This window comes from Homalodisca vitripennis, chromosome 1, assembly GCF_021130785.1.
Source record: "Homalodisca vitripennis isolate AUS2020 chromosome 1, UT_GWSS_2.1, whole genome shotgun sequence".
Taxonomy (NCBI): Eukaryota; Metazoa; Arthropoda; class Insecta; order Hemiptera; family Cicadellidae; genus Homalodisca; species Homalodisca vitripennis.
In genome coordinates, this window is record NC_060207.1 from 13,283,328 (window position 1) to 13,355,416 (window position 72,089).

At 33.6% G+C, this 72,089-nt stretch overlaps 1 protein-coding gene and 1 long non-coding RNA gene across 5 annotated transcripts; both read left to right on the top strand.

The window, feature by feature from the left end:
* Positions 1-14,935: 14,935 nt before the first annotated feature.
* On the top strand, positions 14,936-16,482 carry LOC124358177. Its single transcript, XR_006922042.1, has 2 exons — positions 14,936-15,071; positions 16,304-16,482. It is a non-coding gene; the product is annotated as an uncharacterized LOC124358177 (long non-coding RNA).
* A 1,246-nt stretch (positions 16,483-17,728) lies between these two features.
* Positions 17,729-59,198, top strand: LOC124357410 (pyruvate dehydrogenase phosphatase regulatory subunit, mitochondrial). Of its 4 annotated transcripts, none has more exons than XM_046809210.1 (16): positions 17,729-18,349; positions 19,559-19,771; positions 21,766-21,929; positions 24,567-24,803; positions 26,364-26,474; positions 26,928-26,945; positions 34,313-34,482; positions 37,999-38,191; positions 38,386-38,538; positions 43,658-43,821; positions 45,199-45,347; positions 45,452-45,659; positions 47,835-47,924; positions 49,563-49,742; positions 51,922-52,119; positions 53,073-59,198. In XM_046809210.1, the coding sequence occupies exons 1-16, from the start codon at positions 18,075-18,077 to the stop codon at positions 53,310-53,312; spliced, it is 2,763 nt and encodes a 920-aa protein (XP_046665166.1). In that variant the 5' UTR covers positions 17,729-18,074; the 3' UTR covers positions 53,313-59,198. The 4 variants fall into 4 exon arrangements, with proteins under 4 accessions (XP_046665166.1, XP_046665146.1, XP_046665156.1 ...); XM_046809190.1 differs by lacking the exon at positions 26,928-26,945 and adding an exon at positions 30,293-30,361; XM_046809200.1 differs by lacking the exon at positions 26,928-26,945 and adding an exon at positions 30,293-30,358.
* The last annotated feature ends 12,891 nt before the right edge of the window (positions 59,199-72,089 follow it).

A 72,089-nucleotide genomic window follows, 5' to 3' on the forward strand; every position in this document is an offset into this window, starting at 1 on the left:
TAAAATTGTTAAATCAAAAAGCTGCAGTATCGGCTTGAACTGTTTATGTGTGTGGGTGGACAAGAATATCTCACCTTTTTACCTCTTGCTAATAAACCACTAGGACTTTGTTGTAAAAAAGCTGCCTGATTACAACAGAGCCAGTTATCTGACTCTGTCAGAGTGGTTCATACAACAAAACTCAACCTCTCTAGTTACAGATCCTGCTTACAACAATAACAGTTTTGTATTTACCATTACTAGAACTCTGGGTGGCTGGAAGAAAAATGTAATAAATAGATATAGAGGTCTACACACAAAAATTTATAATTTTTGTCGTAAATCACTATTAAGATCTCTTATATTAGACTAAATATTATGATCTGCAATAGTTTGTTTTTCTCTTATTCAATTTTGATGTCTGAGTTGATAATCATCTCTTGATTATATTTTCTTTACACAAAAATTAACACTCATCTTTATTTTTTGTTGAAAATATTTTGCCACATCAAAAATGTGCAGACTAAGTATATAGCATGACAGGACCTGATAAAACATACTCCCCATGAAAGAAAGTATAAGTAACCACCCCCATATGAAACTCAAATCATACAGGGGTTACTTCGCACTCTTCACAGATGTATTTTTATCCTACAAAAAGTATTTGATCCCAATTTCAGACACACTTTATATAACATTGAGGTATAAGGGTTGGTATCTCAGAATGTGACAACGATTATTCAGTAACAAAGGTTATTTTCACTTAGAGGCAAACTTTTACAGGCACTTTTATTACGCAAGGTACTACGTGCCTATCCTCGTGAGGCCGGCTTGGCCACGGTTCAAAACTCCGGGTCTAGCAAAACTGCCGTTTCATTGCTCTCGTACATACAACTGGCACCCGTACAAGATCTCGCCGACGACTAAATAACCTTGAGATTTTATTTGTCTTAAAGTTCTGGTTAAATTGACGGATCGATGGAAGCTTTTGAGTAGGATAACCGGCAATTTCACGGATATTTGCACATTCGTTATGGGTTATAGTATAGCTCAGGATATAACACATCGTTTTCGAGGGAGTTGGAATCCTTCCCTCTTTGTCAAGTGGGGGCGAAAGGAAATTAATATATTACCAAAAATAAAGAATTAGTAAGGAGAGTAAAGTAATATCTAGTTGTGGAGGAATGTTTATTCCCCGGTGCGTGGATGAAGCAATTCTTTTCTCTAAGTAAGGACTCTAGATGGCATATGCAATTATTTTGTAATTATATTTGCCATAAGGGTTTCTCTCCCAAAGCGCCTTTTTTACACAGCAAGAAAGCAGCAAAGAGAATTTGCTGAGTTTATGACTCTAGGATCTGTACTTAAAGGTAAAAGAATCTTTGACTTCTGAATCTACCATCGGAAAAACAATATCTTCCAAGACTAGTATATTACTTTTCCCTTATGAATTCTTTATTTTTGTTTTTAATTTAATTTCTCCCCCACTTGACGTAATGAGGATAGATTTCCAATCCTCGAATCTGTTGTGTTACTAACCTTTTTTATAAACCTTATAACAGACTGGCAAATGTTTCCGTATTCCCTGTTAGCCTTTAAAATATACTTACTTTATAGCGAATTTTTTTAATGTGTTTTTTCCACGCGTAGCTTTTTTTACAATAAGTTAGGTCCCTATTACGTATAAATAGGCGGAAACCCTGTCAACATTTATGGTTAGCAGTAATGCAAATAATAAGATTTAGTTAATTGGTGTGGGGGATATCATCAACCGTTGTCCTCTCTTATTCACTTTCATAATCATGCTATCAACTGGGGCATATGAAACTATAGTTTCATTTTTATATATCAAATGTCCTTGATATAAAACTAAAACTAAAAATTTGGAAGCTTGGACCAAACTATAATTGATATATGCAAGATAACACTTCCCGCATATTTCCCCAACATCAACTGGCGTTTTTTAAAAACACCATTATGATTTTTTTATCTGCATCTATCATGATCAAAGATATTGAATTTTATAAATATGTGTTAGAAGAGTGCAAAACATGATAAAATAATTAGGTTTGTTTCTTAAATATGCGTACAAAATGAGATTGAGATATTTTATGACTATTTAAGGGACATTTGGTTTTCTCAACTAATAATGAAACATTAATCTAAACACTATGAGTATATTTGTAGTTTTTTTAATAGTCAGAAATATAACACATCGAGGTATCTCTCTCAATTTCAAAAAACTAAGATGATCAGTATTAGAATCGAATCGAGGACAACAACATGAGTACTAACATTAATTCGTAGACTATACTTTGATCATACCTTTTCCTAATTAATTGATTTTGGCAATGCCAGTAGAATATGTTTTTTACTTTGCTAGGGTTGAAACGAAAATTGAAATATCTAATATTATAATAAATGCATTTGGTTAGGAGATAAATAACTTATATAATTACATTAAAGGAATATAATCCTGCCTACACACCAAATATACAAATAAGCGTTGAAAAACTCAACGCTTGTTCTATTTCCAATAATCTCATGGGCGAAAGCTTCTGGATGTTATACATGGTAGATAGTATAAATGTGCACTCGTGAGCTCAAATAATCACCTCGAACGTAACACATTCAGGAATTTGGGAAATCCACCTCCAATTGATTTAAAAAATAAATACAATTCGTTTATGCTGCACATAAACCTGGATTCATTGGGTCCAATCCTGCGATAGGCCTTTGTGTTTAGAGAGATTAGTAAGTTGCCTCCACCGGGTGTAACTGGAACCTTGACATTAACCGGGTTACTCATCTGGCCGATTGTGCCTTTTGCCCACAGAAACCCTCCGGAAGTTGACACAAAAAACCCACTGACACTTGACTAGCTGCCGAGGTTGAGTCTCACTCCAGTCACATCGGATAGTTCCTCTCTGAACAGCACCACGCTCTCACCCCGTCTAGAACTCGATAACACGAACACTCTGTAGATACAATCAATAAAACTCCAAGAGTGTATAGGTAAATGAGTTTGTCTTCTGTTGATATGATAAGCCCAATCAACTCCCAAAAACCTGCATCTAGGTAGGTGTAGCCTTGGACGAGTATATCATTTTGGTAACAGACTGTAACGACTATTACTGCAATAACTACCGATAGTATTCCAAGGTTTCATAATAAATATTCGTCATTTATTCAAATGACGCCATTTACGAGATCAAATTTGTCATCAAAAAAAGTATAAAATAGATACTTCCAATAAAAAACTCAAAAAAATTAAGTGGATCTTTGTATAATAAGCATACGACTTTTCGACTTGTGTTAATTCTATGTCTGTACATGCTGCAAATGTCGCCTGGCTGTCTGCTATCTCTCTGATGGTACAGATACTAAGCTAACCAAGGTTTCGCTGCTTTCTCTGCGAGGAGACAAACGAACAGTAGAGTGGTAGTACTTTGGTAGTTATCCGGAGGTCACTATTTTTTGGCACGTAGGACTGGTAATCATATTAGTAAATTCTATTACCATAAATTATTCTTTGTAAACTTATTTTTTTGGGTATTTAACTAAAAAGTACAGTTTCGAAAAAATAGTGTCAAGAAAGGATGGCTATCATGTTAATAATGGTGTGTCACCAGTTCATACTCTCTTACTAGACATAATAAATTACAAAGATAGAAGCGATTGTTACGGAGTCTAAGGCGCTTTCCAGATTAGGTGCTATACAATGTCATGTGTTATAAATTATGGTTATTAAGAAAGAGAGCATCCAGACCAATGATATTGTTGTCATTTTCCTTAATAATTTTAAAATGTTATAACATCCAAAAACAGTAAATAAAGTAGCTTGTTTAAAAAAAAGTTTTGGGGTTATCTTTGGGTATTTATCCCCAAGAGACCCCTATTTTTTTCAACATTTTCTTACCTCCTCATGGGGGACCTATAATTACTATACATTTATTAGAAAGAACTTTATTTGATGACCTTTTTTTTTCTTTTTTCCCCTTGGGGGCGGCCTAGCTGCCATGCACTTAAGCCTCAAGGGCTTTTTGCGCACACCCGGAAACACCATGCCCATGAGGCCCACCAGTCTAACAACTACTTCAGCAGAATTACAAACAAACCGCCGAAAACCAAACACCTATCAAGTCCCTCTGGGAATTCTTACCACCCCTGTCCAAAACTTACCAAAAGATGGCAATACGCTCTCTTGCTATTGCAGGCAATCAAAGAAGCAGGTGCTCTAGCAGTCTCCTCTCCTGCTCATTACACCTTCCACAGAGCGGATCCTCCTGAAGGATGCCGACTCTGTGAAGATGCTTACCTCAGGTGACCATGCCCCTTAATGAGACCAAATGGACCTTAGAGACATTGATCTGTTTAATGAGAAGAAGGTCCAAAAGCCACCTTGGAGGACTTATTATTTGGACTTACTGTGAAAATTAAACAGTTGATTAGGTCGAATTAGTTCATGTTTCTCTCAGCCTCCAAATAAAGGGAACTGATTATGTCGAGAGAGAGAGTAGACCACTCTGTCCCTAACTACTTTGTCCTTTATTACGCAATAAAAAGTAAGTTTGGATTGATTATGATTAAATATGTTACAAGTTAAGTACCAATATTAAAAGACAACTTTACAAGTGCTCATGTGATCTGAAGCTAATTTTGGGGTACTATCTTCAGAGATATCTTACTGTTTTCGCCAGAAGTATGATTGCCCCAAAGTCACCACACCAAATCCTGTACTGATGGCCAGGGGCATTTCCAATCGGTACTTTCCTGACCACAGGCCATGTCCCAGAGGTCCGCCAACTTCTCCTATATCCAGATCAAAATTGGACGTTTTATGGCATTGTGATATGGGTTCGGGAAAAAATACTGATCGGAAATGCCCTTAGCCATCAGTGTGGGTTTGGTGGCCATTTCGTTTCCTGGCATATAAAATGAAAAACAACATTCCCCCGAGGGATATAGTACCTATATTCAAACTCAGATCACGTGAGGCAGTCATAAATGTCGACTTTAATTTTTTATTTTATAATACATACGTAATGTATAGCCCAATAAAAAAATAGTAATTGGGGACTCAGTGGCCTCCTTTTCTTGCCGACACAGCTCGCTTCCCATTTTCGGGAGTAGAAGAAAACAACAAACCGATTCGTCATAACGATGTCATTTTTAACATTTTAAGGCAAGTAAAGGTCTGTTCTGTCAATTAATGTAGTATTTTTAGGTGTAAAGAAAACCTGTTTAAAAATAGTGGGTGGCCTCCAGATAATACCAAAGTACAAAATTTTCAATGTTTATCCTAGTCAAAAGGTTTCCAATGATGATGAATTTTCAAAAGTTACAGTTTGTTTGGAAAGCACCAAAAACTGGTACCTTTCTTCGTGTGTTCTCAACTTAAAAAAACTGGCAGTTATTGTTTTGCTTCTAAATTAGGTTTGTTATATTTCTCACACATAAATAAACCAGGCGCTACATTAGAAAGTAACTCTCCGTTATTGTCAGTCTCTACTAGTTAGTCTTATATTTTTTTTTATCCACAGAGCATACTTTATTTTCTGTGGTAGCCTATAATTTAAGTGTTCATTCAAACATTTTTTGCGTTACTCTCATGTTCCAGATAGAAAATCTGTAATTCCATACGTAATTTTCAAACCAGATTAGAGCCACTGTAATCTATTTTGGCCCTTTAATCCTTTGAGTAACAAAAGATTATTACTGCTGTATACTGCAAATAAAGCCATCAGTGGCCAACATTTCACCTCAAGAATTCTTACTGTGGACAATTTACCACCATTAGAACTATCTGTTTTAAATCTTTTTGTTTATAGATCTGTTCTTTCGATGTTTCGATTTAACAACGTTTAAATGCCCGATAACATTCTGTTAATGTTCCAAAAATAACAAATTAGAAAAAATTTAAAAAAGAACAAACAACAACTAACATAACTGTTCTATCAGCTGTAGAACAGATGACAGACTGGCAAAAGTAATTTAGTAATCTCATAATAAGAAATTAGCAATGTTATAAATGATTGAAAACAAATATTACTATGTTACCATAGCTCACCTTTGTTTTTTCGCTAGTTGTAGCAGGGAATTGCAGATATCGATGGATTACTAAAACACCTTCGGCCTAGGTACCCGCACAAATCTCCTTTAATTGTCATCTACTTGTATTGATGGAACAACAAACCTCTGTGCCTTCTACAGGAGTCACCAGGTGGCACTCTATTTTCCTAGAGCGCTGTACAAAGAAGGCATTCAAATCACTATACAATAGACAAACCACAAATGTTATTTCCTCTCTACTATAGTTAGAGGGATTCTTTAATCAATAAATAGTTAAAGTTGAATCCTAACAAACCAAGCGGTTTGAACTTACTTTTCTTCCTATTTTTCTATATATTTCAAATTGTTTTATTCTATTTACATAATATCAAATTGTATGTAAATAGAGTTTTCAAAATGCTGAGCTCCTTACAGTAATTTTAAGTGATTGAATTCAATTTTCTAAAATAACTACTTAACACTATTTCATGTTGTTACTTAGGGGTTTTATATCACATTGGGAGTTTCATGAACTTTTTTTATAAATTGCCATCATCAAGAATTCCTGAAGTACATGATGCGGTCTTTTATAAATATTTCACCATCTTTCACACATCATCCTTCTAAAGTCTTTTAATGTCTAAAGTTCGAACAGTTCGCATGATGTTGGAAGCCTATGATAGTCAGGAGTGACATTTTTCTTAGTGAGCGGCATTGTAAAGTAATATGAATGTCTTAGTTTTTTGGAATCAGACATAGTTAAGATTATGATGAGTTAGTTAGTTAGCATATTGAACTAGGAAATTAACCAAAGATAGAGTTTTTGTTTTATTATCAATATTCGCGCTTGCTGCTCAACTACACCAGGAACAAGCACTTGAGAATTTTACTGTCAAAAAAGTAATTGTTTGTTTTTTTTCACGATATAGTGCTCCAACTAGGTACAGTTCACTAAGCAATAATATATGCGGATCAAACCTCGATTTTTTTCGCATACTTACACATATAATGTTTCTCCAATAGTCATATGATTAGAAAAGGAGAAATGGGACTAGAATTTCTTGCCGGAAAGCAGTTTATAGGGAGCAGGGCAATCTAATATTATACATTATACATGTTCCAATTTAGTCCCAATTAGAAAAGGAAATGACTTAGTATTTCTTGCTGGAAAGCTGTTATAGGGAGCAGGCAAATCGACGCCTTTAGAGAAATTTACTATTAGTGATCAGGGGCCGAATCTGACGTGATCTGGGCTTTCAAATTTGGATACTACTCTGAGCTTATATTTTTGTTCTAAAAGGTATGCTAAGCAGCGCGTAAGCGCAAGCTGCCTGCGCCCCACCCAGCAGGGCAAGCATTTGTGCGTCGTAGATCGTTCTGCTCTTATACTGAATTGATGTTCAAGGCCCAAAAGGGAATGGGACACATGATTTACTTTACCATGGGATTTTTAACGCGAGATTTTGTATTGGGCGGGATTTTATTGGTTTACTTTGCTTTCCAGCATGTAATTTATGATTGTGTTTAAAATTGTTTTACATACATTACTCCTACATATATATATGTAATATGTAATAACAATTTATCAAAAAAAAAAATTTTAGATTAATAAAAAAATTAGGATCATCGCACGATTTGCGCTTGCCGACCGTGTCTGCAGCAAGCGCTTCGCGGCAGTCTTTGACTCTTCTTTAGAAATAAAAATTAAGCTCGTTAGGTAGTTCCAAAATTTGAAGCCTCAGACTCACCTGTCAGTTTTGGGGGGGGGGGCCCCTGATCACTATATAGGTAACTCTAAGCAATATATGTACCGTTCTGGCAAGTTGCCATGCCTCGCGCACTATAACTGACTTTCCTGGCAAGAGAAATTCTGAGTCATTTCCTTCTTTCTAATTGGACTATTGGGAAAACATATTAATATTGTAATTAATATGCAGAAAAATCGTAGGTTGATCCCATATATTGCATTAGAAATTACACCCAACTACACTACTGCTATCTTGACAAAAAAACTTCCCTATAGGAATTGGATGGTCGGGTACGTGTTGGACCACTCCTGCGTACATCCGTAACAGCACTCGGAATACCCAACTCTCTAATCTGCTTCTTTCCTCTCCTTATAAAACTTTATTGGTGGGTCTACTCACTTCAACTTTGATGAGGGGAAGGGACACATGTTACCACATGGCTGAAAAACATCAGGTGGCAAACCTTATAGGAAGAAACGGACATACAAGAAGCTTTGTGCCACGTGCTAATGACCATGTTTCTATTATAATTCCAAAAGTTTTATGTAAAGAGTTAGTTGAAATTGGCAAGATTTTGTACAATTAATTGTTTTTTTCCTCGTAATCTGTACATGCCTTTACTTATATAGTAACTAAGCTTGTCTTTATGCTATAGAAAACAAACGATCATGTACACTTTACCTATTAGCTGGGTCTGGAAACTTCAAACATTAAAATTAAATGACGCGATGAATGTACTTTTTTATATAAATACGACAAAATACAGATACATTAAACAATTTAAATGGGTGAGTGAAGCGCTAGAGCCAGTTCTTACTTGTTTATTCATAACTTAACATCGATTGAGCTTTCATTCTCACGGAAGTGATGTTTACATCCATTCGTCTCCCTTTGTGCGTTGGCAACATTGAGCAGTTCCAACATTCGTTTTCTCAACCCAGTTTTATGGCCCAGTGAGCGGTTAAGATCTTCTGTTAGAAGCCTGCACAACTTTCCTTGCACAATTCTAACATTGGGACTCTGCTGGCGGTTGACACTCCGACTAGGCACAGACGAATGATAAGGTCATTCTCCTCCACCTCATTCTAGAATCACGATGATAGGCAGGTTTCAGTGAAATAAATGACTGGATTTTGACAATAGTCATTTCAATGTTATTAACGTATTTGCTCATCTTCCTGAAACATCGTTCTATTATTCAAGTTTCTATTATACAGTTTTGGTGTTATGGAAGTAAAATGATTTTTAGTATTGATAGGTGGAAAATGTTATTTTTATTATGTACTGTGCTTTTTTAATCTATGTTGTTCAATGTTTAATTGCTCCTGATAGATTATCTGAGTGTTACATGGGTCAGAACATCATAAAAAAAAATCATCCCAATATACTAGTGCTTTCTTGGATAAACCGTGGTGTCCATGTACTCAATCTACCATGCATTCAAATGTAATAACTTACAACAAAAATTAGAAATGTAAGGATTAGATAAGACAAAGTTTTATTCATTCTAAAAGGATATGGTTTTGTTTTTTTTACATTATTTATTACATTTGTCAAAAGCTTACAATTCCTTAACAGTATGATTAAGAGATTCATGTTAATAACCTTATAACAACAATCCCTTCTGTACAAAGCAATGAAATGTTTAAGGGGGTTGAAAACGCAACATTAATAGTTAAACTAGATTTCATGCAAGACAGATAACAATATTTTTTTGCTCTGTAAAGTTTTTCACAACAGCTTGCAGTAATTAGGTGGAGACTTTCATGTTCAGCAATACCTCTTGTATTTTGATCTTAGTGGTTGTATATTTTGTACTACTATCGGGAGTTGTTTTTTCATTAATAGCATTGGTTCCCCCCCACCATTCATGCCAGAAGTACTTGAGTTAGCCCGATCTAAACTTGTGTTCTGTCTCACGGCGCAGACCTGCACTTGTACAAAATTTCTACCTAACTTCACCGAATGTTCAAGGGAAAAAAACCCCCGGAGCGCAAACGTCGATAAGCAGAGCCAGTTTTTAATAATTCTAAGTATATCATCGATACTACATATATTGTATATAGATCTATCAATCAATAATATCTTTATATCATCTAAAAATTGTAAAATAAAAAAGTAATTAGCGTTTGAATATTTAAAGGATTAATTACAAGGATATAAACAGTGGACACTCAAATCATAAATAATAAAGGGAAACCATAGGGTAATCTTGCAAACAACAACAATTAGGATAGGTAATAGGAATACTCTCCAATATTTATTTAATTAAATAAATAAAAATAACAAAAACATTTACACAGTTTCAAGAAAATCTCACAGATTTGGTCTATCATCACAAAGCTATTTGATTGTTCTCTAAAGTTACCTAAAATGTTTATTTCAAATAAACATCTAATATGGTTTACAATTTTAACTGTTTTTCCACCACTTGACTTATCCTATTTGGCACATGATGACTGCAGAGCGCTTAGCAGCTAACTGTCAGAAACATGGGCCGTATCAAGGACTTACGCTATGTCTAAAGAATGATAAATTGCTGAATCTGTTGAAACAGATCATTAATACATTATAATAATAGCTAGAGCTAATAATTTTTTTGTTTTGTTCCTCTGTTAATTGTTTCTACATTTAATACATTTTTTATGAGTATTTTTGGTAAACATAGATGTATTAATTTTTGTAATTTTATACATAACCTACACTATTTTATATTTTAAATGATTTAAAATGGTTCATTTAGCTTATATTTTAGTCTAAAAAATGTTGTGTTTATGTAAAAAAAATTACAGCGTAGGCTAATTAAATAATATGTAAAGCTTAGACAAATTTGCCTGTTCATTTTGTCTGGAATGTTCGAGCCGAGCAAACTGGCCCAAAGTGAAATTTGAGCCAATTTTGACGACTGGGTTAGATCGACCCCGTGGCGGTGCTTAAGAATATAACTAAAGCCTATAGGTCATAAACTTGCTTTAATAATAGTTTTGTTTGGTACAGAAGACAAGTTATAAATTAGATAAGTCAATCTGTATCAGTTGATTATATAGATAGGTATAATGTAAATCATATGAAATATATATCATATCTAGGGTTGGGTACGGAAAAGCGGACTCGGTTTTTTATATCGAAGAATGTGATCATCAATACCTAATATTTCTCATCTCAAATCCTAGACTAATCAATCGATATAAAACGTACCTATAGTCCTCAACAACAATCATACGTTTTAAATTAAGATATAAATCTAATATTTATTTATAAATGAATCAAACCCAAATTATTATAACCAAAAATTAAGAAAACTGAAGAACGACCATATTTGCTCCCCTCACAGTTACAGTTGTTTTTTTCCCCACAAATTTCACATAATGGGGTGTTCGGTAAGAGCCAAACATGTCGAAAAGCCACAAAATAACGTGTATCTAATTCATCTTTTAAAGCAATGTTGTGTAGTTTTTTTACTGAAAATTGATCTAGGCTACCATTTTTAATAAGCCAAATTTTACTTATGTAAAATTGAAATATTACCCTATGTGTTTTTATTTGAAAGTGTTAAAACAGCTGGTTGATATAGATTATTTAAGTTAATTGTTCAAATTAATTTCATTACTATCGATTGATTATATTGATGGTTATGATTCGGGTAATATCAACTAATTTGCTGTGCAATTTTCGATAAAGCCTAAAACACCGGGTCTCGCTTATCGTACCCCTACCCCATATCTATTGTAGATTATCGTATAACAATTGCCATTAATAAGAACATATTTAATTTGAAGGGCTCACTAGATGGAACTTAGGGTGCACTAAACACATTTACCTTCCTTGTTCCAGAAACAATTGTGTCTTGACCCCCATCCCAAACTCAGCTAAATGATATGCTACTGAAGGCTCCTAAGAGACACCTCCACTCACATTAAATAACTCTGGTAGACTCAGGTAATTTCTGTGCAGAATTATCAAAGCCAAAAGATCTTGATTCAGCATAAATTGGACTGTTGGAAAGCCTGACACAGTTTTTCGCATTGTTTAAACAAGTTGTTAATTGAAAGTTATTGAAGGAATAGTTTTTGTTGGTGTTTATAAAGTTTTAAACTTGTTTTGAAACATGACTGTACAGTTATTGTTTTAATCAGGCCTAGTTCTGAACTAAGCTTACTTATATTAACTAATCTTCATTAGATTTTAAATTAATTTAAAAAAGTGAATTCGAGGGGGCAAATAATACAATAATAAAACTAAATTGGTAAACAAGGTCATTCTAATTTATTAAGCCTACATAAAAAACTAAGCCGGCAGGCTTTTGATTTTTTTATAAAATGTAATAAAAACTTTGCCTTGGGGCAATATTATGACCGAATTTGATGTAATATAACTAAACAAAAATCACTGAATCACATTTTAGGGTAGGATTAATGTGTGTTAAGAAAATAAAAACAAACAAATCACAACCCGAAAATCTGCACCACAACACCTATACTTAGATTTTTGCCAAATTCTACCTTTGATTTGGCCATAGACCACTGAGAGAACCAATCGGATTGACAATCAAACACTGTGATTGTGGTTGGTTTTGTAGTTGTAACTCGCAAACAATGGATATTTGGAATGGAATACTGTTTTATTCCGTTTTTTCTGTGACTGTAAACTAATGAATCCTAATTCATCCTTTCATATTACTAATATCAATAAGTTGTTTTTTATGCAAAAAATCACAATCCAAAATTAAAATTAAGTAAGTTTTTGTTGAATAATGTAGATACTTATACTCGATATTTTTCACAATCGATTGTCGATGTAAAAGAGGCAATACAAAAACACTGTGTTCTGATTTGTACTGTTACAGAACCAGATATTGCCGAACCAGAAATAGCTGAGACTTTCACTTTTGAAAACCAGATACTTGGCAATTTACAAGGTCAGCTGGCATTTTGACATTTGAAACGCTGATTTGATTTGGTTTATAAAGAGGCAGAAAAATATGTTGTGCAATTATACAGTTTATTTCTGTTGAGTGATTTAGGTAATGTTAATAAATTAATGTATATGTACACTAACTGAATCTTTTAAATAATGACTTCATGTTGATGAATTGAATTTGAAATGTTTGTTATATTTTGTTGTTTGAGTTTGCTAAAATGTTTATACCGTTCTGTAACAAAACGTGTAAATAATCTTTTCTTCTTTTATTTGCTGCTCGATAGTACGCAAAACAATTTAAGTGGCTACATATTATGAAATCGATGGACGCAACATCTTCTCAATTGTCATAAACTGTTCATAATCAAATGCAAGAGCCTCCATTACCCTGGCTTCAGAATTATTTGATAATTAATTATACGGACTCCTTCCTTGTCTTTATAAGGCAATGATCGTGCACGGGCTCGTTCTGTATTAATTATTAAAATTTAAATCAATCGAAGCCTTTATTTAATGCAATACCTCGCAGCTATTTTGAAGAAATAAAACATTTAATTTTTCAAAATTTGTGATTTATTTAAATGAAATACAAATAAATATAGAATAAGTCTTAATTTGTATACATTATAGATTTTGTTCGTAAGGGTCATAACCACTTATCGTTACTTATCGCCAAAATAATGACTTCGGCTTTAGTTGGGAATGAAACTACCTAACACTATACACTACTATTAGTATATCTTCTAATCACCAGATAACAATACTTTCTTCTTTGTATGGCTCTGAAATACCCAGCTCATTTGGGAAAGTCCAGTCAAACTCATCCATGTTGATGTAATCCACACTATACCCATAATGGAAATTCCAAATTCCTAACAGATAGTATTCACAATTAATGGCTCTAATTATCTCCCCAATTCCCTATTTTGAAAATACTACCTCTATCTTATTTTTATTCCGCAAAATGGTGGGGGAAATTATGATAATCCTTGCTTATAATTTAGGATTTAGATTCTTTTATTGGACGATTCGAAAATATTTTGCCAAATATCACTCTAATTTTAAAGTAGAACGTTCAGTATGGATATAAAATTACTATGAGTGCTGTTAAGAAAATTCTTTGTAATTTAGAACTGTTGTCAAGATCAGAAGTGATGGTATACTGTTTAACGTACCGCTTTAAATACGTGGGTTCGAGTCCCGGCGGAGCAAGTACTTTTTGTAATTCAATGTTTATTGAAAAATTATATATATATATATATATATATAGTATATATATATATATATATATATATATTTATATATATATATGTGTGTATATATATTTGTGATTTGACTTTTGTTTTTATATTTTGGACGTGTACGCCAGCAATATTCAAGATTAAACGAATTATATTTCCCAGGCCACAGTTGGGTTTGCCTTTTTGCCCCAATCAACAAATACATATACATAGGCCTAGTAAACCTATTTCTGCTTCAAAGTGTTTACGTCCAGCTCTTGTAATCTTTTTTCTATCTAAGAATTCTTCAGTTCCATAGTAGAGTTTGCTTTGTATGTAAGACAATGTTGAACTGAGGAGTCCTACTTCGGTGAAAAAGCGCATTTCCGGCCTTATATTCATTTCCGGTCTAACGTATTTAACATGTTTTAAATCTCAGTTTACCATATTGCCCAATCAAGAAAATATATAAAGTATGTAAGTCTCGGAAACCTGCTTATGTCAACAATCGTCTACTTCCGGTCTAAGATATTTACAGTGTCATTGTTGAGCTTGTCTTGTGCCGATGAAGAAAATATACTTACATACGTAGGACTGAGAATTCCGACAATAGACTGTCACTAAGAAATTTTTAAAAATACCCCACCATAAGTTGTTGTTTTAAATACTTTTTAATACATTAATTTCTTGCACCTGACGAAGAGGGTAGACATGAATATTCGAAACGTAGTTTTATAAATTTTATAACATATAATGAAGGCACATTTCTGAAATCCTATTATACTTTCAAACCTTCAATCGTCAATAACAAACTTTAAACAAAGAAAATTGTTTCCTTGTTTGCCTCATTTCCTTGTTGTTTTTTATAACGGGGTTTCTTCTTACATTGGTATCGACTAATATAGTTTGAAATACATCGCGATTATCATTGCCTGAAACGTATTTTCCTAGTAATTAAAAATCACTGTAATCGTAAGTGGGTGAAGTTTCGCGATAGCAAGGTTACACGGTTTACAGTTGCCGGATCACTATGGATACTCGTAATCACTAGTCAGTCAGTACCAGCACCTCCACCATGCAGTGGTGTTAATCTTTCTTATCATGTTAGTCACCCTGAGTATCTGCGATCCTGCAGCATGTGTGGAGCAAACAGGTAAAAAATAACAATTAAATTACATTACACAACAATTAGTACGATTTATATTGTACTAGCAGTTACCCGCGGCTTCACCCGCAATTGTGTAGGCTTTGCGCGTGTATGAGAACTTCTGGTTTGAGTGAATTATATTTCCGACGCCAAATGTTTTTTTGCCTTGTTGCCTCGATCAAGACATGTGTAAAATAGTGTATATTTATGGCCATTGCAATTTTACTCTGGCCTTTTAATTTGTACATAGTAGATGTTATACTAAATATGTTTCAAATAAACGTGTGGAAAACTATGTTTGAGTTTAATTATGTTTAACAGGGAAAAAGGGCAATTAAAAGAGTACAGTATAACCTCATTTTATTATTGTAAATATATACTATTTTAGAAATATTTCGATTTTTTTTCGGAAAATATGGTAATATTTCTTGGATGTTTGTGTAAAGCTTCCATTATATAAGGAATTGTGACCCTACTTATACAATTTCATAAAATATAATAGTTTAAGCTTTTACAAATTTCGTTGAACGCTTGCACATTATATAAAAATATTACACAAAAAAATAACCATGTGTATTCAAATTAAACCGTTTTAAGGAAATGTCCACGTATTTAGCAAATTTGATTCAAATTTGGAACAAACTTTTCTTAATACATTATTTTGGTTAATAAGTAATTTGTAGGACCTTTCAGCCTTCTTCCTGCTTGAATAGCTTCCAGGAAAGTAGAGGTTAAAATTTTAAATGGTTAAAAACGAACTGTCCATATTTTAACTACTAAATGAAAGAGCTGTGATAAAGAGATGAGGATTTAAACAGCAAATCCTGTTTCACACTCCACCACAGCTATACATATATAGCTTATTGTTTTATACCTGGATTTCATTCTGATCTCATTAGCGTTCGTGATATGTGTCACGAATTATTTAAATCTTGATTATGTTTCAAGGAGAAAATAATAATGATAACCATCTTCAGTTTTATATTATTTACACGGAAGTATTTTTGAAGGGTGCTACATGGCATATTGAATAATTGATTAGATGGTTATTCTCTAAAAAATTGTATATATATGCAAAAAAGAGTCTCGGTTATTTAGTAACATATACAATCTCAATTATAGAAAGGGTAGCATAAGTTTACTGTACAGTGCAAGTGTTTTTTTCAATGTCGTTTAATTTTATTTGCAATTACAATGTTTACGGTTGGAAAGTGTCTCTTAATGTTACAATGTTGCAGTATCCACGTCCGTGGAAAAAATGTGAAGGGCTGGGCGGCATATGCAGAGATTCCTGTCCGGAGGCCATACAACTCAAACAAGCTGAGGATTGTGGTTCCCAAATTTGCTGTGCTCTAGTTAAATAATGATCTATATTATCTTATGTAAGTTTTATTTGAATAAATACAAATGAAATATTTTTTGTTTGTTTTTGTCACCTAGGTGATTTCTTCAAATATTAAGAATTGACACTGGAAGAATGTGTACATGTTGCAATACATCCAAGGATAGCATTAAAATAGCATTCCAATAGCATTAAAAAGAAAACTATACATCTTGATTGGACTCTGCTGAAAAATAGTAAAATGTATGATTAGGCTATGCCAGGAGAGAAATTCTCAATATAAAATACTTCTTTGTGATAACACAATTAATAATTTTTTGGACTTTTGTACAGATACAAAATAACTGTTACATGTATTAATTTTTTGATTGGGAATTTTAACGATATTATTAGTAACCATAAGCTTCAAAGAACGCGGACGGACGGGTGGCTTATTGACGGATGGGCGGGTAGTAGCGGGCAGTAGCAAGGCTACCGGTTTCCGTTAATGGAGGTCCAGGCCCATTCAATTTGTCTGTAATAAGGGGTTATCAGAAAGGACCCAATAAGAGCAATGCTACAAGGCGATTAGCACCGTTGGTGAGTAACAACATTAACCTCCGTAACCGTACTGTCTCGGACTTGTAATTGTTTTCTATGAGACAACTTTATATACGAGCTCATAGAACGGAGCTTATACACAACTCTACTGAGGGTACAACCATAGCAAATATGACATAATTGACTAATGTTTTACTAACTATATTCAATTGCTAATGGCACTATTGTCCTCACTTCTTAACGAGATTCTAAATCAGGAATCATTGCTAATTCAATTCGAATTTTTTCCATACTGCTTTACTTTGCTAAAGTTTCTTCTGCTGAGAGGGTTCCAAACATCCTAAACCACGCTTCGAGCGTGAGCTTCGGTCTCAAATCGTTCTCGCTACCCAGACATAGAAAGTTCGGGATTTTCTTCATTAGGAACTTTATTGTCTTTTCTTCGTACATGTTCCCTCAGTTCAGCATACTTTTTTTTGAGTTTTTCACGATATCTGGTCTTAAAATAAAAAATAGGCTCTTCTCATCATACTTTGTTTCTGACATCTTGGGCCATATTCTTGAATTTCTAATCACACAGCATTACAAGCCATAACTATTATAATGAGCGGAGAAACCGTTTTATATGTAAGAACACATGACCTTCGAAATTTGACTCAGACATTCTTAAATTCACCCCCCCCCCCCCCCACCCCCCCCCCCCCCCACCCCCCCCCCCCCCCACCCCCCCCCCCCCCCACCCCCCCCCCCCCCCACCCCCCCCCCCCCCCACAGTTTGTGGTGCAGATTTTCGGGTTGTGATTTGTTTGTTTTTATTTTCTTACACATTAATCCTACCCTACAATGTGATTCAGTGATTTGTTTAGTTTATATACATCAAATTCGGTCATAATATTGCCCAAGCAAAGTTTTTATTACATTTTATAAAAAAAATCAAAAGCCTGCCGGCTTAGTTTTTTTATGTAGGCTTATAAAATAGAATGACCTTGTTTACCAATTTAGTTTTATTATTGTATTATTTGCCCCTCGAATTCACTTTTAAATTAATTTAAAATCTAATGAAGATTAGTTAATATAAGTAAGCTTAGTTCAGAACTAGGCCTGATTAAAACAATAACTGTACAGTCATGTTCAAAACAAGTTTAAACTTTATAAACACCAACAAAACTATTCCTTCAATAACTTCAATTAACAACTTGTTAAACAATGCGAAAACTGTGTCAGCTTTCCAGCAGTCCAATTATGCTGAATCAAGATCTTTTGGCTTTGATAATTCTGCACAGAAATTACCTGAGTCTACCAGAGTTATTATATGTGGTGGAGGTGTCTTAGGAGCTTCAGTAGCATATCATTTAGCTGAGTTGGGATGGGGTCAAGACACAATTGTTTTGGAACAAGGAAGGTAATGTGTTTATTGCATCTAAGTTCTATCTAGTGAGCCTTTAAATTAAATGTGTTCTTATAAATGGAAATGTTATATGATAATCTACAATAGATATATGATATATATCAATATGATACATTATACCCCATCTATATAATCAACTGATACAGATTGACTATTGTAATTTATAACTTGTCTTCTGTACCAAACAAACTATTTATTTTAAACAAGTTTATGACCACAGGGCAATATAATTGGCTTCAGTATTTTCTGAACACCGCCACGGGTCGATCTAACCAGTCATCAGAATTGGCCTTTACATTCACTTTGGGCCAATTTGTTCGGCTTGAGCATTCAGACAAGAAATGGAAGGCAGATTTTCCTAGCTTTGGGTATTTATTAGCCTACACTGTTATTTTTTTATCAATAAACGCAACATTTTTACTAAATATAGATAAAGAACCATTTAAAATATAAAATAGAGTAGGTTTGTATAAAATTAGAAAATTAATATATCTATGTAAGGAACTAAATGTTGTACCTCAAAATTAATAATACATTAATTAATAAATAATAATAATTTTTACGACAAATACACATTAAAAAAAAAATATTTATGAATATTTTATCTTAATATTGTTGCTGTATTCTCATAAAATAAATACATTTTCAAAAATATATCGTTAACACTTGCAAATATGATAGACCTAAAGAGATAGATATAAAGGGTACTTATATACTTCTGTAAAGTTTTGTGAAGACGAACTACACATGAACCATAATACGGTTGTAAATTGGAACGTGTATATGCGGCCTAACCTAACATAACAGTCATAGACAACTTTTTAAATATGGTGTGTCTTTAATTTACATCCGTTTACGTACAAGTGTGGTTTTGTTTTTCACTATAGCTAAGTGTTTCTTAAAAATTTCATAATAATAATATAAATATAGCCTATCTTGACTTCCTTATGACGTGTTTTTTCTCCTTTCTCTTTAATTACGTAATGTATTTCCCACAATTAATGCCTTTGGTGGTGAATTAACGGAAAAGGACCAATAGTTTTATTTCAATCCCCAAAACTGTATACTAGAACTTGAATAATAGAACGATGTTCAGGAAGATGAGTAAAATACTTTAATAACAATGAAATTATTATTGTAAAATCCAGTCATTTATTTCACTGATACCGGTAGAATTATAATAGTCCTTCATTGTGATTCTAGATTGGGAGGAGGAATGACATATCACTCGTCTGGCCTAGTCGGAGTGTTCAAGCCCAGCAGAGCCCAAGTTAGATTGTGCAAGGAAAGTGTGCAGCTCTACAAAGATCTGACAGCTCAAGGCCATAAACTGGGTTGGAAACAATGTGGAACGCTCAATGTTGCACGCACAAGGGACAGGATGACTCACTTCCGGAGAATGAAAGCTCAATCGATGTAAGTATGTAAACAAGTAGGACTGGCTTAGCTTCACTCACCCATTTAATTGTTAATGTACTGTATTTGTTATTATATAAATACTTCATCGCGTCGGGTTGAAATTTCAGACCCAGCTATAGGGTGAAGTGTCATGATGTTTTAGCATACAGCAAGCTTAGTTACTTATAAGAGAGCATGTACAGATACAGAAAAAAACATTTATTGTAAAAAAATCTACAATTCAACTACTTTTTACATAACTTTTGGAATTATATAGATACATGTCATAACGTGGCACAAAGCTTTGTATGCCTTCTTCATATAAGGTTGCCACCTGTGTTTTCAGCCACTGGTAACATGTTCCTTCACCTCATCATTGTTGAAGTGTAGACCACCAAGGAAAGATTTAAGGAGTAAGAAGAGATGAGAGTCGTTTGGAGTGATGTTCGGGATGTACGCAGGATGGTCAAACACGTACCAGTCAAATTCCTGTAGGAAGTTTTTTGTCACTATAGCAGTGTGTAGTTGGGGGTAATTCTAAGCAATATATGGGTCAACCTCGATTTTTCTCATATTACAATATATTGTTCCAATAGTCAATTAGAGAAGGAAATGACTAGAATTTCTTGCCGGAAAGCAGTTATAGGGAGCAGGCAACTGCCAGACGGTCATATATTGCTTAGAGTTACCTATTAGTGATCAGGGGCACTGACGTGATCTGGGCTTCAAATTTGGAACTACTCGAGTTAATTTTTTTTCTAAAAGAGCAAGCAGCGCGAAGCGCTGCGCTGCGGGCAGGCATCGTGCGTGATCCTTTTTTTTATTAAAAATTTTTGATAAATTGTTATTACATATTACAATATAATGTAGGTAATGTATGTAAAAACAATTTTAAACACATAATTACATGCTGGAGAGCAAAGTAAACCAATATAATCCGCCCAATACAAAAATCTCCGTAAAAATCTGGTAAAGTAATCTGTGTCATTCCTTTGGCCTGAATCAATTCAGTATAGACGAAGATCACGCACGATGCTTGCCCGCTGCGCAGCGCTTCTGCTTGCTCTTTTAGAAAAAAATTAACTCGAGTAGTTCCAAATTTGAAGCCCAGATCACGTCAGTGCCCCTGATCACTAATAGGTAATTCTCGCGGTTGCCTGCTCCTATAACTGCTTTCCAGCAAGAAATTCTAGTCATTTCCTTTTCTAATTGACTATTGGAACATTTATAATGTAATATGAGTTGCCTGCTCCCTATAACTGCTTTCCGGCAAGAAATTCTAGTCATTTCCTTTTCTAATTGACTATTGGAACATTATATTGTAATATGAGAAAAATCGAGGTTGACCCATATATTGCTTAGAATTACCTAGTTGGGCATTATCGTGAAAAAAAAAAACAATACTTTTTGACAGTAATTCTCAGTGCTTGTTCTGTGTATTGCACAGCGCAATTTGATATATAAAAACAACTCTACTGGTTAATTTCTAGTTCAATGCTAACTAAACTCATCTATCTTAACTTTCTGATCCAAAAATAGACATTCATATTACTTTACAAGCGCTCACTAAGAAAATGTCACTCTGACTTCATAGCTCCAACTCATCGACTGTTAAACTTTAGGCATTAAAGATTTAGAAGTGGTGTGAAGATGGTGTTATATTTTAAAGACCATCATGTACTTCAGGAATTCTTGATATGGCATTTAAAAAAAGTTCATGAAACCCAATGTATAAAACCCTAAGTAAAACTGAAATAGTGTAAGTATTTAGAAATTTGATTCAATCACGTAAATACTTAAGAGCTGCATTGAAAACTCTATTTACATACAATTTTGATATTATGTAAATAGAATAAACAATTTGAAATATATAGAAAATAGGAAGAAAGTAAGTTCAAACCGCTTGGTTGTTAGATTCAACTTTAACTATTTATGAATAAAAATCCCTCTAACTATATGAGAACATTTGGTTTGGTCTATTCTATAGTGATTTGAATGCCTTCTTTGTACAGTGCTCTAGGAATAGAGTGCCACCTGGTGACTCCTGCCGAGGCACAGAGTTTGTGTTCCATCATACAAGTAGATGACATTAAAGGAGGATTGTGGGTACCAGGCGAAGGTGTTTGTAATCCATATGATATTTGCAATTCCCTGCTACAACTAGCGAAAAACAAAGGTGAGCTATGGTAACATAGTAATATTTGTTTTCAATCATTTATAACATTGCTAATTTCTTATTATGAGATTACTAAATTACTTTGCCAGTCTGTCATCTGTTCTACAGCTGATAGAACAGTTATGTTAGTTTGTTTGTTCTTTTTTTAAATTTTTTCTAATTTGTTATTTTTGGAACATTACAGAATGTTATTGGGCATTTAAACGTTGTTAAATCGAAACATCGAAAGACAGATCTATAAACAAAAAGACTTCAAACAGATAGCTCTAATGGTGGTAAATCGTCACAGTAGAATTCTTGAGGTGAAATGTGGCCACTGTGGCATTTTTTGCAGTATACAGCAGTATAATTTTGTTACTCAAAGGATTAAGGGCAAAATAGTTACAGTGGCTCTTATCTGGTTTGAAATTACGTATGGAATTACAGATTTTCGATCTGGAACATGAGAGTACGCAAAAAATGTTTGAATGAACACTTAAAATTATAGGCTACCACAAAATAAAGTATGCTCTTGGATAAAAAAAATATAAACTAACTAGTAGAGCTACAATAACGAGAGTTACTTTCTAATGTAGCCTGTTTATTTATGTGTGAGAAATATAACAAACCTAATTTAGAAACAATAACTGCCAGTTTTTAAGTCGAGAACAATGAAGAAAGGTACCAGTTTTTGGTGCTTTCCAAACAAACTGTAACTTTGAAAATTCATCACTTGGAAACTTTTGACTTGATAAACATTAAATTTTGTTATTATCTGGAGGCCACCCACTATTTTTAAACAGGTTTTCTTACACCTAAAAAATACTACATTAATTGACAGAACAGACTTTACTTGACTTAATGTAAAAATTACTTATCATTATGACGATCAGTTTTTGTTTTCTACCTCCCGAAAGGAAGCGATGTCGGCAAGAAAGGGGCCACTCAGTCCCCAATTACTATTCTTTATTGGGCTATACATACATATGTATTATAAATATAAAAATTAAAGTCGACATTTATGACTGCTCATGTGATCTGAGTTTGAATATAGGTACTATCTCGAGGGATGTTTTTTCTTTTATTGCCAGAAATGAATGGCCACCAAACCCACACTGATGACTAAGGGCATTTCTGATCGGTATTTTCCCGAACTCATATCACATGCCAGAACGTCCAATTTGATCTGATATAGGAGAAGTTGGACGATCTGGGACATGGCCTTTTGGTCAGGAAAGTACCGATTGGAAATGCCCCTGGCCATCAGTACAGGATTTTGGTGGTGACTTTGGGGCAATCAGTACTTCTGGCGAAAACAGTAAGATATCTCTTAAGATAGTACCCAAATTAGCTCAGATCACATGAGCACTTGTAAAAGTTATCTTTAATATTGGTACTACTAGTAACATATTTATCATAACCAATCCAAACTTACTTTTATCGCGTAATAACAAGAAGTAGTTAGGGACAGAGTGGTCTACTTCTCTCTGACATCACTTCCTTTTTGGAGGCAGAGAACATGAACTAATCGTCATAATCACGTTTAATTTTCACAGTAAGTCAAATAATAAGTCCTCCAAGGTGGCTTTGGACCTTCTCTCATTAAACAGATCAATGTCTTCTAAGGTCATTGGGTCTCATTAAGGGGCATGGTCACCTGAGGAAGCATCTTCACAGAGTCGGCATCCTTCAGGAGGATCCGCTCTGTGGAAGGTGTAATGAGCAGGAGGAGACTGCTGAGCACCTGCTCTTTGATTGCCCTGCAATAGCAAGAGAGCGGTATGCCATCTTTGGTAGTTTGGACAGGGGTGGTGAATTTTTCCAGGAGGACTTGATAGGTTGTTTTCGACGGTTTGTTGAACTGCTGAAGTTGTAGACTGGTGGGCCTCATGTGTTTCCAGGGGTGCGCAAAAAGCCCTTGAGGCTTAAGTGCATGGCAGTAGGCCGCCCCAAGGGGGAAAAAAAAGTCAAATAAAGTTCTTTTTAATAATGTAGTATTATAGGTCCCAGGTAAGAAAATGTGTAAAAAATAGTGTCTATGGATAATACCAAAGTTACCCAAATGTTTTAACAAGCTACTTATGTACTATATAATGTATAATATTTACAAGTCTCGTCCAAAAATAGTGACCTCCGGATAATACCAAAGTACCACTGTCTGTTTGTTTACTCCCTGAGAAGCAGTGACTGGTACTTAGTCTGACCATAGAAGAAGCAGATGGGCGACATTACATGTATCTGTATACATGTACAGACTGTATAGACATAGAATAAATAATCGGAATACTATTACAAAACCATTATATTTTGTTTTATTGGTTATCTATTTATACTTTTTTTGTGAAAATTTGATCGAAATGTGTCATTGAATAAATGACAAATATTTATTACAAAACTTGATATATCGGTAGTTTTGCAGTATATGTTACTGTTACCAATATATCGGAAGTTGGTCTTCAAAGGGTTAAAACATTTAATTTTTTAACACAGGTTTAATTGAACATTGTTTTCTTAATTTACCATGCCCGGCACCTGCTTGTTTGAACACGCTAACTGCCATACTTCCAAGGCTACACCTAATGCAGGTTTTGGGAGTTTGGCTTTCATATCAAAGAAGAAACTCATTTACCTTAAAATTGGGTTTTGTTGTATCTACAGGTGTTCGTGTTATCGAGTTCTGCGGGGTGGAGCGTGTGCTGTCAGAGGACGACCGAGTGACTGGAGTGGAGACCAACCTCGGCACTGTCAAGTGTCATGTGTTTGTCAACTCCGGAGGGTTCTGGGCAAGGCACATCGGCCAGATGAGTAACCCGGTTGTCAAGGTTCCGTTACACCCGGTGGAGCACTACTATCTCTACACCAAGCCCATCGCAGGGTTGGACCCTATGACTCCAGGTAGTTGCAACAATTGTATTTATTTTTAAATCAATGGAGTGATTCAAAATTCTGAATGTTTAGTTCAGTGATGTTGACTCACTGGCACATATATCTACCTGTATAACCAGAACTCCATAGTTTGGATAGAAAAGCTTAGTTTTCAACGCTTTTGTATATTTTGTAGGCAGGTATTCCTTTAATGTAATTTTAAGTTATTTATCTTAAAATGCATTTATTATATTTGATTTTCATTTTTGTCACCTAGCAAAGTAAAACTTATTCTTCTGGCATTAGCAAAATCAATTAATTAGGAAGGTATGATCAAAGTATAGTCTACAATTATTGTTATCATGTTGTTCCATTTCTTAATACTTCTTAGTATTGAAATTGAGAGAGATACTGATTGTTATATTCTATTATAAAAACTAAATTACTAGGGTGTTTATATTATTGTTTCTTTTATGTTGAGAAACCAAATCCTTAAAAGTCATAAAAATCCAATCTCAATTTGTCCATATAAAAAAACCTTATTATTTTACATGTTTTGCACTCTTCTACACATATGTTAAATTCAATATCTGATCATGATAGATGCGATTAAAAAAATCTTAATGGTTTTAAACCCATTATGTGGGAATAGGGAGGTTTTCTTGCTAATCATTATAGTTGGTCAAGCTTTCAAATTTAGTTTTAGTTTTAATCAATTGTTTGTAATCAAGGCATTTGATATAAATGAAACTATGTTCATCCCATTGATAGCATGATTATAAAATAATAGAGAGGACAAAGTTTGATGATATCACACCTTAAATAAATCTTATTATCTTACTGCTCCATAAATTGTGACAGGGTTTGCCTATTTATAAGTAGGACCTAACTATTGTAAAATAAGCTAGCGTGGAAACACATTAAAAATATTGCTAAAGTAATATATTTTAAAGGCTAACAGGAATTCGGACATTTGCCATCGTTATAGGTTATAAAAGGTATAACACAACGTTTTGAGGATTGGAATCTATCCTCTTCGTCAAGTGGGGGAGAAATTAATAAAAACAAAAATAAAGAATAGAAGAAAGTAATATACTAGTTTGGAAGATATTTTTTTCCGATGGTGATGAGCAATTCTTTCTTTAAGTAAGGATCTAGAGTCATATGCAATTATATTATTTTGCTGGCTTTCTTGCTGTAAAATGCGCTTTGGGAGAGAAACCCTTAGGCATTAGATTTTCATCCCTACATTTAAACCTTGACAAGGGTTTCTCTCTCAAAGCACCTTTTTACAGCAAGAAAGCCAGCAAAATAATTGCATATGCCTCTAGATCCTTACTTAGAGAAAGAATTGCTCATCACCACCGGGGAATAAACATTCTCCAAACTAGTACATTACTTCCTTCTATTCTTTATTTTTGTATATATTAATTTCTCCCCCACTTGACAAAGAGGATAGATTCCAATCCTCGAAACGTTGTGTTATACCTTTTATAACCCATAACGATGGCAAATATCTGAAATCCTGTTATCCTTTCAAACCTTCCATCGTCAATAACAAACTTTAGACAAATAAAATGCTGTTTTTAGTCGTGCGAGATCTGGACGGGCAGGTGTATGTACGAGAGCATGACGGCAGTTTGCTAGCCGGAGGTTTTGAACCGGTGGCCAAGCCGGCCTACGAGGATGGCAGTATACCTTGTAAGTAAAGTGCTGTAAATTTGCCTCTAGGAAAAGTAAACTTTTACGAATATGTGTCACTTCTGAGATACACCCTTATCTCAATGTTATATAATGTGGTATGGATTAGTCTGAATTGGGATCAATACTTTTTGTAGGATAAAATAATCTGTGCAGGTGAATTATCCCTGTATGATTGTTTCATTGGGTGTTTACTTATTCTTTCATTGGAGTTGTTTTACAGGTCTGTCATGCTATTTAATTAGTCTGCACATTTTTTATGGCAAATATTTCAACAAAAATAATGAGTGTTAATTTTGTGTAAAAAATATCAAATGTATCAATCAGTCAAATTAATAGAAAAAAAAAAAACTATTGCAGTTCATAATATTTATCTAATAGAAAGATCTAATAGTGATTACACAAAATTATAAATTTTTGTGTGTAGACCTAATCTATTTTTAATTTTTTCAGCCAACCAGAGTCTGTATGGTAAAACAAAACTGTTTGTGTATGCTGGACTGTACTGAGGGTTGAGTTTGTTGTATGACCTCTCTGACAGAGTCTGTAACTCTCTGTTCAGGCTGTTTACAACAAGTCAGGATTGGTTATTTGCAGTGGAATGGTTAGTCTTGTCACCCACACCATAAACAGCCAATACAGCTTTTGAATTAACAATCTTAACCCTTTTGATCCTAAAATATAAACATTGGAAATCAACTGCCTAATTATTTAATTCAAAGTTCACCTGAGAATTCTCTGTGCTGAAACAAGCAATTTATACAGCATCCCATGTACTAACATGTAACTTGGATGGTTGTACTAGTTATTATCTTATCAAAGCCACCAAAATAATCAAATAATTAAAACTTAAAAAGTTTTTTATTTTTAAACACAACAGGGGAATTAACAATTGCAAGCCTCTTTATATTGATAACAGTTATTGGCTGAAACGTACCTTGTTGTACAATCCTGTATTAAAAACCACTTACAAGTTTTGAATAAAATTTTACAAGAGATTACAAACAAAATAAATACATCAGTGTTTGCTTCGTTAAAAATAATGTTGCTTTTAGCTTATAATTGCTGTAATTGTACAATCATTTTACAAAATAAATTTTTAAAATTACTTTACATCTCTATAAATTTTGTTTAGTACTTTACAGTTTAATGAAAACTGATAACGATAGCTGCAAATGAAATTCTATTTGTAGCTAATGTAAATTCAATAAATAATATCAGAGTTTGAGGCTGTTGATTTATTGTATAATATTGATTGATGTAAAATGTCAATAACTGCTGTTCCAAAGAATACACATTATGTACCTGTACGTAAAAATTCTGAAGCAATGATACGGCGGTAACAAACTCCAGCATCTAACAGTCATCCAAAAAGTGTAATAAAATCTACAGATTCTCCTTTTCACGGTTGTTAGATTTCCTTAACCAAATTAATCACCTTTTTGAAAGTGTGCTATTTTTGTACTAAAACAGCAGGTAATGAGCTCAGTGGTTAGTAGCTCATTCGTTAGTATATAAATAAAATATTTGTTAACAGTAAAATGGTTACATTCTAGAAGCTCTTTGCTTATTGGAATTCGTAATTAATTTGAAAACAAACACTCCAATAATACAATTTTTATTTTGTAAAATTGTTTAGAAATGAATATTAATACAGCTACCATAACTCAGATGACTTGTGAATATCCAAGTTTTGGTACCTGCATTTTAATAAATGAACGTTTACGTTTAGTAGTCTGACCTTTTACTAACGATCATGGTTACACTGTGTTACGAGGTTCACGTGGAGCCGTATTAACTGCAGAATAGTTCATATTGTCTTCTCCATTCACAGAATACAATTCACGATGAATTTCCACTGGTTGCATTTTCTTTAACACTATTTACTTCAATGTTGGCGGGAGAGTTAGTTGTGGCGGCCATTTTTCAACACTAATTCAACACTGAACGTAGCTACCCAGATGCCTCGGTAACTTATTTTATGAACAATCCTCGTACTTTAAAAAGTCATAATGTGTTCCAGATGTCTATAATATAGACTCTATGTATCCCACAGTATATTCTTTGTAATAAAGTAATAATATACAACAATAAAATTTAAGGGATATATTTTGACTGTGATTACCAATGTATACATTGATTAAAAGTTATGATTTTACTGAGGGAAACATTCTTCTGAGGATTCGTCTTTAATGTAAGCATAGATCATAAAAATCCAAGTTCAATTATTAAAGCTGAATTTTATTATTCTAAGTATTAAGAGGTGTAAAAATTGCAACTTACTATTACATATAGCTTAACACTTTGTACCCTGAGCCCGAGCATAGGTCGGGCCGCGTCGGCAGCGCCTGCTACCGGCGCCCGAGTATAGCTCGGGTCGTGTTATTTAATTGTGTTATTTATATTTTAGCTCAGTCATCTTATTTTTGGATTCAAACATTTTGATTATGTTCATTGGTTGTCTAAGTTCGTATTTGTTGGTTTTGAGATCCCTGGGTCACGTTTTAGTAATGAAATACGTATATTTATCGTCGTACTACAAGCGAGTCTAGACAGCTGATCGTAGGCGCCGCGGCTGATCGTCGGTTACTGTCAGTTTGCTTTGTAGTGTTTCACGTAGTATGTTGTTGTGATTCTTAGTGATGTCTTACTAAGTTTTCTACAAATCTTGCCGACAAATACTGAAGCAAATGTTATTATAATGTATTATAAATGTGAATTTAACTGTTTATAAATAATCAGAACTTTAGTTTCTTACTGAATGAAGTAAAGGCAAATGCAATCAATGTGAGGTTATCCGTGTGTTTTGTTTTGTATTTACATTCGCTTTGTTCTTTCTTCTCGACTTTCCGTTGATTTTCTTTTATATTCTTTACTTATTATTTTCGAGTTTAAATAATATGGGTGATGAAATCAAAAGTGATGCAATTCGCGATCTTTTGTTTGACTGCGAGTCGGAAAGTGACGATGATTTTGATACACACCTGGGACCAAATATTGATTTTATGAACGATCTAAACGAAAATTTGCGAGATCATGTATTTGATTCAGACCACATTGTGCTTTAAAAATTACCACTCTAAGGCAAATTTACCTGAACTAACAAGCTATGTAGCAAAACTTTTTTTGTATTTTTTACATAACATTCAATATTATGTAATAATTTTATTTTGAAAATAAACTTTATATTTGTATACATTTAAACAAAGTATGCATCTCTATCTTTAAAAAGATATATAGTATGAGTTTATAACATAATTACTGTAATAACACAAAATTTTTTAAAAGCATCATAAAACCCCAGGGAGCCACACTGAAACATGTATTAAGGGCCCAGGGTACAAAGTGTTAATTGTATTGTTCAGAGTTACATATAACTGATAATAAAATTATTCTGATAGTTAAAACTGTTTAACATATATTTCTTAATACAATGAATTATCATTTACTCTTCAACTTTCATCTTCATTATAAGTGTAAAGAATGACAATTAATTAATTTTAGTGAATCCACTATAGGACAAAACATTTTCCATGGTGGTTTAAAGTTTTGTAGATACATTTTCTACACCTGACTCTCTGGTTTACGAGAGCCTGTCAAGTGTTATTTATATAAATACTTCTGAAACTGTCCACATATGTGTAAAGCTTCAGTGACTCTTCCTTTGTAAAAGTTAAAAAGCATATTTAGTACACACTTATAATGTTATTATTTTATGTTCAACTTTATGTGTATGTCTATTTTAGTATTTTTGTGCGTGAGAACAAAAGTCAGTGTAACTCAAATAGCAGGTGCTAAGTTGTTTTTGTGTTTTACAGTAAAGATGATGGATCTGAATATTGGATTGAAACCAAAGAAAAAGAGGGATGTTGATTATGCGGAAGGTGGTAATGAATTTTACTATTTCGGTGGTCTAACTGGCCGCTAATGATCTAACCAGAAATGTTCTGTGACAACTCTGGAATCAAAGTACAGAGACGTGTGTCGGAACAAGACTTGTGTTTTAGTGGCTAGTACAGAGTTGTAAAATGGTGGCATCAGCCTGTATTGTTCTTGTCTTTAAAACGTTAACAATATGTTACTTTTCTAAGTGTAATGTCATTTTTAACAATATGTCCTGTTGTGTGCAGAACTTATTAAAATTCATATTCACTTGTTACTTAATTACTTCTATTGGGCTAATTTAATTAAAGTCAACAAAATAAAACCTGAACACAAAATAAAATTATTAGGCTTCACAAAAATATTTTAGAATTCTAGAATCAAAACGGAGCTAGCTATTATTTGGGTTCTACAACTATTTGGACTTTGTTGTCTTTCTATTAACCACTTTTCCTCATCAATTACTACTTTGGTCCTCCTTTCAAAGGGATTTACTTAAATATTTAATCTATAACTATATGTGTTGCTTCATATTTTTATGTTTTTAGTGATCTACAGCAGTGTTCCATAATTACATTTCTTAATTAATACAATGTTGTTGATAGTTTCAAATTAGTAACATATTACTAGAATCCAATCAGTTTAATTGTTTATTTAATTTTGCTACAGCAGTTTATCCATATTTTAACTTTATATACTACATTATGCTGTGTCGCTACTAAATTGTGTGTTATCACAATAGTTTCACCTGTTCTGTAAGTCCATTAACCTTGTTTTGTAGGCATGGAAGTAGATTATGTTGTAATATGATGACATGACCATAAACAGTTCTTAAGTCTAACGTTGTTTTATTATTTTTGCATCATGGTGGAAGTGGTGGTGAGTGAATGATAAAGTATTTTTAACCCTTTACACCACAAATAAATGTGGTTGCTTTTTTAAGCTTTATAATTAAAACAAGTTATTACACAAATACATGTATAAATTAATTGGAAATAACAAATTAAACACATAACATATCTCTATGGTTATGTTTACACCACCATAGTTCCTTTGGCAGTGGGGGTATGCTCAGAGTTTTTAATGATTCAATAAAGCACTCTGGACAGTTATAAAACATAGAATACGTTAACCCTTAAAGCGCTAAAGAAAATTTGACCTCGGTTCATTTAGCGTGCATTTGTAGATTTAAAAACATTCTGTTTTTGTCAAAATTGAATTATAAGAAGGAAATATCAAACATACAATTTTTGTGTAAAAGCTACCGGTTTTACACATATGCATGGGTGTGCTGTACGTTTATATTAGCACGCCATGCCTCACGTCCCAAGATGAAACAATAGCACTAGTTTTCAATTGATTTTTCACATAATCCAATTTGCATCTCGACAGTCATAAATCAATACATTTTATGCATTCCTACACATTCACAATACATTTATGCATTCCTACACATTCACAATACATTTATGCATTCCTACACATTCGCAGCATTTTCATCAACTATAATGTACACAATAAAGTAAGATATTTCATTGAAGGAAGACCTCTTCTTATTGGAAAACTATTTTCTATTATTTTTATAAAATAAAACTCACAATCATCCAATAATTTTAAATACATTATTGGATCATATTTGTGAGTTTCTTTTATAAAAATAATAGAAATAAAGTAAGACAGTATGCATATTCCTGTATGCCGTGTTTGCCACAATTCCCATGGTACGGACATATCCATATGCCGTGCTTTAAGGGTTATTAGTGTTACAACATGTTTTGCTACTGAAGTTAACCATAGTTCAAAACTTGTCTAATAAATTAAATTAAAAATTACTTCTAAGAGGCTAAGTAAGGGGGAAATGAGAAATATAGAGTAAAGTTTAATACTTATTTTTTGATTGCTTATTGCTTTTTGATATTGCTTATTTATTGCAAGTAAAATGTAGTAAACATTTTAATAATAGATCATAGTTAATTTGTTTACTCCGTAGACACAATGATTTACTTTTCCTAATTCATTTATCAAGGAAAATTCATTTAAAAAAGGAAAGCGAGCATGTCAGCAGCAGAACGTTATTGCAGCGGCGCACTAACTGCCCCGTGTGTTTTGTTATTATTATTAACAGCACACAATATTATGTAACAGATACTGTAAAATGTGAAACTAGTTGCATTTTAAAAAATGACTGAGGATAACAATTATAGATCAGAAGTGCTTTGTAGCGTAGAGTAAGTTCATCTTCTACATACAACTGTGATCTATAGAAAATATCACAACTTAAAAACGTGTTTGAAAAAAATAAAAAAAACACAACTGTAAAAAATATTTAGTAGACTAGTAATGACACTCGTCCAAAAGATATTGGAACTATTAGGAGGCAAAATTAAAAGCAGATCACTAGGCATGATGAGACATTTTGTCAGTGATCCAGAATGGGTTAAAGACTTGCCAAATATAACACTACGTGGAGTTGGCAAGAATAAAGTTGCTTTTAGAATTATAATCGTTTTAGTCTCTTTTGAGTTTTTTCCGATCCTTATTCTGCCTGACCTCATGGGCCACGGTTCTGTATGAGAATCTTATCAAACAGAATAAGAGGTAGAGTCAATACAGTACAAGGTCGATTGTACTGATAAAAAGTGGTGCAGACACATACAGGATTTGAACCTGCGCTATTTCTAACTCAGATCCAAACTCCGGAATCTTAGACTGCTCGGCCATCGGCACTCTCCTGTTCTGTAGTGTTCAGCACAAGATAATTGTTTTGGAATTATGCCATTTTTGAAAAGAACATATAACATTAAAATAGCTTTCTACACAACTTGTATAAATAACAACAACAAAGTTAGTAGTTAGTTAGTTGTTGTAGTGTAACTTGTACTTGTGTTTATAAATCATTTATGTAGAACAACTTATATAAAATAACTTTAGGGAGGAAAGAAATTGAGCTTTTTTTTCTCTAAGTATTATATCAGTAAATATGTAAAAGATCTTGAAATCTCTAGATATTAACTTTTACTCAGATACTACCTGAAATGATTACAATTTACAAATGCATAATTTGTCAGTTTTGATTCAGAGTTGTAATTAATATTACCTATTTATATTTTTCAAATTAAACATTGTTTCAATGGGATCTTAATTTACTGTTAATCAAGAAAAATCTTGTAAGTTGTTCCATTAGTATATATGCAACATTTGCAGACCCATGAAGTAAGTTTATAGCTAAATTTAAGTTATAGTCATACAAATTTAGTTAATACAAATTATTTTACCATTTTTTAATTGAAAATAATTTCAATAAGATTTTGTGTCAAAAATGCAATAGTTAAACCAAGGTAAAACTATATGTTTAAATTATAAATAGTTATCATGATTTTTAAACTAAGATTACATCTAGATGGTAACTTCAACGGGAACCATCCAAGATCGGCTGTTTCCTTCACAATCCTTCCATTGTCAAAAATAAACTTCAAAGAATTCAATGGGAAATAATAAAAATATATACAACTATTACCAAAGGATCAGTGTATGTTTTTGTACAAAGTGCTAGTAGTTGGTTTGTTAATTTTTGTCTTAAGAATGTGTAATACCTACGTCTATTTTGATTTTGTGGTTTTCTAGCAAATTGTTTATTTTTATTTCATTTTTCTTGTGCTTTTGTTCTAAAATGTTTGAAATCCTGAATTTATTGGGTTTATTGCATGCTCTGTTGCACGATTCTGTAAGCCTAAAATAATTTAAATAGTGTAACTTATTTAATCTTTAAGCTGTACTTGAAGCTTTTTATAATATGTAATTATAAGTAGGTTTTATCTTTTATCGATCTTTCCATCAATTCAATAAAAGTTTAGTTTTGATAAATTTCATTTGTAATAAAGTCCAATGTTATTGTCAGGTTACAACATTAGTATTCTCTAATCTAGTTCTAATGCTGTGTTGTGTTGTGTCTGTAGACTCACCAGTAGAGCGTGTGTTGCCCGAGGACTGGGACCACTTCCACGTGCTGCTGGAGCAGTTACTGCACCGAGTACCGAGGCTGGGCAGTGCTGTACTGCACAAGCTCACCAACGGGCCCGAGGGATTCTCCCCTGACTGCAAGTGGATCATTGGAGAAGCCCCTGAGGTCAGTAAACAACAAAGATGGTATCTTATTCTGGAATAATACGCAAGTACTTTTTATGGTAGCAATTGTCTTCATACAAGGGCTATTCTAAAAGTAACCACGAGGATTAAGACAATCAAAAGTGTTGTATATCTCCTTATGCTAAAGGGTGGGCAACTCTCCTAGATCAGAGTAAGGAGGATATAAGACTGATAATAGGGATGCTGACAGGACATGGCCCCCTTAGAAAACACCTCATGAAGATGGGCCTTAGTCAGACAGATGAATGCAGATTCTGCGGGGAAGAGGAGGAATCAGTGGAGCATCTTTTTTGGCTAAACTGTCCTGCCATATTTAAAATTTGGAAAAGGTTCCTGGGGGCATATATCCTCAGCCCCAAGGACATCAGAGAACAGGAGCCCTCAAATCTGATCGGCTTCTGTAAAAGTCTCAGATTCTGAGGATACAAATATAAGTTAGGGAGATGCAAAGGTCCTTTTAGGACTAAGTGCGGGGACAATCATCTCTTTCCCTCAGAGAAATAAAAGTAGCTCACACACACACACACACACACACACACACACACACACACACACACACACACACACACACACACACACACACACACACACACACACACACACACACACACACACACACACACACACACACACACACACACACACACACACACACACACACACACACACACACACACACACACACACATTCCTGAAATGGCTGTCTGCTTTTGAGTGTTTTCAACTTTATGTACTTACTCTTACTCCCAGGGCCATTTATATTGGAGGTGATATTTAGCCGCACCAACAAAGCTCCTCCATCTTGAACGGTCCTCTGCATCTTCCTCTGAAGCGCCCATCTTCTCCATATCAGCCTTCACCTGGTTCCACCATCTCACTTTTGTCTTCCTTCTGGGTTACTGTACATTACCCTCTTCAGTTTGCATTCCTCTTCTCTTCTCAAAACATGGCCTGCCCAACGGAGTCTTCTGCACTTTATTTCTCCTATTACATCCGTACTATTGTAGAGCTCCCTGATTTCTCTATTATGTTTTCTTCTCCATACCCCTTGTTCATATGATGGCCCATATGTAGCTGCTAAATAAAACAATCGTTAAAATATTTGGTTAATAGTATTTGATGTTCTTACAGTTTTACTAAAACATATTATGGTAACAGTTTTAAAGCACAGTTCTTGTCATTAAAACACAAATAAAGCAAGTTTTTGAAAGAACTAGGGACAGGCCTAGTTTTACTGTAGTTGAACATCATCCATAGAAGTTTACATAAGAAAGTTCCTAATATTAGTCTTTTGATCTTTTGAAAATCCAAGTTGACAATTGAAATGTAATGCTTTAAAAAAAAAAACAAATAATTCGCAAAATAATAACGGCAGAAACTATAACAGAATATGTTATGCACAACTACAACATGCAATTTTATGTCATGAATTGCAGATTATGATTGTGATGTGATAGCATTTTAAGCATGAATCGAGATAAACATTTACCATATCTTACGTATGTACATAAATGGATTTCCAAGAAAAACTAACAGTGATGATAAAAATTACTTTCAGCAACCAAGCCAAAATATTTGTATTAAAAGAAAATACGTAGTTTGGTTTACCAAACCTGTAACTTATAACCAAAACTAATTCAAAATAATATCTTTTTTGTGGATCTAGTTATTTATTTTGAAAACTATGTTCTTTGATTCTTAAAGTGAATGGTATCCATTAGTAATAACCAAACAAAATGTCTTCTTTGGAAATCTTGCAATACGGTTACCCTAAACTAATGTGAAGTTGCTAACTTAATATAAGTGTTATTTACCCTTTGAGTGCCGCAGCGTTTTGCTATGTGCTTTGCATAAAATGCCGAGCGAAAATGCCTGATTCTGCAAGGGTCTGGTTAAAAATTCATAACAAATTTATTTATTGGTATAATGTTTTTGTTTTTTTTTTTTAGATAAATATATTTTCTTTATACATATTATCACTTATTTTATCACTTATAAATATCACTTATTTTATCACTTATACATTGGTCACTTATTTAACGTTTTTATACAAATAAAGAAAATCATTAACAAAAACTTTATGAGCAAAAACATTTAGTTTTTTATTTTGACACCACTTAGTGTTATTGAAATATTTTATTTTTTCACTTTTAGTTATTCTATCTTATACTCCATTTAATTCTTTACAAAAAGACATACAAACATTTTTTTGTATACTTATAAATAAAGTTTGGAAAATAAATATGAAATATGAACCACTACAAAACTAGAAATTTTCTAACCTAACCTAACACTCTGTATATTGTCTACACTGCTAATGCTTAAATCTAATGTCTGCAATACTAGGTCTTCATAGTCAGCAATGTTTTTACGACTCATTGTTTATAAATATCACTGAACAAACACAAAAAAACATAAAAACTATACAAACGTATTTAGTAAAGTACTAGCTGGTTACGATCGCCATAACTCGCGGCCAAGTCATTGTTCTACTTACACACAGACTAGAACAACATACACAAACGAAATAATTGGAAGATACTAACACTAAAAACCCATTTACACTTAAAATCTTTCAATATCATTTGTGAAATAAACAGCAGTGCAAACAAAACACATGATGGCTCGTCCGCGTAGCGGTCGATTCTAAACTCGACTGACGCGCTCACTTTACAACCGCCGTAAAAATCAGAATCTAACCAGAATGCAACAAAACCTACATCAAAAGTTACGTTGAAGCCTTTGGAATGCGTATGTAGTCATTGAGCCAATTTAAATAAATATTATATAAAATATAAGCGTTACTGCAGAAGTCGCTAACAGCGATTCTGGCATTTCTTGCATATAATGCGGGATCGCTGACAGCGATGCTCCAGCACTCAAAGGGTTAAATACAACTGACAGAAAATACGTATTCCTGTTAAATACAAGGTAGGAGTTGGCTACATCACCTGCTCGTTTAGTGATTGTTTGAATAACAATATAAAAATGTTAAACTATTTTTCATGGTGGTGAATTAAATTTGAAGTGATACTCATTCATTTTTAGACCTTGAATTTATTTTATAAAGGATAATGAAAAATACCTCCACATTGTCCTAAATATCTTGTGTGGAAACTTATGTAAAAATTACTACGCTTAGTTTACATTGTTGTATTTAGTATTTGTGTAATATGAATGTTCTGTGAGAAGTAAGAAAACACTCAGGGAAATTTAGCAGCCAAAACCTGTAACTTTTGAATAAACTTAATCTATACTGTTTGTTGTTTTGCAATCGGTGGAAATGCACGTACCCCAACAAAGTTTAATGAGAGAAGAAATGGTTTATTCTGTGGTTTTTCAAAGTGAATTGATTACTGTGTGTCACATTTTTACCTATGTTTTATAATTGTTAGTTACAGTAACACTTAGTGATGTTTTGATACACAATGTACAGTTATAGTAGTAGTACATTTTTAAACGATTAGTGCATTGTTATATATCTCTCTACTTGTAGCTGCGGAACTATCACGTGGTGGCAGGAATGAAGACTGTCGGAATATCGGCAGCCGGAGGTGTAGGGAGAGCCACAGCTGAGCGAATCATCAACGGCCTCTTCCCATACGACATGTACGAGCTGGACATCTGCCGCTTTCTGGGATTGCACAACAACCGCAAGTTTCTTAGAGATCGCAGCAGGGAGGCTCCAGGTAGATCAGTGTTTAAACACTTGTGGAGAGAGTCATAGTTGAGTTGGTCAGTCATATTGTACGAGAACTTTCTTTACTTTTTTAGTATTTTTAAATCTGCAAACAATATTTAGAAAATGTGACTATTTCTAGCATTCACATTAACCTATAACAAGTGTTTACATGCAAATACAATTGATTTGTCGGTAGTACAGGTCTTCACTACGCTCTGCCATATCCGTTCAGAGAGTTCCGCACAGGTAGAAATCTGAGGATGTCTCCCATATACCCTAGACTGAGAGAGGCAGGAGCTGTCTTTGGGCAGGTTATGGGTTATGAGAGACCGGCCTACTTCGACCCTGATCATGGTGAGCTCAGAGATTACACATACTTGGTTGGGGTGGGTCAGTTCTAACTAATTGTTGATGCCAAAATTTTATTTCATTTAGTTACTGGCAGCACTGAATTGGCCGCCTGTTTGTTGGAATGTGTTGTCATTATTTTCGTTTGTCAGCTGCTTAATGCAAGGTTGGGTGTGTTGTTTGTTTTGTTTAGTTGTGAAATTGATTGTAATATGTGTAAAGAACCTGTGGGATTCTGTTGTTGCTTTTTTATTAGACAGTGATTACGAGTGCAGTTCTGGTATCAGTAATATTTATGGAAGTGTGGAATACGTAAAGATTTTACTGTAAAGGCAGTAAAAATTAAAAACTATCTTTTATGGATTTTGTTTTAGAAAGCTTAACCCATTACGGATTGTATTGTTTCGGCGCGCGGGTACCAGCGTGCACGAATTAACTTATGGTCAGCTGCCGAACGAACATCAATGGTGCGCCACATCGTATTGCTCTCTATTGTATACTCATTTCATATCTACGTTGAACTGGATTCCGGTTTATAAAAATATCTCCATCTACAGGGTGCGGCAGCATAACTTCCTTTTTTCAAAACTCAATAAAAACTATTGTATGCATCAGAAAATATTTATTTAGTTTTTATAATGTAGGTACATGTCTAAAGTTTTTATTTACATTGTTTTGAAGATCAAATCTGTTAGGTGACGTCCCCCATTCTCCATACATTGCGTAAGCCGATTTCTGGCGTTTGTCATGACTGTTGTTAGCGTAGCAGGTGTTATGCTGGCAATTTCTTTTCGGATGTTGGTCTTCAAATCTTGTAGGGTTCTTGGACGGTTCACATAGACACGGGATTTCAAAAAAACCCCATAGAAAAGATTCACAAGGTGACAGATCGGGAGAGCGTGCCGGCCATTCCAAATCGCCTCTAATTGAGATAAGGCGCTCTGGAAAGTTTTCCCTCAAAACAGCCATCGATGCTCTCGAAGTGTGTGCTGTTGCACCGTCTTGTTGGAACCAAGTGTCCCCCAAATCCAAATCTTCTAGCCGTTTGGAAAAAAAAATTCTGTACCATGTTTACATACCGGTCCGAAGTCACTGTCACTGTAACCTCATTTTCCTCAAAAAACAAGGGACCAATAATTCCAGCTGAGGAAATTGCACACCACACTGTGACTTTCGGTGAATGCAAAGGCCTTTGATGCAATTCTTGAGGATTGATGTCAGCCCAGTAGCGCATGTTTTGTTTGTTAACCGACCCACACAAATGAAAATGGGCTTCATCGCTAAAAAAAACAATAGCACCCTCGGGAACGACATCAAGAAGAAGCTCACACGCGTTCATCCGAGAATTGAATTCACGTTCTGAAAGTTCCTGCACTATCGCCATCTTATAGGGATGAAAATGAAGATCATCACGAAGAATTTTTCTCACAGAACGATCGGATAGTCCAAGGGCAGATGCGTGTTTGCGCGCAGAACGCCGTGGTGATCGCAACATTGACGCTCTCACTGCTTCATCGATGTTCTCAGGTGATCTAACGGCCCGAGGGATTCCAGTTCTTCGTTTTGTCGCACTTGCAGTTTATCTGAATGTATTGACCCATGTAACAATTGATTTGCGGTCTGGGACGGGAGCCAACGGGGCTAAATTAAAGCGATTCCGAAATGCACGCTGTGTTGCAATAACCGAACATCCGCTTGAAAAGTAGGCCTCAACGGCAAAGGCACGCTCCTCACTATTCCAACGCAGGATGGCGACTGAACCGTGGCGGGACAAAACTTTACAGTACCCCCTCTTGAATGAGACCACTAGCGCTCCGCTATGACATCAACTAACTGAATGGCGTGCATTTTAAAAAAGGAAGTTATGCTACCGCACCCTGTATATTCGTAAAAACAAAATAATTAAATACAATATATTGTTTATGAACTATTTTAATAAATATATCTAATAAATATAAAACAATCAAGTTCAGACAATCTATGAGACATTAATAGAACTATTTGGAGGGAAACTTAAAAGCAGACCGCTTTTGCGACCTGAGCTCGTCATTGTCCTGGCCGCAGCATGACAAGCACAGCTCGTCAGTGATCCGCAATGGGTTAAACTAAAGTATTGTATTTTTGTCTTAAATACTTATTCAATGGTTTAATACTGCTTTTTATCTCATTGTAACTAGGGATAAGACTATTCAAACCATTTTAAATTCTGATTAAAAAAATTTTTATCAATATTTCAAGTTACTGATTTGATTTTAAAACTTGCTCTCTCTCTCTCTCTCTCTCTCTATATATATATATATATATATATATATATAAGAACACTACACCTACACTACTATATGTATTTATATATATATATATATATATATATATAATTTCAATAAACATTGAATCGCAAAAAGTACTTGCTCCACCGGGAGTCGAACCTGGATCTCTCACTTGCCGGGTGAATGTGCTACCATTACACCACAGAGTGCATACTTTTTCCGATTCAATTATTTTGTATTTGGCCGTATCTGTCACATATGCGTTTAAATAAGTAAACTAACATATGATCGGAAAACTAAATACCTGTCAAACGACTTTTATTTACATTAAATTGTATAAATGCAATAGCCTTATTTAATTTCAATAAACATTGAATCGCAAAAAGTACTTGCTCATATGTCTTCCGATTTTTGAGTCTTCCTGATTTGTGTCTGTGGTACCCAGGCAATTAACACATCTTTGGAATTGCATACATGAATAAGAAATTTATTAAAATGAGCTCACTGTGGATGGGCTCTTTCTCTCTGTGAGTAGGGATGGGCTGTCACATGGCCAGCAACACAAAGTCAAGTTACCTCAGTTGCTGTAATGAGTGAATTAAAGTATGTGGAACTTCTTATATGGATATTTCCCATGCTTAGTACTTGTTTAAATTATGTACATTTGTTAAGACAGTAACAGATGCGTGGTCAGTGCTAAGTGTGATAAGTGCTTGTTAATAAGTGGGTGTTAAACATGTAAAGAAAGAGGTATATGACTGGTTTCCTGCTCACTGGTGTAATGTCTTTCCATGTGTGAGAAATTACTATTTAGTACCATTAATGAAGAGCTATTACTTCAATTCCCAATTAAGTCACCCTGTACTCATACAAAGTTTATCTTAGTTTGACATTTTGTCATTAAGTTATTTACAATTCCATACCATATGGATATTAGGCTGTCTGCCAAGTTAGCTATCACAGTAATTTTATCGATGGGCAGACAATTTATTGATCAATTGATACTTAATTGAAGCTCTTTCATTATACAGTAAATAATACATTGACGATTTAGATTTATGAATATCTTATATACTCTGTTATACTAAACTATTTTATCACACATTTATTACAATACTTCCAAGTGATCTCAGACTTTCTCACTGAATTCGATTAGTTCTTATTATTACATTTTATTTCGAATTATAAAGGCCACATATGATTTTTATCAAACATTGTCTCTGGCACTTACTAAATTCTTTTGTAATTTAAAAATGTAAGTAACAATTTTAAAACAACTAATTTATCTCTACAAATACAAGAGCTGTTTTTTTCAACCTCTAATCTCACGCCTTGACAGCCAGACAAGTGGTGTTGTGCGTGAATCGCATCAAAAATTTAAAGTTGACCGAATGTCAAATTTAAGGGTCACTTCAAGGAATGTCGCTACAGCCATTTGGCGATTTTTGTGGGTGTCAGTCAACGCTTCTGAAAATTCCAAAGACAAAGCACTTATTGGCGAATCTACGGTTTTCTCTTAGCACTTTTTCAATTTTTTTCAACAAGGCTCTCTGTAGTGACAGACTTGTGCCCTTGACCTCCTTCATTGTGCAGGTCAGTTCGGCCATCTACACAATTTTCTACACAATTCACATACAACATCATCACTCATAATGTTTTCTTTTTAAACATTCTAGTAGATTTCCTTCCTGCTTGCAAGAAATGAATATCACTCATCAGTTCATATTTAGCAGGAGAATCAATAGAGGCAGCCATATTTATGCGACTTCACGCAAACTAGCTACTTGAACTCGGCAGTGACAAATGCTGTAGTGTGGAAGATGCATGATCCACTACCATGGATCTGCCACGTGTCTGGCTGTCATATCATGAGATCGGAGGTAGAAAAAAGGCCATCATATTTATTTTTTAAATTGTGGTTTAGGAATTACAATTGAATAAGAGCTGAGGTATAAAAAATCGAATCCCCATATATTTAATTTGTCTTTTAAGTTTTATTTTAAGAGGGCACACTGATTAGCTGCCGGCTGCACATTTATTTCATACTTAGCTTGTAACATGGAGTTAAGATTTAAAACTGTTTTGGCTTCCTTAGGCCTTTTTAGGCTTATGTGACCAGTATCATGGCGGTCATCGAGGTTTTCCAGTTCAAACTGTCTTGATAGACTGCTATCACAGTTCAAATCTTGAAAAATTTTTACCTAACAGTAATTGACTGAAGATAGGTCCCCTTGACAAGGCCAAAATATTTAAAGATAATTGTAATAGCAACAATTTGACTCTGTTTGAGAAAGAAAACTTTGATGATGGTATAAAACTGTGTTATATGTACCAACTCATCTCAAATTTAAAAATTACATTTTAGAGAATGTTTTTTTTCTTTTGTGAAAATCTATATTCCAAATAAGTTATAACCAATATTATAAACAGATTATCAAACCAATGTTGAATTGAATTAGTAAACATGCAAACTGATTTTAAGTGTTTAGATAGGACAATCAGTATTGTATTATACTAATATCTATGGAACTCAGTATCCTAAACCTAATCTCTGAGTTAAAGCTCAACATTTTCTAGGTTTCATTAAATATGTTACTAACTTTTTTTCTGTACATTTCATATTTTGAAAATTTTATTTTTATTTGACATTTACTTACAGCTTCATTAGGAAGTAATTCTGTCAAGAAGCACTTAAATTATAAAATATTCTTATAAAAATTATATAGTATCATTATGAATTGCTTGGACATAAGAACAACTTATAGATCATATCAAAATTAAATTATGCTTGCTGTAGAATTGTGTGATAAAAGTGTGTTATATTTGTTGTTATATAAAATTCAATCATTTAATTTCAGTGGAAGAAGGAACATACAAGGATGATGGTCGGCCTTACCGAATTGCTGAAACATTTACGTTTGCAAAACCAGACTGGTTTGACTTTGTGGCCAGAGAGTACGAAGCTTGCAGAGAGACTGTGGGCCTTTGTGACTACTCTTCCTTTACAAAAATAGACCTCACAGTAAGTTACGCCAAGAAGTCAAAATTAAATTTGTTAACACGTTGTCTTAATTTTTACTTTGTTATGTTTGTGAAATTTAGGGTTTAGCTAACTTGAGAAATTGTATAGAGTTTGTTACAATTTCATTTTAGCTTTTCAGTTTTAAATTTAATTATATTTTCTTTACTGTTTTGTTAATTTTAAGATGAGCACTACCAGTATACATTAGATTTATGCCTGATATTTAAAGACTATCTTTGAAAAGCACATCTACAAAGTAAGTAAATTATAAAATATAGGTAATAAGTACTTTTTTAAAGGGATCATAATTTAAATTATAGTATCTCAGTACTATGTGTAGATTTTATTAAATAATATAGTCTTACTAATAAACCTGTGAGCAGCAAGAAAGCTTGGTAGTGAAAATTTTATCATGTGTTGTAGCTGCTAATAGTATCATGTTGACATAAAACCCTCTCAGTTTCTTGTGTAAAACTAGTATAATAATGTAGTCATAGTTCTACTGGTAGCTAGTTCTCATGTTACAAAGGTTTGCAAGGTTCAAGAAATAATTATACTGTAAATAAATTTTCTAGAAGCTGTAGACTTAACATTTTGCATGAACATTCACGTCTACATTGGTAAGATCGAGTTTAATGATGGTGCATATCCATTTATAGGATTTGGCTGAGTCTTAGTGAATCATATTACTTAGAGGGATATCTCTATCTAACTGAGCTATAGGCTTGGCGGAAATTTTATTCTAAATTGGCAAGATTGGCCTTTGTGGGTTTTGCTGAATTTTTACTGAATCTTTTACTGAGGGGGGTATATCGAGAACACATACAGTTATAGACTTTTAAGTTGGTTAGAAACTTTATTTCTACATTGGCAAGATCAATGTTCCTTCAGAGGATGTCCTTCATTTTCCCATCATAGATACATGCAATGCCTTCAAAAAGGTTCCAGGAGAAAAGCAGTTATTTTTTTGTGATTACAGGAATAGTAGATTTTAGCAGTAGTTAACTTTTCAGACAGTGAGACAAACCATATTCCACCAGGATGTCATTGTCGATAGCCTCGAAACCTAGTAAAAACTGTTATGCGATACATGGTGATGTGTACTCCTAATCCATTTGTTTGAGTCTATTACTGTGCAATGTTTTGTATATAAAGATGAAATAAAGATATTTTGAATTTTTATAAATCTGTGACAGAATTGTTTTATGTACGATACCAAAATTATAGTAGAGGTTCATTACGATCAGTTAATGTTCATTACGATCAGTTAATCTCTTTTGTTTTGTTTGCACAACCAATTAGATTGTGTATTATTCCTTGCCTGAGACTAACTAATGTCTTATATTACAGTACATTAAACTGATATATTTGTTTCAGTCGAAAGGGCAAGAAGTGGTGGATCTACTTCAGTACCTCTGCTCCAACGATGTTGACATTCCAGTCGGAGGTATCATTCACACAGGTCTTCAGAATGAGAGGGGAGGGTATGAAAATGACTGCAGCTTGACAAGACTTGCAGAAAACCAGTAAGCACTCAAATCATTTTATTAAAGTAATCGACACTTATTTATGTACCATAAAATGTATTACATTTTGTCTCTTTTGTTATATTATTGTGTGTTGATTTCAGCTACATGATGATAGCTCCAACTATCCAACAGACAAGGTGTAAAACCTGGATCCAACGCCACTTGCCCTCCGACAGCTCAGTGTCCGTGTCCGATGTCACGTCCATGTTCACTGCCATAGCAATCATTGGACCCTTCACTCGCACTTTACTCTCCGAACTCACGGACACTGACCTTTCACCTAAGTCATTCCCTTTCTTCACCTTCAAGGTAAACAACATTTTATGCAAAACATTAATTTATTTTACTAGCAAAATGTTCTTGAAAATTTCAGTTCATATTTAACTGTATGCACTCGAAGGCAGTATTTATAATTTGTCCTTGGAGCTCGTATGGCCAGCTCTACCAGCTAGAAAATTTTACTAGAAGACGTGTGCTAACTATTTTTGACTACACATAGGTATGTATTTTTAAAAGTTTTATTCCGTAAAATATGTAAGACTGAGAAAAATTTTAGATAGTTCATGTCTGAGTATAAAATGTATAAACTGCAAATGTCGACTTTATAACATTTTATTACAAATCTTTATTAACAATATACATATAAGAGTTCAATTTCCCAATTGTATGTTTTTCTTTGTAATATAAAGATTTATTAAAAATAAATTTTAAATTATTTTTCATTTCTTCTTTAAGTATTTAAATTACTATGCAAATAACAGAGGAAATTGAGATATAATTCAGATCTGGGGAGGCAAACAACAAATATGACCACCAAGCTGTCAATGAAAATACTGCGGGCATCTGTACTGGTCATACGAGTTGCGAAGACAAACTACGGCAAAACTAATGCGAACTGTCTGCAGCCTTGTATCTAGTGCTACTGGCCTTTCGAGCGCAATGGGTTAAAGCACTTGTCATTTTGATGATAGTGTTCCACCTACTTAGATGCTTAGATGCGATAAGAATTCTACTGTCTTGGATTGGTGTTCTGCAAATAAACTTTGCATAAATATTGGAAAAGTTCAGGACCTACCTCTTAATTTGTACAGTAAAAGTAGTGTAAATAGTATTAAGTTTCTTGGAATATATGTTCAGTCGAATCTCAAGTGGCATGATCATATTAACTATATAGCCTCTCGAGCTGCTAAAGGTGTTTTCTTAATTAGGGCATTAAAGGGCACAATTTCAACTGATTATTTATTGTTTGTATACTATGCGTATGTTCATAGCTTTATTAATTATGGAATCACCTTATGGGGCAATACACAGTATGCAACAAAACTTTTTATTCTGCAAAAAAGGGCTGTTAGATTGATTGCCGGTATATCTAACAGAGATCACTGTAAAGCTTGGTTTGCAAAGTTTAATATTTTAACCCTGCCATCCGTTTATGTATTAAGTGTTTTGATGTATGTTAAAGATAACTTGAATGACCTTGTTAGCCTTAGTGATAACCATAACTATTTTATGAGAAATAGGAATGATCTGTTGCTGATGAAGTGTAAATACACAAGCACGCAAAGTAGCTTTAGGTATCTGGGAATCAAATTGTACAATGCTTTATCTGAACATATAAAAATATTATCTAGGCCTAGGTTTGAAACCTCCATAAAAAACATGTTGCTTAAGAAGTGTATATATAGTGTAAATGAATTTTACAATGCTAGTAATAGTATGCTTCTTTAACTAGTTTCACATGTTATAACTTGTTGACGTTGTTATACACTATTGTAGTGTCCTGACAATAAATGATTTTATTTGATTTGATTATTACTTATTATTATTATAGTTTTGGTCATGTGCACACAGTATGTAACTTCATTCCTCTATTCTGTATTCATAAAATTTCAAAATGTACACACACAAAAATCAAGGTTATACTGCTAAAGTACTATAAGTACTCAAGCCGGTTGTATCCAGGTTAAGTGTTAGAGAGGACTTGTTAGCCCTAACTTCGCCTGGTAAAAAGTAAACATCTTTTACTTTACTTTAAGTGTATACTGATAATTGAAAAATGGTTTAGGTTACAAAAGTATAGTATTGTAATCTTGTGGTATATTGTCAACAACTGGACCGGAAATTCAGCCTCTGTGTGGATGGGAAAATTTGTGATGAAAAGATGGAAGTGAAGTATGTCAACAACGAATAACACCTACACCATGTCATTCACGTACTGGTTTTGTTGATACAGCATAGCTTATCATACCGTTGTAGATTGGATTGGTAAAAAACTAAATTTATTTAAGAAAACCTGGACACAAATATACCAATCATTTATTAGACATTTTCTTAAAGGACATTTAGTTTTCAACATGTTGGATTTCCAAATCTGAAGAATTATATTTGAGAGTACTTTTTTGGAAAGTAGTAGGTGAATAGAAATAAAAGAATTTAATTACATAACTGAGAATTCATTAAACACAAGATTGCACTGTTTGCCAGGAACTGGACGTGGGCCTCGCTAACGGAATCAGAACTATGAATCTCACACACACTGGCGAGCTGGGATACGTCATGTACATCCCGAATGAGGTATGTGGTATCAGTACAGGCCATACTGCATGTTAGATATTAAATGAGTAGTTAATGAAGTAATTTACGTTTAACATTTACCACATTAGCAGCTTTTGAACAAACTATGTTAATGTATGCATATAAAGCGTTTAATTACACATTTTTATGTGAACAGGCTCAAAAATGGTAATGAAGTTATAATTTTAACTGTATTCAAACTGTAAAACAAAGTTGTTTATTTGTTAAAGACAAATGATAATTTTTACTTGTTAATTAGCAAGAAGCAATCAGTGTAAGCCAAAACATTTCTTATCAAAATGCCTTTATGTCAATCTAAATATTTATTAACTTTATCTTCATGGAAGAATCCAGTTATTAAAACAGTCTAATTAGAAGATTTTGAAGAATAAAAATTATAGTTTTAATTTTTGAGGTGTCTTTATGCTAATAAAAACAGTCTATGATATTTTTTAGCCCATTTTAACCCGTGAAATTAGTTTTATGAGAGATTTATAATCTGTTTTATCTTGATTTTGTTAAATAATCCATGTAAATTTATATAAATTTACAAAATTACAATTTAAAATAAATTATTTTAAACTGCATATATTTAATTTAGTACAGATTTTTGGAAAAATATGTAACATTATAATCAACTAACCGTAATGATAGCTAGATAACCTTAAACAAATCCTAAATACATTATTTTATTATAAAATAATTTGGTTTTTTTCAGTAGTCTTAAACCACAATGAATGTTACTTGTAAGCTATTAAAGCCTGCTGACATAAAATTATATCTTCTTAGATAATTAAATTTACAAATTACACTTAATACAACCATAACCAAGCACAAAATGTATAGCATTTATTCATTTATGTTTAGTTTTCATTTACCAAATTGACTAACTGTACATTGTTTATTATAATGCAGTGTTTTAATCAAAGCCAGTAGAATTCCATTTATCCGAGTCGTTGGGTCAACCAAAAGCATTAAAAAAAATCTAATAACCTTTTAGATTCTAATTTAGAATCTAGATAAATGAGAATCTAATAAATAACTAATTTTTTAAATACCAGTTGGGGTCATTTCCTTTGTTTGCTGGACTTCACATTTTAAATTAGTTTCACATCTATATATATTCCGCTGCACTTTATGAGCCCAAAACTACTGAATAAAAATATCCGTCTTGAATCTGATAAAATTACTATTTGCATTTAATTCACAAATTTAAATATTTTACACATCTACTACAAAGTACAATATCATCCCTTACATATAGCAGACAACTCAGCTAGACTTACTCAAGAGATGAAAAAAATTGAATATATATATTTTGTTATTACGATTTTATAAAGTATACAGAATTTTAACCCTTTTAAATACATTTCTTGGCAATAAAATATAAATTTTGAATAGTAAAAAAATAAATTATTTGAAGTATTATATTTTACAGTATCAATTTACTTTTAAAATATTATACAGTTATTTTTTTGTAAACTTTGTATAAGATATCTGCAGTGGTGTGTTTATTTTAGTTTCTGTTAAATTAAATTAGATAGAAATTAAAAATTAAATTTCATAAAATAGTACTTTTATTCACTACAGAAATTGTGTAATAAATTAATTAGTAGTTAATATGTTGTGATGTTTCAGTTTGCACTTCACGTGTACAATAAACTGTTGGAGGTGGGTGCGAAGTACAACATCCGCCACGCTGGACACTACGCCACGCGAGCACTGCGCATCGAGAAGTTCTACGCATTCTGGGGCCAGGACCTTGACACCACCACTACCCCACTCGAGTGTGGTCGGACGTGGCGTGTCAAGTTCGATGTAAGAGACGTAATCAAAGCGTTTCTTGTAGATGACATCATAAATTAAGAACAGCAATTCGTGATGTAATGTTATGTTCTCAAACTCTTTAACCCTTTGAGTGCCACAGCGTTTTGCTATATGGTATGCATAAAATGCCGGGCGAAAATTCCTGATTCTGCAAGGGTCTGGTTAAAAATTCATAACAAATTTATTTATTGGTATAATGTCTTGGGTTTTTGTTTTTAGATAAATATATATTTTATTTATACATATAATACATTGATCACTTGTTTAAATGTTTTTATACAAATTAAAAAAATCATTAACAAAAACTGTATGAGCAAAAACATTTTTTTTTTTTTTGGCACAACTTAAGTGTTATTGAAATATTTTATTTTTTCACTTTTAGTTATTCTGTCTTATACTCCATTTAATTCTTTACAAAAAGACATATAATATTTTTTTTTACTTATAAATAAAGTTTGGAAAATAAATATGAAAATATGAACCACTACAAAACTAGAAATTTTCTAACCCAACCTAACACTCTGTATATTGTCTACACTGCTAATGCTTAAATCTAATGCCTGCAATACTAGGTCTTCATCGTCAGCAATGTTTTTACGACTCATTGTTTATAAATATCACTGAACAAACACAAAAAACATAAAAACTATACAAACGTATTTAGTAAAGTACTAGCTGGTTACGATCGCCGTAACTCACGGCTGTCATTGTTCTACTTACACACAGACTAGAACAACATACACAAACAAAATAATTTGAAGATACTAACACTACAAACCCATTTACACTTAAAAACTTTCAATATCATTTGTGAAATAAACAGCAGTGCAAACAAAACATGTGACGGCTCGTCCATGTAGCGGTTGATTCTAAACGCGACTGATGCGCTCACTTTACAACCGCCGTAAAAATCAGAATCTAACCAGAATGCAACAAAACCTACATCAAAAGTTACGTTGAAGCCTTTGGAATGCGTATGTATAGTCATTGAGCCAATTTAGATAAATACTATATAAAATATAAGCGTTACTGCAGAAGTCGCTAACAGCGATTCTGACATTTCTTGCATATAATGCAGGATCGCTGACAGCGACGCTCCGGCACTCAAAGGGTTAAAATACTGTAGTTCCAAGAGATTTCTGTAATTCAATAGAGCATGACTCAAGTAACTGGCTGGTGTATTTAAAATGGATAATGAAAGTTGTTGGACGTCTACTAATATTGAGAAGTGAAAGTCAACTTGGTTAGTTGTCAGTATTATTAGATTATTACAACTAATTATTATTATTACAACTATTATTATTAAATGTAGGTCTCTTAGTATATCTGGTTGCTGGGCCATAGCTTAATGACCCTTCTAATGTTGAAACATTACTTCTGGTAAAAACATAAATTCTGTACTAAAATAAAAATGTAGTATGTATTTTTATTAAAATTATAATGGATTAAAGAATATAAATAAATGGATTTCATTGGCATTATAATGTTATAAATTGATAGCCAAAGGAGCAGATTCGTAGAGACTCCAAACCACTTCAATATTGGTTTGTGATGTCATTTTTGTGACTTTGCTTAGCTATATAAATATGGCTGCACATATAAAATGGGTAGGTATTATTATGGTTATTATCGAAATAAACTTATTTCAATAATATGAAACATTTAGTTTTAGAAGTTATTTTAAAGCAAAAAGAAGAAAAATTTAAATCCTGAAAATTATTCATAAAATAGCTTTAGTTGTTTTTTACGTAAATCTAACAACAATGACTCAGTAATTTAAGTAAGCAAATGTTTCAATCATCAAGATATTGTGAGCTTTGATATTTCTTTTGCTGATGTTAATTTATTTATTCCTAGGTAAATTGGTTTTAAGCATTTTCCTTAATATCATGTATTGTGGCCGTTTATTACTAAAAATGTATTTTTCAACATGTCAAGTTTTAAGAGAAGAGATGGAATAGCTAGGCCACCCGACCAGAAAACCCGGGAATCTCCCTTTAGAACCGGGAAAATCTCAAAATTTTCACGTTGACAGGGAACAATACAGTTCACAGATATGTGTTTAACATAACATTTTGTAATCGAAACTAATATTTTCAAATCATCAATTCTAAGAGCCGTTTGTTTAAATGATATATGGATGTTATTTGACACTACATTTTATTTTCAGAAAGGTCCATTCATCGGACGGGAGGCGCTGCTGCGCCAGAGAGAGGAGGGGGTGCGGCGCATGTACGTTCAGTTGCTGTTGCAAGACCACGACCCGGACCTGGAACTGTGGGCGTGGGGTGGAGAGCCCATCTATCGAGATAACCAATATGTGGGTGCCACCACCACTACCGGATACGGGTTCACACTCAAGAGAATGGTATTTACTTGATCTGTCATTCAATAAGTAACTGGATAAATCGTATCTCAAAAACTGTTTTATTTCATCAATTTAGCTACTTAATCTTCAGCTACTTTTGAATATACTTCCAAGCTTACATATACAATTGTCCAATCATTCTTTTCTTTTCTTGTGAAAGGAAATAGACTTCTGGAGGTACAGAAAGGTGGGACGGAAAAAAACTCGTACTGAAAGTCACTTGAAATAAATAGGTTACTACTTGTATTTTCAAAGACTTGTTTATAGTCATCCTTTTTTTTATTTGCATATTGTTGGTAAAAAATTTTACGTAATCGCACTTTTTCTTTTAAGAATAAAAAGCAAAATATTTTTCACATTTTGGATTTTTAAATAAATGAATTTCGTGTTTTCTTTTAGTAGTTTAAAATAAAAACTGGTTATTGAAATATAAGTCAATGCTTTTGGCCATCAAACATGTATTCTTATTTAACTAAATCCAAGTTTTAATTATTTTCATGTACACAACTTGTTTGTCTGAGTAAATTAGTACCTTGTGTTTTTCCTCAATAATTAGTTTTTCAGGGATTAACCAGCTTATATCATGGAATACATTTTGTTTAAAACATTTATTGAATCACCACAAACCTCTAAATGAAAGATTCCTTTCTTTTTCTTGAAAAATATAATGCTCTTAACTATAAGTTGAATTTTTACCTGCGCTTTTGAAGATAAACAGTGAAATAGATCATATATGACAAACATTTAACACAAATTTTATACTAATTTTACAAAATATACAAATGTAAAGTTCTTGATTTTTTTACAAACATGTCAGTGGATGTAATTTGTACATATGTTATAAATAGTATATTTTGTAATTAGTAATTTCTGTGTAAGGTTGAATATCGTACCTTGCTAATGGCTTTCCATTGTTACTACTTTCAGAAATTGAGAGAAATGTTGACTTGCAGGTATGTTTGGGGTTTGTCCAGAACCTAGACGCCCAAGGTAACCCTCAGGTGGTGACCAACGACTACGTGATGTCGGGCCAGTACGAGGTGGATATCGCAGGGATCCGATACCCCGCCAAGGTGGGGTTACACTCGCCCAACCTGCCCACCAAGTATCCGGACCAGGAGCGTGAGGGATACTTCGCTACCCGTGACAAGATGGTCACCGAGCCACTACTCAGGGCTAACGTCACCAAGTAGTGTCACCGACGACAGGTCCAGACCAGCCTAACCGAATGTTCCTATTTTTACAGCGCCTTTTCAACTCGACACATTCACTGATCCAAGTGAAGAACTGTTGGTATTCAATGGTCAGGAATGATCACAGTATTATAATGGTCTAGTGAGAATGTCACTGCGAGTACTGCGTGGGTAGGAACAGATCTATTATTACAGAAGATATGCTGCTATTTTAAGTTCTAGAGATAGTTCAAGTTCAAGCTGAATATACATTTCAAGGGCTGCTTGATAATATCTGTTTTCCTCAAAACGCTTCGAGTACTCAAAGAATCAAGAAAAGAAACCTGGAATTTTTATATTTTACAAAATATGTTGGTAGTTTTATTGCATATTTGTAAAATTTTGCTAATCCGAATTTTCCTGTGAGCAAGTATAGCTAGTAATAGGGTAGCAGTACAAATTCTGCATTGAGGTTATTCAGCTATATTTTCATCATTACGTATATTTATATGAAGGTCACTGCACGAAAATGTGAAATACATCTTTTATTTATAGGAAAACTGGTAAAGGTTATAATGAAATGTCAGTTTTATACATTTTACAGAGAAATATGTGTAAGTACAATGGCATTAAAGTACGGAATAGTATGTTTCGGTAGGATCAAACTAATTTTTGTTGTAAAGTACAAAGAGATCCATTGATAGTGAACAGGCAGGCAGGTTTTTGTCATGATTGTGTACAGAAACAAAACTATTTTTACGATAAAGTACCTTCACAATGTTACTGTTTGAAGGTTATGTGGGAAAATAAGTAGATACGGTTTCATTAATATGCATGTAATAAAAGTGTAATTTAAAATGTTTTTAGAAGCAAATTATATTATTTTTTACCAACCCTTGTAATAACGGAAAAGAAATATTGTTCTTTTTAATTCCGTAACACACTTAGTGCTTGATAAAGGCCATATTTGTGGTCTGATACTTGGAAGAGTTCAAACAATAACTCAAAGTTATGTTATGTACTCTCTGTGATTTTTAAGGATGAGCTTCTTGAGTAAATAGGACTTATATAATAATACACATCTCATTAATGACATTTAATTATCATGGTAAAATTGACTGATCATTTTCACAGCTCTAACTGTTTCTTAAATTGTTGTTACAAATTAATTTTGTCAATTCACATTTTTTTTAATTAAAAAGTTTTTCGTATTATAAAAAAGGCAACAAAAACGATAAAAGTTTAATAGGAGCACAGAATTATGGTAGGTGGAGTGGGGTAATGTTCGTAATAAAAGTCAGCTGTTGGTATAAAAAAAAGATAATTTATTTTCTCAGTTATCAGCTTGAGAATGATGTCAATACCCGAGAACTCAGCGTAAGGTGAATGTGATTGTAGGATGAGTATAAATGAGCGTATGTATGATCCTGTGACTATCTAGCAAGATCTAAAGATTTTAGTAAGTCTTATTAAGTAAGTAAATTAACCAATATATTGTAACGTGGAGTCCAAAGCATAGAGATTCCAGAATGGACTATTTCGGTAGATTTCTAGCTGCCAAAGCCAAATTCTATTCCCCCACCTCCAAAAGATGACCTGGATACTATGTTATCGAAGGTTTAGTGCGGACACGAAGTATCCCAGATATCCAATATATCCACGAAATGTTACCTCCAAGTAGCTAGACTACTCACCGTTCTTGTTGGTGATCAAGTGAAACATGGATTTAATAATGTTTCACATGTTGTATACTAGAGCAAGACTTGGCACATAAACAACACCATATAGAAAAGAAAATCACATTAATCCAAATAATCTGACACAAATCATAAGTGTGTCATCCCATAAAGGCGAACTTGCTGTGGTCCTTAGTGATCTGTAATGGTTGACGGTGTCAAATACATGAAATCATTATTCTAACGGACTCTATCTTTAATAATTATCAAAACAACCACTATGCAGGGTGTCCCCTGTACATTTTGTTACAATTAACATGTGATGGTTGTAATAAAGTTATTTTTTCCCTTAACATACCTTAAAATATGAATTACATATGCTATTGGCGGGTTTCTTAATTCTATAGAAGCATGCCTTATTGTAGATGGCTTAAAAAAATTGCTCTGTACAGGAAGCCTAATGAAAAATCTTAATGTACTTTCCTCAGTTGTCAGACAATATACTGCCTAAAAATACCTATTTACTGTTAAGCAACAAGTTTATAAATATAGGCAATTATTTTTAAATGCATATTATGGTCCTATTTTCAAATTTTTTGTGGCTTTCTCTTAAATCACATGATAGTTGATAACACACATGATGGTTAGGTTTAAATATCAAGTCATACCTGATGAACTTTTGTAAGGTTTGTTTTTGTGAATTTAAGAAATGGCAGGTGATAATTTGTGTACCACATTCCACTTGTATTCTGGCTGAAAGGACAAATGCCTTATGAACACTGTGTCATCCAGTAGTAAGTAACACCAAGGTGGCAGTTTTGTAGGAATTCAAATTCTAGACTTGGCAATCAGTTGGTATTTTGTCACTTTTGTATTGCCTACGAAATGACGCATACAAGTAATGCAACGTACATGTTAATAGCAAATAATTTAATTTTGTAAATAAGACTGTTATCATCAGCAGCTATTTGTAATGTTTATGAAACTGTTTGCATTTTTACTCAAGTATATGTGGCTTAGAGGTAATCCATACTAGTTGATATTGAATATAAGTGCTTTTTTACTCTCCCTGCTGTTTTTTTTATTTTTTAATAAAAAAGGAGAGTTTGATCTCCTTTTTTGTCTTATTTTACTCGTCCTTATGGGCCACTTGCTGTTTGAGGATCGTATCAAACAGAATAAATAAGCTGGTTGTCTGTCTGTGTGTTTGCACAATATCTGTAAAACAAATTGACCTATAGACTTGAAATTTTGCATGACATACATTTCTACATAGTACAAGAATGGGTTCAATGATAGTCAATCACTGATACAATTACTCTTTAGTCTGCGGTTGGGCGTGGTGTACAAATTTCTCTTCTGTATCAATACCTGTCCGCAGGATATCTCAAGAATGGAATGAGCTATAGATTAGAAATTTTGCATGGGACCTCAGAGAAGCCTGTTATATGTGATACATGGTGTGTCGTACCTTGTTATTATCAGAGGAAGTGTAGGAGTGAAGATATATGACAATATATGTAAAAAGAACTAGACTGAATCAAGATAATTTTTCCAATGCATAATTTAGCAGCCACCGTAATAATAAATTATATTACTTACTTCTTTGAGAACAGTAGCTAGTAGCTATACCTATATAAGACAGATTAGAGATAGTATAATATGTAAGCCAGAACTTGTATGGGACACACAGCAATTAAACTCAGTATGTTCAAAGAAGTGTTAATGTAATACTTGTTACATGGAGCAACCTGTTTTATTGTTCTCTTAAGACAAAAAGCTGAGAAATTGTTCTTAGTCCTGAATGGACTTTAGCGTTGCTTCCAAAGTGACAGGGTATTCTGGATGAGTAAGGTTGGCGGCAATGGCTGTCTCCTGTCGAGATCCTTGAGAATGGATTGCGGGCATTACATTTTTCCTGTTACCTCGGAAGAAGGGGTGGCCAGCTCTGTACCAGCCTCTCCAGTCAAAGCAGCCAGGGGTGCCACACCCTTATGTCTAGACTAGCAACATCCCTTAACACTTAGGAAACCTCACCAACTCCAACAGTTATCTCCAGCAGTAGACTAGACCTATCGAGATACCCTTGCACTCCAATATCTTGACATTTACGGTCGTTGATGTGCTCCTGGACATCCATAAGGTTACCCAGATTTAAGTGACACATCGGTTTTTACTGTACCCTGTGTTTGTACGATTGAGGCAGTAACTAATATTGAAGGGGCAGGATTAGCAGGCAACTGGAGGAACTGGTAATAAGACGGTGTTTAAGACTATTGGACTGTTTGTCTGGTTTAGTCGAAGATCAGATTTGATTCATACTCTGCGACTTAACAATTATATCATAAGTCATCAGGCAATCAGTTCTTGAAAACAGGGCAAGAAAATGAAGCTTTACATGAAATTAGTTTCTTCTGCCAAAGAGAAACTATTAGAACACCCAAGAAATATCTGTGTGAATAAAATAAGATTTTATAAGAGGAACCTGATAGTAAAAGAATTGTTAAGATGACAAAAGTATTAAAGAAAAATCAACTGGATAAAATGTTCAAACTTGTAGTGTATTTTTAAAATCTTTGAAAATGAATTTTTCTATAGAAACAACTAGAAAACATTTTGAAACCCTGTATTTACAGAGTTTTTGAGAAGTAAGACATTGATTTTTGTCAGAAGTATTTGCAGTCCTTATGGTAAAAAAATAGAATAGTGTTTTATACAGTCATATTCTTAGCAGCAAAGCTTCCAAGATATATAGTTATATAAAATATTTAGATGTAGTTCACTTATTTGATTCATGAGCTTCCTTACTTAAGAAAATGCCTGATAGCGTTTTCAATTTCTAGCACATATTTAATATTTAGAAAGCTTAATTATGTATTAAAAGTGAAAAAGTTGATAAATAAATATAGTTTTAAACATTAAGTCATACCTGATGAACTTTTCTAAGGTTGGTTTTATTTTGCCAGTTCATATTTTTAGTGTCCCAGTTGATGTAGCATTAGATAAGCCAGTACACAAAGAGTATTTAGTCATAGAATTTTCTTAGAAATCAATTGCTTCCAATATAAAAATATGTGTTCCAAAATATGCCCTTTAAATATAAGTGAGCTCTTTTTGTTTAGATTTAGTTCTAAGTGAATTGTCTCTGAATGAATTATTAGTTACAGTTATGGAGGTTGTTTTTCCTGCTGTACTAAGGGTCATATTTATACTGTTGAATAATAATAGTATTGAACTACAAAATACTTTTACTCTTTCTTCCCACAGTTTCGCTGTAAAATCTGTTGATGTCTCATCTTAAAGGAGTGATTTGTGTAGATCCTAATAATGTATCTTTAGTTTTTGTTTTACTATTAAAGATTAGCGAACAAAAAATATTCTGACATTGTTTTCCATCTCATTGTTAAATTATTTTTAACAACATAATAATTATGAAAAAAATATAAAAAAAGAACAAAACAACCAAAAGAACACAAAAATCAAACATAGGTGCATATGAATCATACTTTAAAATGAAACATCATTCAAAATTCTTCAACACGATTAAAATCTTTAATTCATCAAATGTGAGTAAAAGCCTTTATGGCTTTAAAGTGTTCTTACAGGATCTTATATTAAACGTCTGAATAGTGTCATATAACAAGACGTATTTCATATATAAATAATTCTTAATTCCTCTAGTTTTTTCATTTTCCCTTTTATAACATGATTTTTGTCACACCCTCTCTAGACGTAGTAACTGTTTGAACTGAAATAATGTAAGTGCAGAAGTACAAGTTCAGTAGTATACGGTGTAGGCAGCTTAGTTTAGTTGTGAGTTTGTTGCCTGAAGTGCATCATTCGGTGTTAACTTGTGTTCATCTTGTTACAAATGGTCTGTTTCTACATTTATAAAAAAACATATTTGTAAATTTACTTGAGGAGTTGTTCGTGTAATGTTGCTATCGATATATTTTTCTATATTTAGCTGATCCCCGTAAAATGTCATTGAAGTATTACAGTGTTATCATCTACTGCAGTTATATTCGTTATCAAAATTTATGTATACATATTTATTATTACCGTAATTTATTATTTATATTTTAAAGCTCCATTAAAGTGATCTGCCTGTTTGTTTTGTGAATAATGTCTATAACCTACGTTACGATTTGTTTTGTATATTGTTTTAAGTATTTTAACTGTGATTTGCTAATTCTAAGTCATCACTAATAATAAAGAGATTTAGTTTGAATGTGAGATTTATTTTCCTCTACTCCAAACGTGAATCATGGTATAGTACTATTTCTTAGACAGTATTCATCATAAACGCATCTATGGAAAAGTTAAAAAAAATAAATGTTATAATAACAGCTGTGACAAATTTTTTCTGAGGACATTACCAACCATTATGAATGTTCCTAGAGAGGGGCCTGGTGTTTTGGTGTTTTGTATTAAAATCTACTAAAAGATCTGTTTTAGATGTGCTTCATTTTTTTAATTCTCTAGGTGCTAGGCTAGTTCTTTTCAGGCCTGGTATATGCTATGGCTGGGATTTGTTGAAATCAAAAGAATGTTTGTGCATTAACTAATTTTTCAAATTATAAGCCTAGAAGATGAGTTATGGAACATTTGCATAGTTAAAATTTAACGCTCTCAAGGTGAATGTTGAACTTGGCTAAATTTCACTGTCTGCTTTGTATTCTTTTAGTTTTTTATAAAGTTATTTCTTATTATGTGAAGTTTCAAGCCCGCATCATTGAATGAACTGCTGCATTTAGAAAACGGTAAAAGTATTTAGGACATCTGCTGCTTGATTCAATGTGATGTTTGACTTTTCACCACCATCTTCATCCAAACCATCTTCTTTTGGAGTTGTTAAGTGTGGTAACGCTTTGAATTACCAGCTTATCCGTCAGAATTTGTTTTGTTGGCTCATGAAAGTCTCCTCAGACCAATCTTTTATTTTTTTCTACTTAAGTGTGACATGCGTGGGTTTGTCACCAGATAATCTTTCACTACCTGCATCTCGCCCAGTAATAAGGTCAAAGCTTACAAAATTACGGACAAGTAGCTATTTTACTTTTCCCAGGGCAAAGTAATAGCTAAGAGAGCATATTTAATAGAAAACTGTCCTTGGAAATTTTTCACATTTACATTCAATGCCAATAAATTTTGTACAAAGTGATGTCTCGTCTATTTAGTGTTATGTTAAGTTCTGAATCACCCCCTTGATCCATAAGGTGAAGAATAGATCTCATATTGGGAAGTAAAAAAGCAACTGAAATTTTATAAAAGACATTCTTATCTGGATGAGCTTTGCAGTATTCTAATAACAAAATAGGCTTGCTGCCACTATATATTTGACAAACAGTAAGATTATTTTCTTCCACAAACATCTTGGATTTAACTTTAAACTTAAAGCAGTTTTTACCTCAATAGAAATATCTAATTTTTTATACCATGTCGAGTCTTAAAACTTCTCAATCAGCCTTCTTATAATTTGCAATCGCCCTTACTCAATTTTCAAATCAAATCTTGTTGAAACCGTTTTGCTTTTTCACCCAGATATTTTGTCCTCAAATCGTTTAGCCGAAAACAAGCTGTACAAAATCCAATCAGATTTCTCATTGTGTCTGACTCACTGAAAAACTGTTTCAAGTTTTTTATAACAAATTGTTGACTAACCTACATCACACTCTTTTATAATTATGTGTCTACTCATTCCACTTACTATCTTCTTTATAATTTCAAGCTTTTGTACCAGAGTCAGATTTAAGTGTTTTATTTTTGAAGGCGCAACATTTATCTTAGACTATGACTTTGATATTGTAATAAACAACTCGCATCACACTAAGGCAACAATATTGGCAATAAAGAATTACTCGTAAACCACTAGTGATTCACAAAGTGACAGATGTAGACAGCTAAAATAAGGGTGCCATTTTAAGGGGGGGGGGGGGGGGGGGGGGGAGAGCGGATTGCCCTACAGGTATGTGAATCCTATCAAGTGGGGGATTCGGGATCCTCCCCAGAAACAATTTTGACATTTAAACACCAATATAGAGGATTAAAAAAAATATGATTTCTGAAAAGTCCTTTTCTATTTAAATATATATTCTGTACACGAATAATTAATAAATTAAACTTTTTCGTCATTAATGTATTACTTTTTGGAAAGATCATGGAGACATTGCATGAGATCAGTCCAAACTATACATGAAAGAAACAATCAACAAAACATTTATTTGAACTCTATTTTTAAAACTACAGTGACAAATTTACAGGTTTTGCTCATAATACATCAACAGTTGAGAAAATTCAAACCACCTATATTCACGATAGAACATCTGAATTATATCCTACATATATTGGGGTAGATAATATATTCACATACGACTGCATAAAGTATTTTAATAGAAATTAGTGATCGTCCTTTTCAGCAGATGTGCGCACATAAGATCAGCAGACACTGGCATTGCAAGAAAAAAGACCGGCCCGGTCCGCTCGCAGTGGGTGTTTGATTGCATGCATTTCGAGAAGGCCGGAAGGGAGGTGATGGTATGGTGGGTTGGGGTACCCCTTCTACATGGTCTCCTTTATCTGTCTAGAGTTTTTTTCATTCTCTGAACATACCCTCAGCAGTGGAGGTCGTTGTATTGGTCCCTTTGAGAAAAATTGTTAGTTGCGTCTATTCAGACGGTATCTTGTAAGAGATCTGGGATGAGATGAGCAAATTCACCACATTCTTCCCTTTTGACACCGTGAATCCAGTACCTTGGTTCTCGTTTGCTTAGCTCATAGCAAGCTACAGCTATCATAATGTCTTCTTCGTCAGAACTTGTATCTTGTATCACAACTAAACATGTTTAGTAAAACATGAGTAGAAATAGTAACAGTGATTTCACAACGGTAAATCAACGCAGTGTGAAGTTGGAGAGAGAATACTGACTGCGCTGGTGCAGATGGAGTAGACATCATGGATGTATTTTATCATTAATTACTCACTTATATAGTTTAAATCTGCCTAAATAGTCCTTAGATTTGTTAGGCATTTGAATATTAATTGTTTTTGTTTGATTTATGTAATGACTTATTTATTTATAATATCTAAAAACGTTTATGTATGTTATTTATTCAAATATAAGTTCACCCTCTGCCAAAAGGTGACTGAATAGGCTTTGAATATACTTTGCCAACTGTAGTATATAATGACAAAATATTTAAAAAGAAATTGTTTTTCTCTTCCACACGTGCTTTGTTTAGCACATGGAATTGTATTTTTTTAAAGCTGTTTGGAAAAAAAGTTTTTTTTGAATTTGTGAACGGCGTTGACGTAACAAGGGCTGGCTGGGCGGGTATATCTGGCAATGCGCGGAGGCAGACGGGAAAAGCCTGAGTGGGCCGGTCGCAGTGGGCGCCGTGCTTAAGGGACGCTCCTGGACGGCGGAAGACAGATAGACAAGACCACGCGATGTGTCCACCAATGAGAGACCGTCGTTAAATAGGACGACAGATAACAGGGTCACTGATCACTTCACCAGTATTGATTTTACTCTGAACTATTTCAAAGCTATCAAGGAATCATGCTGATATTAAATACCAAACCTACTCTGCTGGATATATTGCAAATATACATTTCCATACTTTGGTTATCCACCTACAGTTCGTTCTTTGATCAACATTTGTTACAAAATATATGTAAACAATTATTGCGTAACTACTGATATAAGGGGAATATCGTTTTTCTGCTACAATTGGTCCATACCAACTTCAAACACAGAACTTTTGCTACAAAGTGTCAGTGTTAATAAATTGCAGGCGTACATTTGGGTAAATTGAATAACATTCAGACGTAGGAAGCAACACGAATTATTAAGATAACAGGCTAATAATAGACTATAAAACCATTTTTATTTACCTGAAGAAGAGATCAGATTGCAGATCTCGAAACGTAGTGTTACTGATTTTTTGTTTCACTGAACGACGTCAAATGTCCGGAAAAATCCTGTTTCCTTCACGGTCATACACCTGCACAATTCTGCAATAGTTCGTTCTGGTTTAAAACATGACTGAACCGCCAGACTGAACAGTGTTTTTGTGTGGGTTTTTACGATAAAAGAGGATGTGTGTTGTCGTTCTGTTATGGGGATCATTTATTGTTAAAGCCACCAGCTAAAATAAAATATCTAGTTCACTCCATAAATTTGTAGAGAAATATTTCTGATTATACTGCGAAACTCAGAACCTTGCTTGAGACGCTGCGATGCGACTTGAGTGAAGATGTTTCGATCTGTGTGCGGCCGGCCGTGCAGGTTAATTAGGATCTGTGGAATAAGGAGGCTCCAGTAACGACCAGTGCTTTCCGCAGCTACCCCCAGAATACGAGCATAATTACGTAACCAGTTGTTTATTTGCTCTTAGGTATTAAATTTTGTATTTGCTTTCATATAATACTTTATACAAGAATGGAATCGCGCCATCATGACAACACAACTAGACGATTGTATCGGTAACTAACAATACCTTACAGTTGGATCAAAGAGGCGTAAAATAGAATGTACGGGATTAATTAACTCCCGATTCAAAAAGCTGTCCAGATTATTTACTTTTTGAGATAATAAAATCGGGTTTTATCCCGGTTCTTAAACTAAATTCCCGGCTCATTTCCCGTTTTCCCTGGTGCGTTATATTCTCAGTTTTTTTTCGATTGGTTGGCTACCCTGGCGCATGTTATGGGGCTACAGAGGAGGGAGACCTCAGACCCCCTCAGCCCATCTTAATCCTCCTCTGTGATCAAGATCGAGCAGTACCTACAATAGAGCCGTCAATAAAGTCCATTGGAGGCGGAACCTGCAGGTGACCAGTTATTGAACCAGACGTAACATAAAATAACTACATCTTTACCGAAATTGCATATATTTTCTAGATATATATTATAAAGTTATTGAACTTAGACGTTGAAAAGAGTACAAATTTAAATTATAATATTTCAAAATAAATTCTAAATATAAAAATTAAAGTAAATTAAAGAATGTCTTATTTTACCAGGTGAAGTTAGGGCTAAGAAGACCTCTAACACTTAACCTAGGGACCAACGGCTTAAAGGTGACTTCCGAACCACCACCAAAGGCCGGGAAGATAGGCTGTTTGCAAGGACAGGATCGCTCAGCAGTCACCATCCAAGCAGCAACCACGCTCGACGCTTGGTTATCTGAAATAACCTCGCGCCGTATCCATTACACTGCGCCATTGGCGTATACGGTAATATAAGTATATACCCATACTTATGAAGAAATAAACCATTATTATATTATGTGTTCCACGCATAACGCAGCTATGGTTGAAAGAGTTGAGTCAATGTGAACGTTGAATTTAGGTCAGTCCATCTTCCAATTGTGCAGCTGATGAGACATTATCGCTTCAGCTAGATTACACTATATTTTGTAGTCTATGATGCTGAAACGATGTAAAGAGTTCAGTTGAGCTTCTTCGTCGCCGAATGTTTTTGGATCTCTTCAGACGAACATGACTCCAGATTCCAGGAGTCAAGGCTGTGACAGCGTCAGATTGCAGACGCTGCACTTAGAGGAATGTTTGTGAACTGGAGCTAAATTCAACATTCACATACTCTGTGTTATTAAGTGAAATGTATTAGTTAAATCCCACCTATACTCTATATCCAATAGAAAATTATTGTATAATAATCCACAGGCAACTTGGTCAAAGCAAACACATACACACACACGCACGCGCGCCGTGGGATATTTTCGGGGTTAGACATTGCGCACTTTTGAATATTAAATGTTCTGAACCTATACACAACAGAAAAGGTTTCTTTTTTGTGTTGAATGAGTGTGTGCTCTTTATATGCCCATATTTAACAGACAATACACACAAACAAGAAATTAAAAACTGATTGAGTTTACCGACCACCACTCCGATTAAAAAAAAACCATTTTAATAATAATTATATGAGCCAGTTATTCATTATTTTATTAACTTTTTTATTTTAGCGGAAACGTATTCTTTACCTGTTATTCGTAGTTTTTCAAAATACGGGAAGAATGATCGCCCAAATACAGGAAGAATGACTCTTTCGGTGATTATGCTTTTTAACTAAAAACACAACTTCCTTAATCATCGGCTATTTTGGACCACATTAAGTATTTCTTCTCGTATTTTAATGCTGATTCGGTCCCATAATTGAAATTATAATTTTCAAAATTAAATATTAGGATTATTTTTTATGTATCTATAAGATATTTGGCAGCTTATGCTAAAGCAACACCGGAGATGTATTGGATGCCGGAGGCATTCCGTGATCAAATCTGAAATTTGTATCTGTTACCTAACATGTACCTACGATTATATATTAAAAGTCAATATAGGTATGGCCCCATGCGATATTTCTAGTTTGTCACCAGCAGTACCAAAATCATTGATTACATACATAAAAAAACATATAAAAAACAACACATTCGTGAAAAATATTATTTAATGTGTATAAACATTGAAGGAGCCATTGTTATTGTATTTGGATGGTAGTTTTTTCCTGTATTTGGGCAATTAATCTTTCCATATTTAAATGACGAAAAACAGTAAAAAAATACTGTTAAAATTGTCCATGGAATTCATTAAGCAAGAATTTTTGGATTCGGAGTGGTAAAATCAATATAAAAAGAGTATACAATTATATTACAGTATCAAATAACAATGGCTATTTTTATTTGTTCTGTATACTGTGATAACTTACACCTAACTATTTATTTACGTTATTTGTGATAAATCAAACTATTTAGCGTAATTTCCTCATTTGTCGGATTTCGCATCCTGTATTAATTCTGAATCTAAATGTACTCTAATAAATTAGTAATTTTCTCTAATAACCCCAAATGTGTCAAAAAAGTAAGTAATTAATGAGTACATAACTTTTTATTTTTATAATTTGCGGTTTCAAACCAGACATTCTGAGTTTTGACATGAGAAATAAAACATTCAATCAAGAGCCCATTCAATCTTAGGCCTCATCCTTAGATCCTAGAGGGATTTCAGATCACCACAGTCACTACTGGTTCTCTACAAGACCCTTATACGTCCAATCCTGGAATACGGATCAATCATCTGGTCGCCTTCTCAGCTTGGCCAAATCGAATTGTTAAATAAAGTCCAGACTCGTTTTCTTCGAGTATTGGGTGTTCGTCTTGGATACGACTACAGAACCCCTCCAATTCTTGAGCTTCAGGTCCGTTTTGATGTCCAACCTCTCCACCTTAGACGTCAGTTTCTCGACCTAATTTTCCTCTTTAAGTTGATCAATGGTGGGGTTGATTCTGCTCACTTGCTGCTGCAGATCAACTTCCTTATACCAAGAGGAACCAGATCTTCACAAATGTTTGCACGCAAATATGAGCCATTTAACTATTCGCTCAATGGTGGTCTTGCCAGATTGCAGCGCCTTGGGAACGAAATTTACTCAAGAATAGATTTTTTCAGTGAATCTTTGCTGTCCTTCAGGAAGAAATTATTTTATTTGATCTTTGAGCAACACTAAACGAATCTAGATGCTTAGTTTTAGGCAATATATTTGTTTTTCTGGCCAATCATAGTTGTACTGACAATTGTTCCTGTTTGTCTTAGTTTATCCCTGTTAATGTTTTCTCTTAGTAAGCTCTCACCACTGTTGTTGTCTTTGCTGTTGTTTTGTTTGTTATTTATTGTTGTTACTGTTATTTATTATTATTGTATTGTTGAATTATTTAACCTCTAGTAGAATATTGTATTTAGTGTATTTGCCATCTCGAAATTTTTCCTTTAATTTATATTATTATTGTAATTGGTGTATCCGTTGGAAGAATAAATAAATAAACATTAGTAACTAAGAAATTGTAAATAAGGAATGCCTCAATATTCCAGCGTGAACCAGAAATTTACGTGATAATAAAATTAGTGTAACTTGTCTAATTGATTTAATTTGAAGTTCATTATTGCCAAGCTATCTCAAAATATAACGATCCAACACACTGATTTCATTGTGCGCCAAAACACCACAAGCGCTTAACTGTGGTGCACACTCAGGATAGGTATTCACACTGTGGTTTTGAATAGATATTGACAGAAGTGATCAGCTGTTCGATGTGGCAACTATGAGCTCCCCTAAAACTGGCTTTTACTCTAAGGATTTCTTTGGTGGCAGTTGATTTAGACAAACGAAGAAATAGGCGGAACCAGTGAGCAGCTGATTGACGAGTCCGCGATCTCACCCGATGACAGCCGAAATGACGAGACGCCAGTTACAGTAGTAGGCCAAGCGCGTTACAATCTTAACAAATCTGCTCGTTTGTTAATTTTTTACTTATTTTTACGTATTTAAAAGCGAGAGGAGGAAGAATCAAAGTTGTATGAAACGATAGTTATTTATATATATTTTTTTGTCAGTTATATGCTTCAAATTCGATATCCTCTTACTTTGTGGTAAGGTTCTATTAATAACTGTAATCGAACATACAGTAAGGCGTTCTGTTATACCACTCGAGACAAATATTATTATTAGTGGTTTGGGGTGATTACTAATTTATTAGAGTACATTTAGATTCAGAATTAATACAGGATGCGAAATCCGACAAATGAGAAAATTACGCTAAATAGTTTGATTTATAAAAAATAACGTAAAGACCATCTATCTATAGTTATGTATAAGTTATCACAGTATAAACTGCAGAGAGCAGAAAACAATAGCCACTGTTAGTTGACTGTTTTCCAGATAAGTCTAGTGGACACCCTTCTATTATGTTATTGTCTAATATTTTTTCCATTCACTGAAAGCGTTAAGCTTTGTCACTGAAGACACATTCCAGTAAAGAAAGACAATTTTTTGATGTGTGTGGTAAAAAGTGTTGTTTAATACATAACGGTTGTTGTTTTGATATAGTTGTGTGTACATTCTTATAAATTAAAAAAAAAACTGCTATCATAAATTAAAGTCTTAAATATTTTGGCTTCCCTGAGAAGAATCATATTCAGTCAACAATGTTAAACCATGACCAGTCAACATTGCCATGATAGGTTATGCACATCCGCAGGAGGGACGGAGCTTGATCATGATTGGCTGAAGCTCACAACCACAGATTAATCTGACTAATCAACGATCAGCGTGGCTTCTTTATATCAGGATGCTTGGTTTTCGATAATCTCATGTTATGTTCTTTGTTGAAGTCATTAAGTCCTAATCTCCGTGGAAATAGAAATGTGTGAATCATATTCTCTCCTAAATAACATTAGATAATTTGTGATAAAATCCCGAGTGCTTGAAAGTTGGTATACAGGTGTAAATGTATGGAATCATGTATAGGAAACTTAAAACCCAAATATTCTCATGTTACAAGCCTGTTTTAGGCAAAAATCGTTTAATTTACAATAAATGGGAGTGGCTAAAATGCTGAGATGTACAGGAAGATTCTTGCACACCTACATTATTTAAAGTAATGCCATGTTTTTTCCATCAATCTCCGAATTTATATTGTACATGGAGCCATTATACACAACCAGATTGATGTTGCAGAAGAGGTTACGTTTTAACGTGGATCTTGAAATGTTGTTTTTATTCTAGATTTGGAAGAATAGTATTGCAATAATAAGGACACAAATAATTGTAATACAAGTATTAGTTGGTTGCCACTGCAAATTGTACCAAGAACGGATTCAAAAGAACGTTTAAAATTTATTAAGTACGTTTGTTTCGTTATATTATTAGCTGTTACCAGCGGATTCTCAAGCATTTTCTTTCTGATTGACAGGGCATCGTGTACATATTCTTTATAAAAGACATTCAAAAATAACAAAATGATTATCATTGAAAAGTATTCCCATTCTGTGGTCACTAGCAATATCTGTAGTTAAAGTTAGATTATACGAATTTAATTGCTGTGTGCAGTGCATTACTGTGCATGCTGAGTCACAATAACTGCGGTTAGAGCAGAGTCTGACATCTGACTCTGCTAGAGACTTTTCACTCCAGGATCCTAGGGTCCAGGTCCACCTGAAGAGATCCAGCAAGACCGAAACAGTAAAGTACCTTGAGAATAGTACTTAGTACTTGCCATGGTTTCAGTACCCTTGAAGCATCACCAAGGCACTGATATAGGGGTCAACTAATAGTTGAAAACCAGTCTAGACAATTGGAGACGAAGACATTATAAAAGTACTTAGGACAACACAATGAGTTCTTAAGAGGTTTTCGTATTGCATTATTTCGTCATCAAAGACATTTAGGCTACAAAAGAGATCTGCCTTGTTTACCCAGCAGCTATCCAGTGTATCTAGATGAAGAGGTATTATTATTTCATCAGAGGAAAAATATAGTGGCACTATTTTTATTTATAACTATCTACATTTTGAAAAAAATCTACCATACTTAGTGTGATTTTTGGTTATTAAACTGTCAAATCAAATTACAATAATTTTGGGGTAATGAGTAATTTCGTGACGTATTTTTGCTATAAAGTACAAGTCTCAAATAAAGTTGGTAAATGAGCTTATGTTGATTCTCGACCATAGGACTGTATTTATATAATATACAGAAAAATCCAAATTCAGTTGTATGGAATACTATCTATTATGGTTGGCAGCCTGTTAACCTTTTTGGAAATTTGTAAATGTTTAAATCAAAACGTTATTTTTGTATTTTACTCTATGTTAAAACACGGGTAATATGTTTTTGGGTGATTTCATGGTTTCTGCATTTAAACTTTTTCTGCATTGGGAAGACATATTCGTAAATGCGTATGCTTAATATTATATGTAACCTGACTATCAGAGGATGTAATATTGATATTTGGAGGATTGAAATATAATAGAATCAACTAGCTATTTTGCAAGCGTCAAAACTACGATTTTAGGACAGTTATTGATCAAATAAAAAGAGTATAAAAATAATAATTGCATAATCTTTGTATGTTATGTTAAAACACATTTTTAGTTTAGATGAATATATTAAAATATAAGATCTAGAATAATAAGATTTGGATGTGGCTTATTTCTATGTACAAGAAATATTTGGATAACAATCACTACTGCCTAATCAGTATTTATTTCATACATTATTATGTATTATGTAAAAAAGCCCTGGCAAAAATATAAACTGGCTTACATCTCCAAACAATATTATTAAAGAAGAATAAACTCAACACGAATACAGTCCTGAGTACAAAAGATTAAATTTACATAGAAATTCTTATAGTCAGGTTTTGTTATCTTCTACGTCCATCTGAAGCTCGCCCCCCTTCCTTCCTTGTAATAATGTATAAGGTGTGATCACTGAAATAATTCTTAGAAGAATCTCAAAGAAACATTGTTGGAAAAAGTAACATAAATAGAATTAAATTAACATATTGAACGCAGTAAAGCAGTGCTTGGACGTACTTTTTGCGAGAGAGGTACAAAGCACTTTCCTTATTTAAAACTTACTTACGTGTCTCTTACAACACCATTTATCAGTAATTATTTAAACTAAATAAAATATTATTGCATTTTAATCCAACTTTACAATAATCTTAGCACTTAGATACAAATTCTGAAACATTCTTAGACAAGAAATAAAATTAAACATTGTATTGTAACCATTCATAAACTAAACAAAACTAGTTCATATGTATGCAGAATGCACATAAACACAAATTCAATACTTTTCATTATTTTAAAAATAGCATTTTGTGTTTATATTACGTAATCCTTTTTGAGCACAAACGATGAAAGATTAAACTTGAAATAGAAATATGCCTATTATGATTACGGGCGGAGTAATGGACCTCCATTTAAATCAAAACGACCGTCTTATTTATTTTAAGTTAGGTTATAACTGTAAAGCCCGCTCTTTTACATAACCTCAAAGAGGAAAAGTATTATTGTGCCCAGCTGCAGAAACATCCCGGCGTTCTATAGGCAATTTGAGTACAAGGAAATGCAATGCAGGTTTTGCAGCAATGCGTTTGAAGGGGCATCTGTTACCTCGCAAACAAGAAATTACACTTTCAAACTATTACCTTGACAGCTTTGTAAAGCTTTACTGGGCATCTGAGAATCGGAAGCCAAGGCAGATAATGATTTGATAGTTGAACTGATGACTGATAGTAAACACGTCAAGTTACAGCTTCCTGTACTCTCTATTAGAGTATAATTAAATAAAAATTATACGAGAGCTGAGTTTGAGTCACAGATAACACGAAAATATTGCCGCTGACCATTCTGTACGGAACACGGCTAGCTAATTCGGGTTCTTATTAAAAACAGCTGGTTAGAACAAAGTGACTATCAAATAAAGGGTATTTACTCTTGTTTTAGCTTACTCGCAAAGATTTAACATAACGTAGTTTTATGCCAGTGACAAGTTAACCAAGTATAAGAATATCATAACGCCTTATATGGTGAATCATCACTTTGATAATTATTCAAAATAGCCTATCTTGTATAGTAGTAGTATTTGTTTTTATATTTGTAAATGTCTGATAAACTGCGTAAAAAGTAACAAACCCCTTAAAATAATTCCTCATTGATTTACGGCAAGTTTTATAATTTAATAGCTACTATAGTATTAAATAATAAAATCGTGTTAATCCATGTGTAGTAGAATATTCGAGTTGACGAGTCCTTTATTATATTACTAAATATTCTTACTCGTAAGTAGTATTGTTAGCGGAACAAAATTACAAATGTTTGTTTGTTTTCGATGACACACCTTAAGTTTTTTCTTTTCACACCTTTGTTTATTGACACTAATAAATTAACTCTCGATTGATAATAAATTAATTGGCTCTTACTGTTAGCGAAAAACATTTGAAATATTTCACGTTCAAAACACGCTTATAGTACTTTCAATCTCACAGTTTGTAATTGTTTTCCAGTTACAGCATAACATAAGTTGACAGTTCGGCTTCACCCAGAGACAGTGTTTCCTCTCACGAGTAGTCCATAGCTCAGAACGAAAGTAGAGAGCATCTGAAGTGTCCGTGAAGTGTTGAGCATACTTTGCCGTAGCGGGGTCTACCGTTAGAAGTGGGTCAAGGAGCACTATTATGGTTGGATTCCTACCTCTCTGAGAGGAAACAGTCTATCATGTTGGGTTGTGCAGCTGATCGGGTTACTAATACGG

Coding starts and splice junctions, on each gene's coding strand:
- LOC124357410 (XM_046809190.1), top strand. CDS start 18,075: ATGTTCAAAACAAGTTTAAACTTTATAAACACCAACAAAACTATTCCT. Junction 21,930..24,566: donor ACAACTAGCGAAAAACAAAG/GTGAGCTATGGT, acceptor TTGTATCTACAG/GTGTTCGTGTTATCGAGTTC. Junction 45,348..45,451: donor ACAAGACTTGCAGAAAACCA/GTAAGCACTCAA, acceptor TGTTGATTTCAG/CTACATGATGATAGCTCCAA.